This window comes from Arachis stenosperma, chromosome 1, assembly GCF_014773155.1.
Source record: "Arachis stenosperma cultivar V10309 chromosome 1, arast.V10309.gnm1.PFL2, whole genome shotgun sequence".
NCBI lineage: Eukaryota > Viridiplantae > Streptophyta > Magnoliopsida > Fabales > Fabaceae > Arachis > Arachis stenosperma.
Window position 1 is genome coordinate 124,743,646 of NC_080377.1, and position 72,089 is coordinate 124,815,734.

Sequence of the window (72,089 nt, forward strand, 5' to 3'; positions counted from 1 at the left end):
TCCAGTCAACTCGCCTTTTTTGGTGAGTTACATGGGCCGGCCTGACGGGATTCAGCCTGCCACCCCTAAACCCATATGAGTTTGGCGGGCTAGCCCGCCTCGTATTTGGGTTGGCTTTAGTAGGGTGGTCCGGCCCGCTTTGTCACTTCTATATCTCGTCAAAACTAATTTGGATTAGTCTAGTAGTTAATTCACTAGTCCACTTAAGTAGATGTCAGAAGTTTAAATTCTGTCTAATACATACAGTAACTCATTGGCAATTGACTAGTAATAAATTCTTAAATAGAACTTAAATAAGTGACGGGTTAATCCTTGCCTTACTTAATTGAGATAAACCTTAAAAAACTAAAAAAAATTGTTTATCTCATCATGGCAACCTCATTTGAATTAAGTTAGACTAAAAATAGTGAGGCATATGATGGCTGATGTCTAATGCATAGTTACATGCAATTATATGCAGTAAGTAATCATGCGTGTTAATAATAAAATTAAGCTATGATTTCAAGTAGTCTTTTCACTTAATTCATCACATGCACCATACCAAATCAAAAAAGCATTATGGGCATTTGGACTTGTGAACTTTCTATGTCTAGTTATATGATCATTACTAATGTTCTGATTTAGGGTTTAAAGTGAATTAAATTAGTTTGTAAACCAAGCTAAATTTGAGTCTGTTCCTGTCTGAAACTGTTTTTCGAGATATAGTTCGGTGACACCAGTGAAGTTTTCAGCTCCGAAGCTTTAGTGTCGCTCTTTAAGCTTCTCAGAGTTTTAACCCAGGCGCCATACTTGCAAAGACTCCAATACTCAAGTCAGATCTTAATATTAGAGAATATTCTAAAGCTATTACTTGAAGGTGATTTGTATTCTATAGCTGTGACCGTCCTCTATTTATTGTTGTATAGTGATAACCGAACTACACATACGATCTCCGAGTTATTCGTGGGCAACTTGGTGATAAAGTAACTACGTTTGTAGTGGCCAAGATATATGCAGGTACTATAGATGTGCTAATAACGGTATTTTGATTCGGTAAAGTTTTTTATATTTGAAAGTTAGTTCTGAAGTATGAGGTCGTGCATTCGATGTATTCGGGTATGGATCACAGCTCCCAAGCTTGACTTGCTTTTGTATGAGCAAGTTGAGCTTTGTCACGGCGCTTATATCTCAATTGGTCATGTAAGTTTGTTTGTAATAGCCCCTAAGCTCAACGAGCGGCCATTTTCATGCATGACAAGCTTGGGCTTTTTGAATTTGTTTAGGCAATGTTAAAGATTTGCACTACATTTAATGCACTTAATGTAATAATTACCTTCATGCGATTATCCCAAGTGAATCATAGCCATTTGTTTTCGGCAGTAGGTAAACAATTTTTCTTATCCAACGGCAAATGGTAATAAATGGAGTAGATTATGTGCTTTAGGTTTACTATGGTTTGTATTACACTTCCCTTATTCACACGTTGAGAACAAGTCATGGATAACTTGTTCAAAACTTTACCAGAGGAAGAAAGGATTACTTCGAAAGGTTAGTGTGTTTACCTTCTTGTTTGTCTTTTTCTTCTTCCTTTTTTACCATGGCTAGAGACAGAAAAGATAAAGTGGTAGAAATAAAAGATGATCTTTATGCATGGCATGTGGATGTTAAATGTTGTGCCTTCATATATTACAACTTTGAAAAAATTTCTGAAATTTCTGCTTTGAACTATGTTAGGGCTGATATTCTAGTGGGTGTAGAGTTCCTTCCGTGTGGTGGTGAGGAGAGAGTATGCGATAAAAAGGGGGATTGGTCTTACTTCTACTTTTATGCATGCGTTATGTCTGAGTTGAATGTTAAATTTCTGTTTGCTGATTTTAAATGTAAGGTGTTAATGCAATTGAACTGTGCTCCTTCATAATTACACCCAAACTCGTGGGCTTTCCTTCGAGCCTGTGAATGTCTAATGGAGTTCCTCAAGACTCCTCCTTTTTTGGATGTGTTTTTATCATTATTTCAATCAAAAGGGGTGCATAGAGGTCTTTGGGTAAATCTCAGTAGTTACCTGGGCCAAGCCCTTTTTATTTTATACAAATCCTCTTTTAAAAGTTTCAAAGAGATGTTTGTAAAGGTACGATCGTTGGAATCCGTATGCCCACTTTACTTTGATGATGAGTTAGCGGAAAAGTTCCCATTTATTGGTGTCTCAAACCAAAGCAAATATAGATGCCTTGGGGAGGGATGAGGAGGAAAACTTGGTTCTAGAGTTTCTGATAGAATGCTTTTCTTCAGAAAAGTTGTTGTCGATTTCTGATATGTTGAATGTTGAGGGTGATAAAGAAGCCTTGAGAACGTATATAGGTAATCTTTTGTCATGGGGTGGGAGTTATGGTTTACTGAAAAGCAGTTTCACAGACTTATGTTGCTTGCTTGTTTCAGGTGGAAAGGTTCCAAGCTTATTGTCGGCATGGATGAGATCTTTTTTGGACCAAAAGAAGATAAATGATAAAGAAACTTCTGTCGCGGTAGTTGGGAAGGATATGGGGGTGGATGCTGCACAGTCAAGTGCTCGACCATTGAAAAGGAAGAAGTCAGATTCAGAGAAGTCTCTCGAGGTTCTCTCTACTGCTGACTTGGATTTTGGAGAAGGTAACGAGTTGGGGAAGCAATTGCAGCTTCATGATTTTTCTAGAGGGTGTGAGTGCTTATTCCATTTGGAGTAAGCAGTTTTCATTCCCTGAATTGGCCGACAAAGTTGCTCAACATCCTGCCAATGTGATGATGCTAAAAGAGGTTGGAAAAGAGGTTGTTGGACAATACATGTAGGTAATAAAGAGCTTTAAATCATTTTGATTTAATTAGTAAAGTGTTATAAACAAAATCTTCTGGCTACGTCTCAGGTCATTGGTGCCAGGATGCTGTGCTTAGGCCGAACAATGAAATTGCTCGGAGTAGAGGAGAAAAAGGATTCAAGTAAGGTGCTGGAGTTGGAGAAATCTTTAAAGGAAAAGGGTGAAGTCGTAATTGATGTGACTTCGAAGATGAAAAGTATGGAGGGAGAAATGGCTAAACTTCATGATCAGATCAAAGCTTTGCAAGGTCAAATCAAGGATGCTGATAATGAAAAAGGGCAACTGACTTCTAGGGTGCATGAGCTGGAAGAGGAGGTGTTGGAGATTTTTGCAGCAGGCTTTGACCGAGCTAGGTCAGATGGCAGCTTTTTCCCCTGACTTTGACGTCAAGAGCCTTGACGTTACAAAAATAATGGTTAATGGTAAGCTGGTTGACGATAAAGCTGGTGAAGAGGCAGAAGGTGACAATGGGGAGTCCATTCAGAAAGATAATTGACTTAAAATTTTTAGTTTTTGTAATATTGACTGTTTCATAATGGTTTGACAAACTTTATTGTTTTGTATGTTTGGATGATTGACATGGTGTTCTGAACACCTATATTTTGAAAAACTTGCATGCTTGTTGATGAATGCATATTGTGTATTATAATTTTTGTAAGCATTTGTGTAGATAGAACTTGTATAAAAGAATAGTGATTTATTGATCTGAAAGTTTTGGCAAAACCTCCCGATGTGGAAATTGTGAAGTGATTGGCCTCATTAAAACCTCCCCGAAAAAAATTCTTGTTCTTTTTTAGGGAAAAAACCTCGGTGGTAGGAAAAATAGTACCTTTCAACTTCGGCTTTTACAAGTAATAAAAATGTAATGAAGATATGTTCCATGTATTGGGAAGCTCAGTCCCCGTTATCGTTTATAGAGAATATGCTCCTTGTCCATGCATTTTAGATATTCTGAACGTCCCTTCCCATGTGGCAACAAGCTTTCCTTGCCCTGGAGGCTTTCAAACATCTTTTATCTTCCTTAGGACTAGGTCTCCTTGTTGCAATGTTCTTGATTGCACTTTTTTGTTGTATTGGTGTCTTATGACAATTTGCATTGCATGTTTCCTTAATCTGGCCGAGTTGCATTCCTCGTCTAAGGTGTCCGTCATGGCTTGCCATGCTTGTTCATTGGTCTCGCTACTTGGGAGCTTAGTTCTTAGCGAACCTTGAGAAATTCCCACCGGGATCATTGAATCGGCTCTATAAACTAGTCGGAATGGTGTTTCTTTTGTTATTGAATGTGGCGTGATGTTATAACTCCATAAGATTTCAGGAATGAAGTTGGCCCACTATCCTTTGGCATCTGCTATTTTTTTTGTAGGGCCTGCAAAATAATTTTGTTAGCAGCCTCTATGAGTCTATTAGTTTGTGTTGAGATAAGAAATTAACTAACATAATTGATGGTGAGAACATTAGATTATTGGGCTAATTACCCAATTAATTTTGATTATTTTGGTTGAGTGATGTAGGCCAAAAATCAATATATAGCTGCAACCCACTATGGAACAAATTGAACCTGCTGGTGGGCTGACAATCCAAAGGAAGCCCAAAGAAAACAAAGCAAGGAACACAAATGGGCTGAACTTGAAAAGTACCAACCCAAGCCTGATTTCATCTCTCAAGCAGATCCCTCCAAATTTCTTTCACCAAAAGCAACGTTCACTTTGTGTCACTTCAGACAGAACAAAGAGAAAGAGAGAGAAAGTTTAGCCTCTAAGCTGTTCACCAAAGAAGAAAGAAAAAGAAGGATTAAGTAAGAAAGGCAGATGTCTAACCACCCAAATCAAACCAAATCAAGCTAAGGCAGAAGTTAAAGGTAATTTATTTTCTCTTGCATGCATCATGCTTTCTTCTACTCTTTCCCAACTCTCTGCCAGTCCAAATTGGGATACATGGGAAAGATGGCCTCTGATCAACACTGCTGTATATCTATGATCAAATTTGTGTCTTAGGGACTAAATAGTGTTTTAATGGCTAAGATTTGGATTTACCATTGAAAATATTTGTTTCTGCTATCATGTGGCTTTCGGTCAACAAAGAAAGTCAGAACTAAAGCTTCTAATTTGGGGATTAACCAAAAAAAAAAGCGATGTGGTGAGTTAGTGAAGCACACAGCTCCAGAATTGACCTAGGAGAGAGCAACTCATTAACATGCAAGGAGATACAAAAAAAAAAAAGATTTTTCATCATTCTGAAGTCAAGGAGAGATAACCGGTGTTTTGAGGTTTATGTTCTGAGAAGAGTTCTCTAAAGAAATTCATCAACTTGGACAGTGCTTCCTAGTTAAAAGAGCATTCCGCCAAAATGAGGAACTAAATCAGAGGCAAGCAAATCTGGTTTATCACATAACAAAGAGGCTGTTGAAGCAAATCTGGTTTTATAGATTGTAATTTTTTTTAATGTTTGTCTTTCTGTAATTTCTTGAGGTAAAAGGCAGAATAAGAGAGCTTAAGTGAAAAGCCTAAGAGTGGAAAGAAGCAGAGAGAAACACTTGAGTGAAAAGCCTAGAGTGATTTCAGATTTCTTTAGGTTGATTCTATGTCTTGTTTTTTGTACCAGTGAGGTATCTCTTTCTTAGTTGGGTTAGCACTAAGAGTGAAGAGTTAGGTATTAGCATAACCAAGTCAAGTTAGGTTAGAACTTGAGAGTGAAAGGATTGTATCAATCATATGGAATTGGTGTATGTAATACTTTAACTATAGTGGAAATTCCACCACTGTTGTGGTGGAGACTGGATGTAAGTTGCATTGCACAAGGCAACTAAACCAGGATACATGATGGTGTCAGCTTCTCTCTTCCCTGCTCTGTTCTGTTTTCTGATATTCATGAGACAAAAATAAATTGTCTCATAAATTTTCTGCTGCTGAGTTCAAACAGATTCAGACTAAAAGTTTGTTTTAAAAAGGTTATTTCATTAAAGTAAAAAGAATTTCATAAATTCAACCCCTTCTTCTCTAAGCCTTCTATAACCTTCAGTTTGTGAGTGATCTACAGAGAAAAAATGATGTTTAATTTTAAGATTTTGTAGGAAATATGCTATTTTTTTATCAGTGAACTGCCTACCATTGTCTGTGGCAATGTCGTTTGGCAATCTATATCTACATATGATAAATTTCTATATGAAAGATCGTACCTTATCTGAGGTGATTTTAGCCAAGGGCTGCACCTCTATTCATTCAGAAAAGTAATCGATTGCAACGAGTAAGAATTTTACCTGACCTCTAGAAACTGGAAAAGGTCTGAGGATGTCGAGCTCCACTTATGAAAAGGCCATCCTACTTCGGAGATATGCAATAGCTCGGCAGGAGTGAGAATTTTCGGTGCACACTTTTGGCAATTGTCATAGTGCTGAACTTTTTTCATGCAGTCATTTTTTAGAGAAGGCCAAAAATAGCCTGCTCGTAGAAGTTTTGCAGCTAAACTGCGTTTTCCGATGTGTGTTCCACAAATCCCTTCGTGCACTTCCGACATGGCAAGGTCGGACTCTTTGTTTCTGAGACACTTCAGGGGCATTCTGGAGAATCCTCTCTTGTATAGATCGTCTCCAATTAAAGTGAAATGGCTCGCCTTTCTCTTGAACAACCTTGGGTTTGTTCTAGATGCAGGGACGTTCCCTGATTTCAAATAATCCACATAAGGTGTTCTCCAATCTGTTGCCTATGATAATGCATAAACATTGACACTGCATATGCTCGGTTCTCCAAGCGTTAACTATGATAAAGTTGGTGCATTATCCATAATCTTAGAGGTGGCTAACTTAGATAAAATATCTGCCCTTTGATTATCTTCTCTAGAATATGAGCGATCTCGAAGTATTGGAAAGTTTGAATTAGACTCTTTTCAACATTTAAATATTGTTCTAAGAGGGGATCTCTTACCTGGAAGTTACCATTTACTTGTTGGACAACTAACAAGGAGTCACAATAGGCCTAAAGATGTTGAATGTTTACTTCCCTAGCCAAGCGTAAACCGGCTAGGAAGGCTTCATACTCAAATTGCTTATTGCTTGTTTTGAACAAGAATGTGATGGACTGCTCGGCATATACTCCAGTCTTGTCTTTAAGAATGATTCCTGCTCCACATCCGTCTTCATTGGAGGCTCCGTCAATATATAGTTCCCACACCAGGAAGATATCATCATTTGTGGTGAATTCAGCTATGAAGTTGGCCAAAATCTGAGACTTAAGTGCCTCTTTGGATTGATATGATATGCCATACTCCGATAATTCTATCAACCATTTGATTAGGCGGCCTGCAAGATTCGGTCATGTTTAGCGTAGTGGTTGATTAGTTTGAACTATGATTTTATGACTCTGGAAGTAATGATGGAGGCATCGCAATGTGATGGTCAGGGCAAATGCTAGTTTTTCGATAGTTGGATACCAAGTTTCTACGTTCTGTAAAAATTTGCTAATAAAATAGACCAGATGTTGCTCCATACCTATTTTTGTTACAAGGGTAGAACTAATAGCATGAGTAGAACTAAAATATATAAATAAAGTGGGTTACCATGCGTCGGCTTGCGTAGTATAGGCGGGGAGACAAGAATGCCTTTGAAATCGGTGAATGATTTTTCACAAGCATCCATCCATGTGAAGCTTTTATCCCTCTTAGACTATTGAAAAACTGATATGATTTCACTGCAGCCGTAGGTGAGAAACGTGATAGAGCTACCAGGTGTCCAGTTAATTGTTGTACTTCCTTGATCTTTTTTGGAGACTTCATTTCTAGTACTGCTCGGCATTTCTCTAGATTAGCTTCAATCCCCCTGTACGTCAGCGTGAATTCGAGGAATTTGCCCCCTTGCACTCTGAAGGCGCATTTTTTCGAGTTTAAACGCATGTTGTACCGTCTTAGTTGTTTGAAAACTTCCTCAAGGTCGGAGTGATGGTTCCGTTTATTTTTTGATTTGACCACCATGTCCTCAACGTATACCTCCATATTTCTACCTACTTGGTTTTGAAAAACCTTGTCCATTAGTCTCTGATATATTGCGTCTGCATTTTTAAGGCCAAAAGGCACCACATTGTAACAAAAATTTTCATGCTCTATGATAAATGTTATTTTCTCCTGGTCATCGAGGTGCATTAGTATCTGGTTATAGCCTAAATAGACATCCATAAAGTTTAGCACTTTGAAGCCAGATGTGTTATCTACTAACTTATCAATGCTCTGCAATGGGTAGGAGTCCTTCGGGCAAGCTTTATTCAGGTCGGTAAAATCTACACACATGTGCCACTTACTCGAGGTTTTTTTAACCATAACTATATTTGCTAACCATGATGTGAACCGAATTTCTCGGATAAAGCCGACACTTAATAGTTTGTGAGTTTCTTGGATTGCCACTTCGTTTCTTTCCTTTCCAAGGTTGCGTTTCTTCTGACGGATCGGTCATGCATCCAGGTCTAGGGCAAGCTTATGACAAATGACATTAGGGTCTATCCCAGTCATATTCGCAGGAGTCTAGGCAAATAGATCGGCATTTGCTCGTAGTAAAGCAAGTAACCTTTGTGTTTCACCTGTAGACAGAGCATAAGCAATGTTAGTATATTGTGATTCATTGTCAATTAATTTTATCTGGCGAAGGTCATTGGCTGGTTTTGGTCAGACATCTCTGTCGGACCTAGGATCGAGCTCCGCTAATGTTGGTACGTCGTCAAAGTTATAAACCAAGTTGATTCGCTGGATTGGATACAAGTTTGACGGATGGGCCTTTAATCCTGCATTATAACACTGTCTTGCCTCCTTGTGATCGGAGTTCACTGTCGCAATGATATTATCCTGCATATGAATTGTAGAAATAATAGCACTGAAAGAGTTTAAGGACGGACGTCCTAATATAATGTTATAAGGACTAATGCAATCAACCATTAAATATTGGATATCTAAGGCTTTCGAATGGGGATATTCCTCTAAAGTCATCCTTAACCATACATAACCTGTTATTGGGACTCTTTCCTTGGAGAAACCGACTAATTCCCCTTATGAGGGCTGCATAGCATTCTTGTTTAGTTGTATCTTCTGAAAGGTTGTGAAAAAGTAATATGTCGGCGCTACTTCCTGGATTCATTAGCACTTTCCAAACTATGGCTTCCCCTATATTTATAGAGATTATCACGGGGTCATCCAAATTCTAGCTTTTAGATTAGAAATCGGCTTTGGTGAAAGTGATACTCGGTATGAGTCGAGCTGGGTCATGTTTCTTGGCTTCCTCCCCTGTGAGGGTTAGCATGGTTATGTAACTTAGTACCCCCCTTGCTGAGCTTGTAACCCCTGCATGCAAATCCTTCTGAGATGTAGTTGATGACTTTTCTTGGGGGAAGAGGGTTTGGGGTTGACCACCCTGCATTGTTTCTTGCAGCTGTAGTTAAGTTCGATTGTTCTACTCCTATCGAGAGGCTCACCGTATCCCTCTGTATTTGTCCGTTGACGTATTTATCTAATAATCCCTATCATGCCAGTCGCTCTAACAAGTCTTTTGTCACTACACACTCGTCAGTTGTATGCCTGAACTTCTGATGAAATGCACAATATTTGTTCTTATCAATATACTTTTGGTGTTGGTACGTTCTAGCCCTGCTAGGAGGTTTAATTATTTTGGCATGTAAAATTTCTTTTCTGATATCTTCCCTTTTTGCATTGAACTGTGTGTAGGAATCGAACTTTGGTGTTAATTTGAACGATTTCTTGACCTTTCGTATGCTGTTTATTTTGGTTTGCTTGTCAGCATCTCTGCGAGGTAGTGATTTCTCCATCTTTCTAGCTTCCCTTAATTCTTCAATTTCAATTTGACAGTTTGCCTTGTCCCTGAATTCAGCTAAAGTTTTCGGCTTTGCTATTGCTTTCGCCTCTTGGAATTTGCCTGGATGGAGCCTGCTTTTCAGAGCGTGTAAATGGACTTCAGGATTAAGGTCTGGGATTTTCATTGCCGCTGTTACAAATCTTGTCATATAGTCCTTCAAGCTTTTGTGTTGTCCTTATTTGATCGTGCTGAGATAGTCTGAGTCTTGCACGTAGGTTTTTTATACTACAAAGTTGTTTATGAAAAGATCATCGAACTCAACAAAGCTGGAAATTGAACCTACAGGTAAATTTGAAAACCAAAGTAAAGCAGCTCCATCTAAAAAATTGGAAAAAGATCGACATAAGAGAGAGTTAGAGGCACCATTGAGAAACATCATGGATTCAATTTAGTGACGTGCACTTTAGGATCTCCAATCTTATAAGGTGCTAATGTTGTTGGAAGTGTAAAATTTTTTGGCATTTGAAAATTCATTATTTCTTCGAAAAAGGGACTCGCTCTTCCCCTTTCCGTCTTGTGAAGCGTTCCCCCCGACTTCATGTTTGATTTGGAGTGGTGTTCCTCATTAGGGTTGCCATCATTAACATTCTACGCTCATCATTCTCCTTGTCATTATTTTATTTGGCTGCCAAGAGCTCAATCATTCTCTGAACCTCTGCCTGTAAGGAAGCGTTCATGGCTAAAAGCTCGGCGTTGGTTGGGGTGGTGGTGGAGCTATGGAATTGTCCGTCATGATTTAGAACCTTGCACAGAAAAAAAAAGAGCACGAAAAAAAGGTAATTCGATGTGGGGTTATACTTATCTGACCCCACGGTGGGTGCCAAATGTTCATGTCCAGAACCGTTCTCCGAGATATAGGTCGGTGACACCAGTGAAGTCTTCAACTCCAAAGCTTTAGTGTCACTTTTTAAGCTTCTCAGAGTTTTGACCCGAGTGCCAGACCTATAAAAAAGATTCCGACGCTCTAGTCAGTTCTCAATATCAGAGAATATTTTAAAGCTACTACTTGAAGGTGATTTGTATTCGATGCCCCTCTATAGCTGTGACCGCCCTCTATTTATTGTTGCATAGTGATAACTGAACTACGCATGCGATCTCTGAGTTATACATGGGCAATTTGGTGATAAATAACTACGTTTGTAGTGGCCGTGATATACGCGGGTACTATAGAGATGCTAATATATAACAGTATTTTGGTTAGGTAAAGTTTTTGATATTTAAAATTTAATTTCAAGATATGTCATCGTGCATCCAAAATATTCGAGTATTAATAAGAGTCCAATTATAAGTAGTAGATGAGTTTAATTTGAGTTTAAATTTAAATTTATATATTAAACAAGTCGAATTTTATTTGACTAAATTTAATTCACCATCTGTATTAAATTGATTCAATTATATATATATATATATATATATATATATATATATATATATATATATATATATAATTTATAACAATAATAATATCTAACTTACAAACGGACACATATATTTTTTAGTATAATGATAATAAAAAACATAAATTATAATTGATAAATAAATAATATATATTATTTGAATTAACTTGTAATTTTTTTATAAAATAAATTTAAATTTTATAAATAAATTTAATTATTAATAAGCTAAATAGTAAATCCCAATTGGGAGAGGAAGTTACCAGTTTGGAGAAGAAGTTGGAGCTGGCATATTTGAAAGAAGAGAGCTATTGGCGAGAAAAATCTAGAGTCAAGTGGCTAAAAGAAGGAGATCAGAACACTAGATTCTTTCACCAGAAATTTCAATCAAGGATGCGAAGGAACAGAATTTGAAGATTAGTGGGGAAGGACAATGAGATTGCATCGAAACCGGAGGATATTGCAAAGATAGCTGAAGACTACTTTTGCGATATTTTTACTTCTTCTTGTTCGGCTGATCCGAATCCATACTTAGAGGATTTGGAGCCAAAGGTTACAGCTTCCATGAACCGTAGTCTCCAAAGGCCAGTAACTATGGACGAGGTCAAAAGAGCTACATTTAGTGTTCACGCTCAGAGTGCTCCTGGTGATGACGGGTTTACAGCTAAGTTTTTTCACTTTTTCTGGGATATAGTTGGAGGTGACGTTTTTAAGGGAGTAAGAATTTTTTTTCACAGTGGCAGAATTCTAAAAAGCTTCAATCATACTCAAATTTGTTTGATTCCAAAGGTGCCAGATGCCAATGACATGACTCAGGTACGACCGATCAGCTTGTCTTCAGTTATGTATAAAATTATTTCTAAAGTTATGGTGCATCGATTACAAGGTATTATGAATAAAATTATAAGCCCAAATCAGAGTGCGTTTCTCAAAGGTAGACTCATTTCAAATAATATCCTAATTGCCCACGAATGTATGCACTATTTGAAAAATAAGAGAAGTAGGACAGAGCATGAGATGGCTATTAAACTAGACATGAGCAAGGCTTATGATAGGGTCGAATGGCATTTTTTATGGTATATTATGGATAAGCTGGCTTTGATGCTAAATGGATTAACTGGACTAAGGAATTGGTAACGACTGTTTCTTACTCTGTCGTTGTGGAAGGTCAACTTTTTGGCTATTTTAGGCCAAATAGGGGCATCCGACAGGGTGACCCCCTCTCTCCATATCTCTTTCTTTTTTGTGCAGAAGGGCTTTCCTTCTTGCTACACAAGGCAGAGCAAAACAGATTAATTCAAGGAGTTCAAGTTAATCGGAGATGCCAAACAGTTAATCACCTTTTGTTTGCTGATGATTCAATCCTTTTTTGCAAGAGCGCACTTAATACAAGCCAAAGTATTCTAGAATTGCTAGAGATCTATGAGGGTTTCAGTGGGTAAAAAGTCAATCTGAATAAGTCAGCTATCTTTTTCAGTCACAACACACCTCAGAACACAAGACTAGCAGTTGCTCAGACACTAAATATTGAACATATCAGAGCACAAGACAAATACCTGGGACTGCCCTCTATAGTTCAAAAATCAAAGAAAGCAACCTTTGGAGCTATCAAGAATAAAGTTCAGAAGAGGATTATGGGTTGGAAAAGAAGTTTATTGTCATCAGGTGGTAGGCACACGCTATTGAGAGCGGTGGGGGAGGCGATTCCTATTTATACACTCTCTTATTTCAAGCTCCCGGACACGCTGTTGACTGAGATTCATAGCATGCTCTCGCAATTTTGGTGGGGTCAAAAAGGCGCAGAACGAAGAATGGTTTGGATTAAATGGGACACAATGACGAGACCGAAGAAAGATGGAGGGCTGGGGATCAAGGACCTAAGGGCGCAAAATTTGGATTTATTGGGAAAACAATGTTGGCGTTTAATGAAATACCCTAATTCTACTCTGTCAAGAATGCTCAAAGCTAAATATTTCAGATATACAGATTTTCTACATGCAGAGATAGGAAGCGTACCGTCGTGGGGATGGAGAAGTGTTCTTGAAGGGCGCAAGGTGATCGAGAAAGGCTTGTTATGGAAAATAGGCTCTAGCACTAATGTTCGCATCTTCCATGACCCCTGGCTCCCACCACCAGTGCCCTTTAATGTCCCTTAAAATGCACTCACAATCCCGCCAGATCTGCAAGTGTATTACGTTAGTGCGTTACTAAATCCTGATAGAAGTTGGAATAGAAATCTGATTGAGTCGATTTTTTCAGTTGATATATGCAATAAATTTTTTTCAATCAAATCAACAGAGGAGGAGGATGAAGTTAATTGGTGCTGGACAAAATCTGGTATATATGAAGTTGGGTCAGGATACAAAATTGCTTATGGATTCTTTCATTCTCCTACTTCATTGAGGCCCCAGAACATACACAATAGAGTCTGAAATAGCATTTGGGAGTTGAAATCACCACATCACGTGGAGTTTTAGTTATAATTATGATCAATTAATGTATGTAAATTATATTATAATTAATAATTATACATATATCTATTATACTGTATATCACGATTATTTTAAATGATTTTAATTAGTAGAATAACATTCACTTTAAATTAGTCTAAAAAAATTTAGATAAATACTTTAGTTTTTAATAAAATTTAATAATTAAACTAGTTCTCAAATTTTTATTTCGTTAGATAAATTAATTTTCATACTAAATTATTTGTCTATATAAAATAACTGGTATGACAATTTAAAATTTTTTTAAAAACGGTTTGTTTTTATTAATAAATAACGATATAATTAATTTGTTTAACTTTTTACTAAAATTTAACGTGAGAATTAATATGTCTAACAAAATAAAAAATTAAAAACCATTTTATATTAGTGACTAAAATTTATTAAAAATTAAATTGTCGAACTAAAAACTCGTCAAGAATGGATTTGATTTGGGATATTACTTAAGTTCTGTACTATCTAGAATATAATTACTTGATGTTGATAGTGTGTTTTGAAAAAAAAAAATCAAAATTATTGAAATGTGCAAGAGATGCTTGATGTATTAAATTAAATAGTCATATATATGTACTACTTGTCTATAGTTGCAGAAGCTGGTTTAACCTTGAGGAATAATAAAAAAGTATAGGACAGAACTCAATGGAAACAGGATATTTGTGCTAATTATAATTAGGGCCTCTTTTCAGATGCCAAGATCAGATTAGCAGATTCTTGCATTTTCTATTGCTTGCTGTCTGCCTTTGTGCGCATCATCGTTCATTCAAAGAAATGCTAGTCTATGGTCTTCTAAACGAATCTTCCAATGTTGGACATTGCTTGTATAATTAAATCATATATGTCATTGTCAACGCCCTTGGTCATGTGCAGAAGGAAGAACTAATAAGGGGTGTAGATCTTAATGTCTTCCTAATATATACTTATTAACGAGTAATTAAGTTGAATGGCTCATGCATCATGTAGTAGCTAGTAGACAAAATTGCTTGTCAAAGTGGTGAACGAAATTATATATATATATATATATATCAGACACAATAATCTTTGCTTTTCTTTCAAGTGATAATCATTAAAGTTACGGTTAAAGTTTTCGTTAATGTTCGTTAATTGTTCCTATCTATATATATGTTGAGTTCTTAATACTTTATTAATTGTAGTTCACCAATTAATCGCAGGTTAGCTATACAAGAAGCTAACTATCTAGTTCGAGTATTTTAAAAGAATTCCAAAAGCAAGTAGAATAACACTATATAACTATATATATACACAGAATAGGACGATTTCATTTTCTTCAAGGCCAACAATCCTCTATATATATACACAATAAGCATTTTTCTTATACAAGTCATTTATATTCACGCGTTTCATATTGTTACTGTACGTTCTTTTTCGTTATTTTTTTTCATTATCATCATTATCAACACCAATTCTTCCTCTTCCTCCTTTCTCCTTTTTTTTATTAGAATTCTTCTTCTCCTTTTTTTTCTCTCTCTTCCATCATCAATTATCTCGTTGTTGAAGATAATGAATAATTCAGGTTTAGATTGTCAATTGAATCAGAACGAAATTGATTATTGTTTTGAATCCAATCAAGTGGTTGAAGTATGATTCAATTCAAAAGAAAAAAATGTAGTATTAGAGAAAATATTTTTCTATATTTGTAGCAAATTTGGGTATAACAAGAAAATATTTAGGTGTATTTTTATTCTAATAAGTTCTGCATAATTTAAAAATCTTCCTCTTCTTCTTTCTCATCTTCTACTGCTATTTTCTTATTCCTCTTTTTCTTTTTGTTTTAACTTCTCAAGTTTCTTCTTGTTTTACTCTCTTAACAAGAATAAAAACAAAAAACTCAAACAAAGAAGAAGAAGAAACACATAATGTTACAAAATTATTAGGAAGATGATGAACTTACATTCATTTAGCTAAAAGAAAGAAAGAAATAAGAAAAAGAAGAAGAAAAAAAATGCAGCATTAGAAAAAATATTTTTCTGTATTTGTAGCAAATTTGGGTGTAACACGAAAATATTTGAGTGTATTTTTATTCTGATAAGTTCTGCATATTTCAAAACTCTTTCTCTTCATCCTCATCTTTCGCTGCTTCTTCTTTTTTTTCATCATCATCACCATCTTCTTTTTTTTCTTATTCATCTTTTCCTTTTTGTTTTAGCTTATCAAGTTTCTTCTTGTTTTACTCTCTTAACAAGAATAAAAACAAAAAAATTAAACAAAAAAAAGAAACACATAATGCTACAAAATTACTTGGAAAATAATGAACATACATTTATTTAACTAAAAAAAAGAAAGAAATAAGAAAAAAAGGAAGAAAAAATGCAGTATTAGAAGAAACATTTTTCTATATTTGTAGCAAATTTGGGTGTAACACGAAGATATTCAGGTGTAACACGAAGATATTCGGGTGTAACACGAAAATATTTGGGTGTATTTTTATTCTGATAAGTTCTGTATAATTCAAAACTCTTCCTCTTCCTCCGGTCCCTCTCATCTTCTGCTTCTTCTTCTTTATCTTCTTATTTCATATTCTCATAATTCTTCTTGAGAGGAAAAAATTAAACAAAAAAAGTACATAATGTTACAAAATCAATAGAAAGATAAGGAGGAAAAAAATGCAGCAACAACAACAGTAGTAAAAAACGACGATAAAGATGAAACACGTGGAAAAAAAGAGGAGAAACGCAAAAAAGAAGGAGAAGAAAAAGGAGGAGGAGGAGGAACGCGAAATGTGCTATGAAAATCATTGAGTAGCGCGCGTGTTGGGTGAGTGTCCTTTTTGTTGAGTTTGCCCCAACTTGTATGATTTATAAACCAAAATAAGTTATATGTATAACACTTTTCAATAAAAAAAATTACAAGGAACCAACACCTAAACCACCCAACTTAAACAACTCCCTTTAATAATTATAAATTATATGTTTCAAAAAATTCAGAATTTAAATAATTAACATTAAATAAATTTTGAATAAGAAATAAATAAAATAATCGCCCGTATATAATTATAGTTCATAATCGCATTCACAGCTTCTTTTATCGCATCAACGTTCTTGTTCACGGAGACCTCTACATTGCCATTGCTGAAGTGCCCCGACAACCGTCGCACAGTTCGCTGCCTCCGCAGCGCACCGTACGCATCGCTACTAGAGAAAATTCTCGAGGTCGGTCACATCTCCGTTGCAGGGAGAAGTCACACGAGTGAAGCGACGTGGCCCATTCCGTTGAGTCGTTGTTGCTATCGTCGTGTCGTCACGCAGACCACCTCCGCGGTGCGCAAAAAAATATCATTGTACAAAAAGAAACATTCACTACTATATATAAAAGAAATATCCTGTAAAAAAAAAAAAGAAGAAAGATCCCAAATTTTATAACAACAATTAGATATTTTAATTTGTAATTAGATATTTTAAAATTTAATCATATTTTATAATAACAAAATATAATTATAACAACAATTATGCTACGTATATATAAAATAATCACTTATACAGAATAAATCTTAAAATACAAATTTTGAAATACAAAATACGCATTTAATGTATTTATATACAAATTTATAGTAGATAATTTAATAGCTAATTTTTTATGTAAACGTAATATTTTTATTATAAAAATTATTATTATATTATATATATTTCGTCTTACTATCAAAATTATCCACCTCTATTTTCGCTTCTGTCGCCACCTTTACGATTTTGGTCCTTAAGATAAAGAGAATTTTAAAAATAGTTAAATTTTTGGGATGATTTTGCATGTAAAAAAAAATTAAAAATAAAAATAATTTTTAGTCTATACTTAAGAACCAAAATCGTACTTAATCCTAATAAATACGATGAGAAAGTGCTCTTCTAAATCTAATGCTAGCTTGCTATATGAGTAGGGGTGGGCTTATTGTATAATAAATTCATTATTGTACTCCATTGTCCAATAATAGTTTTTGTTTTAGCATTGATATTAGTCGTTTATAATGATATAAGGTGAAATATATGGTAAAGATGTTGTTTTAAAGATGTGCTTATGTGGTAAAATCTAAATTACACATTCTAAAACCACACTTTAACTTAAAACCGTAGCCCTTTACAAAGAAAAGCGTCACCTAATGGAAAAAAGTAAATTAGAAGATTTAAGAGAAGAAATAATTAAATTATCAAAACTAATAGATCAAAAATTAATGATTTTAACCAATGTTAATTGTAATGACACTGAATTCTTAAAATCAATACAAAATTATTTTTCTCAAAATCTTTATTTTACTATAAGTTTTATTGAGGGACTTCAAAAACCTGAAAAAACTTATTTTTCACATGGAATTTCTAAAAAATGCTACCATGGAAATGATTCCCCACATCTTCATCATACTTTTAACCCACAATTAAATTCTATAGTAGATATGCTTGAAGAAATATTAGTATCTATAAAATTTCAAAGAAATAAGGAAAAAGAGAATCCCAAAGAAGAAAATTTTCAAAATATAATCAACATAACAGAGTTAAAAGTAAAACCACCATTGAAATTATGAATATTGAAGAAAAATTAGAAGAAGTTACAATGCTTTTTAAACAATTAAAAATTGCTCAAGAAAATAATATTATGGAACATGGTTTTCAAATAGAAGAAGAATTAGTAAATGATGAAAATATAGAAAATGAAGAACACATTCTAGACTATTCAAGTGACGAAGAACCAGCAATACCAATACAAGTAAAAAATGAAGCTGGAACATCTAAGGATAATCAATCTCAATTTAAATGGGAAACAGGTTTTGATAATTATGCTTTTAAAAAAGGATTTATAAATAAAGATTCAAAATATACAAAAATACCATCAAATACGTTCCTAAAATCCAGGAAATGGAAGGAGAAAGAATGCTTGATTTAGACTGCAAAAGAACGAAAAAGAAATTTTCGAAAACTGGTTGAATTCCTTCTTATTAGAAGCCTTTACTAATCCAAAACTTAGTGAATTGTCTGGAAGAGACATTTGGAATTACATAGGATTTCATACTAAAGGAACTATAAGAGATTATATGACATCAATAGAAAACCAAATAATAGAAGAATTAGAAACAAAAACAACAGCTTATGATAAGATATTATATATAATGATGATTCTATATAAAGAATTTTTTGGAAAAAATATTATAGATCATAGACAAGAAGTCTATAATAAAGAATATCAAGAAGCAAAAACCATTTAGCTAATATTCAGATATATGATTTATGTAATGTGGAGTCTTATATATGTGAATATAGAATACATTATTACAAATTAAAAGAAGAAGATAAAAATCATTATCTCAGTATGTATATAACAAAACTTCCATATCCTGCTAATGAATTTATAATGGGAAGATTTATAAGAGAAATAAATAGAGGAATAATTGAAAATAATTTTGGTGGAGCAACCTCTGCAATAAGAGAGGAAATAAAAGAACGTTGTATGCAAGAAGCAACTCAAAAAAGATTTGCAAATATAATTAGAATTTGCTGTCAGGATAATGAAGAGATACCTCAAAAATATGGTCTTAATAAAAATTTTCAAAGAAAAAGAAAATATCAATTTAGAAGAAGAAAATACTATCCAAACTGGAGAAAAAAGAGATATTTTAGGAAAGAAAATAACAATAAAAACAAAAGACAAAGAAATAACTATTGCCCGAATAAAAAAGAAAATTGTAAATGTTGGTATTGCCAAGAAGAAGGACACTACGCAAATGAATGCCCAAAAAAGAAGGATAAAAAGGATCTTACTAAACAAATAGAAATTGCTAAGTCTTGTCTCATGGAACCATTAGAAGAATCTGATGATAACTTAGACTATATTTTTGAATATGTCTCAGAAACAGACTCAGAGACTGAGTAATAATGCTACATTTATTACTATAAAAATAACAGAAAAATTTATAAATGCTTTCCTAGATTCTGGAGCAACACAATGCTTTGTTAGTTCAAATATAAAACTTGATTGGAAAAAATTAAAGAAACCATTAAGAGTTAGAATAGCTGATAAATCAATACATAAAATTGACCAAAAAGCAGAGATGGTTGAAATTTTTATTCAAAATTATAGATTCATTGTTCCATCTATATATATGTTAGATTCTGGAATGGATTTTATCATAGGAAATAACTTTTTAAAGCTATATCATCCATTCATTCAAGAATTAACATATATAGTTTTAAAAGCTCCACACGATTCTTCAATAAATCAAAAATCAAAACGTATAAAAATACCAACTACTACTATAGATAAGATCTTAAAATTTAAAATATTTTCTATATTAGAAACATGTTATTTAAATCTATACTTTCAGATAAATATTCTAAAAAATAATCTTGAAATAAAGATAGAAGAACTTTTGAATGAAATTTGTGCTGAAAATCCTTTAGATATTAAAAATACAAATAACGAATTAGTAAGCATTAAATTAAAAGAACCCACAAAAGAGATAAATGTTCCAAATAAAATTCCTTATTCCGCAAGAGATAGAGAAGAGTTCTCACTAGAATGTAAAGATCTTTTGGAAAAAGGAATTATAAGATTAAGTAAAAGTCCTCATGCGGCTCCAGCTTTTTACGTTGAAAACAATAATGAAATTAAAAGGGGAAAACGAAGAATGGTAATAAACTATAAAAAAATGAATGAAGCAACTATTGGTGATGCTCATAAACTTCCAAGAAAAGATTCTATTTTAGAAAAAATCAAAGGAGCAACTTGGTTTTCATCTCTTGATGCAAAATCAGGATATTAGCAACTTCGTTTAGACGAAGAAACAAAGAAATTAACTGCTTTTACTTGCCCAACAAAAGAATCAACAAGTGTGTTGCTCTATGAATGGAATGTATTACCATTCGGATTAAAACAAGCCCCAGGTATTTATCAAAGATTTATGGAAGAAAATCTAAAGGAGTTAAATGAATTTGTTTTAGTGTACATTGATGATATACTAATCTTTACAAAACAGGATAAAGAAGATCATCTTCAAAAATTATTAATAGTTTTAGAAAGATGTAAAGAAAAAGGATTAGTTCTTAGCAAAAAGAAAGCAAGAATAGCAAAACAAGAAATAGAGTTTCTTGGATTAATTTTATCCACTGAAGGAAAGCTAAAACTACAACCAAATGTTTTAGAAAAAGTAAATTTATTTCCTAATAAAATAGAAGATAGAAAACAATTACAAAGATTTTTAGGGTGTATAAATTATATTTCTGATCAAGGATTTTTAAAGAATATAACAGAATACACTAAAAGCTTATTTCCAAAAATAAGTACTAAAAAAGAATGGAAATGGGATGAGAAAGATAGTATGCAAATTCAAAGAATTAAAGAATTATGTGAAAAACTTCCAGAACTTTATATTCCAGAAGAAACTGACTACTTAATAGTAGAAACAGATGCCTCAGACATAACCTGGTCAGGATGTCTAAAAGCTAAGAAAGCTATAAAAAGCTTAGAACAAGAAAAAGAATCACTAGATTCTAAATATCCCCCAAAGGAATTACTTTGCAGGTATATTTCAGGAACTTTTACTCCAACAGAACAGAGATATACCACTCATGAAAAGGAAACTCTGGCAGCAATTAAATCTCTTAAGAAATGGAAAATCGATTTACTACCCAAAAAATTTACATTAAGGACAGATTCAAGTTACCTAACAGGTTTTATACGATATAATTTAAAAGTTGATTATAATCATGGACGATTGGTAAGATGGCAATTATTTTTGTTACAATATCCAATAAAAATTGAATATATTAAGGGTGACAAAAATGTTATTGCAGATACATTAACAAGAGAATGGAGTTCGTCTACAACGCATTAGATCAAGAAATTCAAAAATACGAACAAGAACTCGAAAAATGCAAGCATTGTCAGCGAATAAGGATACAGATCCAATCTCTCAAGAAGGCCATCGAAGCAATGAAATCAACACAACAACCAAAACCATCAGAGTTCAGCCAGCTAAGCGTGGTGGACAAATCAGGTGAAGAAAAAATTTCAGAAAACAAAACAATTGCTGAAATTATCAAAAAATCCACCCAAGATAAAAAATATTATGTAATTTATAATGGCCCCATGAAAGGAGTATATGATGCCTGGGAAAAAGCAGCACCATTTACACATCAATCAAGGATAATTCATAAAGGAGGGTTTTTAACACTGGAAGAAGCAAAAGAATCCTTCAGGGAATATGAAGCTCTTCATCCAGAGCAAACCCTAAAAAGAGTAGATAAAGCTCCAATTCAAACCCAGAGAACAGGGATAATAAGAAACATTCCTACAAGGGTTGAAATCAAGGAAAAGAAAAGAGTTTGTAGATCAAATCTCAGAGAAACCCTTAACATAGTCCTAAATTGGACTGAAGAAAAAAGGGCAATCTTGGGATATTATCCTATTGCCAAAGAACAGCTAACAAAGCTGGTTATATTTCCAGATGCTTCCCCATCTGACACCTATCAGTTTTTCCAGTATGGATTAATTGATACAATTTTAATTTTTAATGATTTAAAAATTATTAGTGAGTTTCTTGCAGGATTCGTTGATGCAGTAAAGAGATTTAAAAATATGATTGACAACGTAAATCCAAGGGATATATCCCTAAAATTTACGAATAGTCAACCTATTTTTAATGAAGAAGAAGAATGCTTGGTTCCAGCACATCAAGTAATCTTCATGTCCGTCTTCCCAGGAAATTTTCAACCAATTGATCAAGTTCAAGATTTAACAATCTACAGTATTGAAGGAAGACTAGCCAGCACACTAGCAAGGGTCTTCGAAAGAACTCAAAGGATAACAAGGGAATCTCACACAAGAATCAATTATAAAAGCAGAAATACTTTGCTTGTATCCAGTAAAAAGAATGAAATTGAAGAAAGAGAGATGAGACTCTTAGTGGAGTTTGAATCAGCATTCTACAACTTATCTGGGCTCTTAGAAAAGCTCCCCGAAGGGATAAAAAAGAATCTCTGCTATTTGATAAAAGACAGAGAAGACCACAAGTGCCAGCTATGTGTCTCAGAGTTATCTGAAGAAAGCAATAATGAAACGGAATCAACCCACATGATAAAGGAAGGAGACAACGCATCTGAAGGCCACATAATGAAAGAAGAGGACAGCACATCTGAAGCATCTCTCAACATTATTGCATAATGACGTAAGCGCTTAGGTCATAGAGCACCAACAATGTAGCTGGTGCAAGATAATAAACAATGACGTAAGCAATGACGTCATAAGAAGGGTAAGGATGGGAATTGTCCATCAGACCCAACCATTATAAATAGGTTGCTTAGGCAATTGTAGAGATCATCAAACCATAGAAAGCAGGAGGCTAAGAGTACTCATATGCTAGGAGAGCAAAGAGGAAGCTGCCGAGGCGATTCTATAGTTTGAAGAAGAATTCCCTTAGGAAAAACCAATTCTAAACTCCCCTCTGGAGTTAGTATCTACAATCTCCCCTCTGGAGATAAAAAATATCTTATGTAAAATATTCTAAATAAAAGAAGTTTTTCTCCAGAAAGGTACGCCTTTATCCTAATCTCTTAGTTATGAATTATTTAGAAAGTTTAGAATTAACGGAAGAATCTGACTATTATAGATTATCTGCATTATTAGATAATGAAAAACAGGCTGTTCTAAAAACAGAATTAAATCTCAAATCAAATGAAAATTTTAATAAACAAAATCTTTTAAAAGAAGTTTTTAATAGAAAAATATAATATACTATGGAAAAATTCAACTTGAAGCCCCTATAAAGATAAAATCTGCCAATGGAGAACTTGAAATAGCTTTGATAAATGATGAAGAATTGAGTAAACAGATTGAGAAAATTAAGGATCAACAAAAAATATCTAAAATTGGATGGATTCATATTAGTACTATACAAGTCTTAATCAAATCCACATATATGAAAGGAATTAATTCACCAATAAGCTTAGCTATCTGTGACAAAAGAATTACTGATGACCCAATAGATCAAATAATTGGAATTGTTCATGGAAACTTGGCAAACGTAAATGTTAAATTCAATGCCCATCTTGGATATGCTATACCTTTGTCAACTGAAAATCTTGGAAGATCTATAAGTTTGGCTTATAAATTTCACAGAAAGAATCTAATGGAACAAGATGATGAACCATTTTCAATTACATATGCAATAAATTATGCTTTAACAAATAGTCATCATAGTATAATATTTAAAAACAGAGAAAGAATTTATGTTGATGAATTATTTCAGAAAATTGTAAAGACAGAAATACCAAAATATAAAGCTATTGAAAACCCAGTTCTTTTACTAAAAGAACCATCAGGAAAATTAGTTTCATCGAATTTTCAAATAAGAGAATCCAAAATTAATAGCCCTTTAAGTTTATCTAAGTTAAAGTCTAAAAAAGAAAATTCTGAAATAAAAGAATTAACAAAAAAGGTCGAAAAATTAAATGAAACCCTAAACACTAAGTTATGACAATAAATAAAGAAAAAATATATGTAACCTATCAAGACAAGAAACAAGAGCTCTTTGAAAGAGAAAATCGGTTGAATTATTTACAGTTTTCTGAAATAAATCAAGGAGCATTTAAAGCTCTAAAAATAATCTATGACAAATTGAAAAGAGAAGTTGAAGAGTTAGAAAAATTAATAGAATCTCTAGAAAATAGTGATGAATCGATGATAGAATTTGCGGAAATACTAAGATAAATAATGAAGTATACAAAGATTGAAAGACCAGAAAACAAAATAAAAAGAAAAAGGGCGAAAAAATTAAAAAGTAAAATAAAGGAGTATAAGAGGGAATTAAATAATCTTCAGTTCGAAATTAATGACCTTATAATAAAAAGGATAGAAATAAGAACAAATATAAACAAGTTGGAGCTAAACTTAAAAAATTTATAAATGCCTGAAAAACCATATTATGACTTAAAAGAATTAAAGTTGTTAAAAGAAAAAATGGAGAATGAAATTGAAAAATTAAAAAGATATTTAGAAACAACAGAAAATGTAGAAATAAAAGAAGTTTTTGAGGATTTAAAAAATTATATTAAAGAAAAAGACAAACAGATAAAAGATTTTAATCCATGCAAAAAAGAATATTATAAACTAAAACAACATTGAAAAACTATAAAAATGAAATCAGAATTAGTAATAATAGAAATGGTTAATACTTTTGATTATGAAATTGTAAACTATAAAGTATCACCAACCAAATTTATACAAATTATAAACTCATATGAAAAGTTAATGGAAATTCTGAAAAAGATATTAAAAAATTGGTATCAGAGCCAAGTTAACGATTAAAGATAACATTTTCTCTTTAAGTAACACTTTTAGTGACACGCTTTCAAAACCATAAAAAACAAAAGTCTTTACAAGTGCATCTGTACACTAGATGGCCCCATGATATAAATGTATAAAGGTGTGATACATTTTGCCAGCTCACATTTTATTCAAACTGAATATCTATTGTAAAATCTTGTGGACAGAAATTAGTTTCAATTTACATTGATATAGAGTACCGGTGAAAGAGGAGAGGAGCAAGGTAGGTCTATATGAAAGCCATAATATATATATATATATACACCTGCCTCCACCATCCATTAAGTGTGTTTCATCATGCATTTGGTTCTTCAATTCATTCATTGATTGCTTGCTTTAATTAATTCATATATATAGAATGAATCTAATCCAATTTCAACATAAACGAGGATTAGCTTCATAATTTATTTGACCAGTTTGAGAAAGACTTGCTATCAACAAACTTTCCGACACGAGCACCTTAGTCAACTCAAATCAAATTCCATCGTGAAAAATAAAAAAGGGAGTTTGAGACAGAGTTCTAACTGGTCACAGCTTGCAAATGCGACTGGTCCTATACGTGTATTTGCGTTATAACATATAATTTGAAAAGCAATATTAATAACAATAATGATGACGATGATGATATTGGAATCACTTAACTAAGTATTCACTATATATATAGAAAATGTTTGAAGACAATAAAAACTAACCAAAATAAATCAAAAGTTGTCTTATTTTATATTTATTAATTATTTTTAAAATATATAAATACATAAGTATATAATTTTGGAGGTTATATACATAAAATTATAAATATTAAATTGGAGTGCATTGTATGTTGCCCTAACTTGATGTTGAATAATTCAGCTCTAGTTCATCATAATGAGGATTGAGGAGGCAGGTAAAAAGGGAATGAAGCGTTAGGGAATAAATTGGAGTGATTGAGAATGCTGCTGGTGATGATTTATTACAAAGTCATGATTCATGTATGTGACGATCGATTGGTTTTGTAATATAATTCGTTAAAGGATAAGTAGGGATATGAATTTTCCATATGTGGGTGTGGGACAGTAATTAAGTCGGTAAGCTTCTTAATATAATTATGAAGGTGGGTGGTGCCGGTGGTGGTGGGATGGGTACACAACAAATAAACTAATAAACTACCTTTATTTTGTTTTAGTAAGCTTACTAGCAGAGATTAAGCAGAAAACGTCATGTCTTAATCATATTTTCCGTGTATATAAAGTTTTTACATGCTCTAAAATTAAAAGTTCATTAATCTTTATTGTTGAACAACATTCACTTTATACACAAGTTTAAGTCCACGTTCTAAATCTTTTTCAGCCTTAAATGTGAAGGGATATGTCCAAACCCAAATTATTTAAAATTGAAAAGGTCTAATAACCTTTTGAGAACATGAGTATTTTTTTAACAGTGTAACTTGTATCTTTTAAATATTGTTTTTTATTTTGTCTTTACGAGAAAAAAAAAAGTAATTTTTCTGATTTTTTAAATAACTAATACGTGAAAGTGGATATTTAAATTAATTAAATAATAATAAATCTTTATATCTAACATTCAAAAAAAATATATTTAAAAATTTTAAAAATAAAAATATTCGGACCGTTTGATGTATAGAGCAGTAAAAAAAATTACTGAAGGATTTGATATATAATGGGACGATTTGTGAAAAAAACTAAAAAATTTAAATGTGAGTGAATATAAATAACTAATTCACGCACAATGTTAACAACCCACAAATTTCCGACAACGCTTATCAAACCACGCCCAATAATTTTCGCCCAGCTAATTTTTTTTTTTTTTTGGCTTATTTACATGCATTACACGTTCATGGGATCAATATAGGAAAAAAAATTGTTTTGTCGTAGCTAGCTAGAAAACTAGCATAAAATTTTGTCTCTCGGAGTACTGAAAAGTGAAAAGCATCTGACGTAAAAATGAAAGGATCACTTGCATGTTTCAGGCTCGCCATGAAATACAATTAATCTATGGATTATGGGTAATGCATATGAGGTCAACACTCAACATCGCTATCTCAATCTCTTTTTTTTTTTTTTTGTAGGAATCTCTTTCTCAATCTACTACCACGGAAGTTATATTATTTTTTCTTCCCTTTTGGTCTTAAGTTTTTTCTCTTTTTGCTAGAGTATCGTAAATCATTTTCTCTTTACCCGGTTTTTGTGGGAAAAAAACATTAAAATCCTCCTGGGATATCTGTTTTTGGATCCGGAATGCCTAAGGACCAAAGAGGAAAAGGTTCTTACTTCTTAGCCCAAAGCTAACAATGCAGATATTTTGGGAACAAACCAGGAACTTATGGATTTTTGTTTGGTTCTGTATGCTCATACAGGCCCAAGAAAACCCATGGACCATCTAAATGAAATTGGGTACTTATCAAGTATTACTCATGTCCAAAAAAAAAAAACAAGTTATTAGTGAAAGAGAGATTGAAATCGACTACATTCCCAAAAATAAATTTTTAAATTCCATTTTCACCTCTTAAATCTAAAATTCACTATTTTAATTTTCTAGATCCAACTCTAAACATTATATTAATCTTTAGACTTTTTTTAAGTGTTAAGTTAACTCTCACTTACCACGCTCGACATATAATCAAACATCTTTTCATTTGACACTTAAATAAGAAAAAAACAAAAACATAATTAAAAGTTTATATAAAATATAAACTGTTTTATTCCTATTTATTCTCTAAAACAACTTCATTTTTAGTCATGTATTTAGCACAGCACACAAGTTAGAACTAGCTTAATATTCCATTCGTTAATTCAATACCAAAAAACGGCCTAAAGACCAATATGATACTTGGAAATAGATCTCGAGACTAGTATAGTAAATTTTGAATTTAAAGGCCTAAAACAATAAAAGTCATAAATCTCAAAGACCACTAGATAATTTTATGCTGTGTTTGTTTGATGGGATATAGACGCTAATACATAGACACGGTGGTATATGTCTATTGTTTGTTTGTTAAGACACGGATTTTTTAAGGACACGGTAATACACAAACGTACATAAAATACATGTATTTAGTGTCCTTCAAAAAAGATGAGACACGGAAACACATTGAATGAGACATAAATATTTACTCTTTTATCTTTAATAATTTACTCTTATTTTTATTCCATTGGTGATAATACAGGGGTAAAATTAATATTTAGTTTATGCTAGTGTGTCTTGTTCAATATCACTAAATATAATAAAATATTTGTATATCTTTGTGTATATGTCTCTTTGTGTATTTGTGTCTAGTGCCATGTATTTGAAAGACAATAAATAAATACGATTTTAGTGGCTGAAAATTTAATTGAGATGACATGTTAAAATATATCGTAAATGCTTCATTCCAGTTTAATTTTTAACTAAGACTAGATGTAGTTTAAAAATTGAAAAAATATAGATAAATAATTTTTAATTAGTCAATTTTAAACAACTGTAATTAATAATCATTAATTGTATATTTAAAAAAATAAAATTTAAATAATTACTAATTAATAATAATTAATTAATATGGAGTGCAGTTAAAAAATATTTGTTGATTTATTATTGGTTAGACTCCTAATGATTACATAGTGAGATTGTTAAAAATTTCATATAGTATGTGCATAAGTAGTGTAATAATTAAAAAAGGGTTAACCATAAAAAATATCCTCGAATTATTTAAATGTCGAAAAAAATACTCGAATTTTACTATTGAAAAAATATCTTCAAATAATTTAAAAACACAACAAAAAATTAAAAATATCCAACAGCAAATATATATTTTCAAAACATATCTTAGAAATTGAATTTTGACGCAATTTTTTGCGAGCACAATTATACAAATAAGATATTATTATACTTAAAATTTGGTGATTTTTCGTTAAGTATATATTTTTTTGTATAATGTTTTTGTAACAACCAATAATACTTTTAAAAAATCACAAAACAATATATATTTAACGAAAAATTACCAAATTTTAAGGATAATAATATCTCATTTTTTTAATCATACTTACAAAAAATTATATCAAAATTCAATCTCTAATGCATTTTTTGAGAAATACATATTTAATGTTAGTTTTTTTACAAGATTATCTAATATTAAATATGTATTTCTCAAAAAAATACATTAGAGATTGAATTTTGATATAATTTTTTGCAAACATTATTAAAAAAATGAGATATTATTATCTTTAAAATTTGATAATTTTTTGTTAAATATATTTTTTTATTGTAATTTTTTATTAACAACTAATAATATTTTTAAAAAATCACAAAAAAAACTATACTTAAAAAAATTACCAAATTTTAAAAATAATAACATCTCATTTTTTAATTATGTTTGTAAAAAATTACATCAAAATTCAATTTTTAAGATATTTTTTGAGAAAATATATTTATTGTTAGACATTTTTGTTACATATTTAAATTATTTAAAAGTAATTTTGTCGATAGTAAAATTCGAATGTATAATAATGCAAGGAAGTTTTTGTGGTTAGCCCGTTAAAAAAATAGTTTTTTTTATACCAAAGATAGGATTCGAATACGCGACCTCTTAAATGAATATGGAAAGATTATGCCATTTGAGCTATAACTAATTGGCCCGTTAAAAAAAAATAATTATTACGTGAAAATTTTTCTTTTTAATTAAAATTATAAACTATGATTTCGTACTAAAAATTTTTAAACAAAAATAAAAAATTATACTTAACAATATTACAATTAATACCATATGTTTCCAAATATCATCTGATTTATTATTTTATTTTAGTATTTAATATTTAATTAATTTCAATTCTACACGAAGACAGTTGATTCCGATTGAGTTGTTCACCTTCACCCACCGCGAAACAAGAATCAGCAGGATTAGTTGGACGCGCGGAAGGATGAGACAGTGATCCACACGCGCCACAAGTAACCGTCGTGGGCCGGTCACAGTTGTTGAGTTCTGAGTTCTGACAGCATCCCAATACAGCACCTCGTGCTGCGTGCAGAGAGAAGATCTGGCCCCACAGCCATGACTACAAACTAGAAAGCCAATAAAATGAATCCTCCGTCGCCTTCCCCTGCTTCTCCCTCTGTCTCATCCTCTTCTTATACTCCCGTTTCCTGGTTCTCTGGGATCGTCAGGGGCGGCCGTCCCGATAGGTCTTCCAGCTTAAAAATGTCCGCTAACTCCACGGTTGCCGCCACCGCTGACTTTTCCGGTCCTATCGTCCGCAAAAATCAGTTCCGTGGGGTACTCTTCAAGTACGGTCCAAATCCTATTCAGGTCTCTTTGAAATTTTACCTTCTGATCTCTCTTTTTCCACTTCCGAATCGTTTTCTGTTCATAATAATTTTGAGCGTGTTGCATTCTCTATTTGCAGGTTGCATTTAAGACTGGCGATTACAAACGGCAAGTCGTTTTTATTGGTGGATTGACCGATGGTTTTCTTGCTACTCCGTATGTTTTTACATTCTTCGGATTCTAACGGGAGTTTTTAGAGTATCTGGACCTAACAGGATTTTCTATCTGACATCCATTTTCTTCATCTTCCTTCCTCCAGCTACTTGGAACTTCTCGCAAATGCCTTGGACCGTGAAAATTGGTCACTGGTTCAATTCCTTATGTCATCTTCTTACAGTGGATATGGCACCTCAAGCTTGCAACAAGTAAACAACTAAATTATTCCTGGTTTTACCATTCTTGTGACTGTTGCTCTAGAATATTACATTACAATTTGCAATTCAGTGTAGTACTACTAACGTTTAGCTCAAGGAATTACTAGAGTCAACATCCTCGACCTTATTATAAGATTCTTTTAGTAATTTTCTGCTGTTGAGTTATGATCATTTGCATAACCATAACCAACATATATGCAGATTCCAGTTGCTTTGTTAGTTATGGTAAAACCAGGGAGTTAGTCACCAGATTTAGCTGAACATTGCAATGTTAATATTTTCTTCTAGTTGATGAGGTTAATGATGCATACATTTTTAATTTCTTGTTTAATCCATGTTGAAGGATGCTAAAGAGGTGGATCAGCTGATTAATTATCTAATTAACAAACAAGATTCCGAAGGTGTGGTATTACTTGGGCATAGTACTGGTTGTCAGGTTACTTGTTATTTCCCTAAAATCCTACACCATAAATTTTTTACCACAATGTTAAGCAAGTGAAGTAAACTTCTTGTTGGACATGTTTTATAGGATATTGTGCATTACATGCAAACAAATTTTGCTTGCTCCAAAGCTGTTCGTGCTGCCATCTTGCAGGTACTCAATTGTACTTACTAGATTAGTATTTTATGTTCACTATCTGGCACAGCATAAAAGCATCTTAACCATTGGAACAAAGATCCTTAGCTTATTTATATCACGTCCTTCTAAATTATAATTTGATTATTGGACTATTATAAGAACATAACTGCAACCAAAAACAAAATAGGAAACTATATTCATTTCAAAATGTTCATAGTAAGTCATATGGATGTCACCATTGACTGCCTAGTGATGGTGAAATCATTATTGTGAAAAAACAGAAACATTTATCTTTTTTAAAGGATTTTGTTACATTCAGCTGATGGTGTTTGCTGTTGCATTGCAAAATTCACACCATTCGTGTTAACTTTGTTCTTGATGCCAGAATTACAGTAGATGAATTCATAACTACATTTTCCCTGATAATATGCATATAGACAGGGGTTGTGTTTTTTTCTACTATATGTACAGTGCTACTCTCTTTGTTCATACAGCTTTCTCATTCGTATGCATTAACATGTGGTTCTCTTCCTCCTACTCTTGTAAGGCCTGTATGATTTAAATCTCAAAGTCTTTGGATTGAAATATGAGATTTCAGTCTTGCCCAGCAGAAGGGGAGAAAAAATTATTTAAAAAAAAAAGTGGATGTTGTGTCTAGTCAAATGGCAATATATACCCCCCCCCCCCCCCCCCCCCCAAAAAAAACAAAAAAAAATATGGTCGTTCCTTTCACTGAAAGCTTGGTTCTCTATTCACGTTAAATCATCCAGGCTCCAGTCAGTGACAGGGAATATCGAGCGACACTCCCTGAGACAGCTTCTATGATTGACTTGGCGGCTAAAATGATAAGTGAAGGCCGAGGTTCAGAATTAATGCCAAGAGAAGCAGATCCTTGTTCTCCAATAACTGCATACAGGTGATTTTACAAAACTATTGTAGGAGCATGAAATACTGAAATAAGCCTAGATTTCATTATATAAATACGTAGGATCAGCTATACAATTTCTGCATTGATGCTATAGCTGCATAGTTCATGTTTTGTCTAGAAACTAATGAATGTTATTCAATTGGACAAATTTTCTTTTGCTCTCCAATGGTGAGTCCAATGGTTGTGTTAACAATATCAATTTCCTTATGCATCATATTCCATTAGTTCCTTTTCTACATTCAGGAAACTTGAAACAATTTTGCTTTTTCAATATGATAGTTGAAGCTTGAAACAAATTTACAGCTGTGATTTACCCCGTTCATGAATGCTATTGGTACACACACATCTTTTCTTCCAGCTTTGCTTGTCAAATTGTAAAAATCACAGGTTTAGCAATTGACTGATATTCTTCTGCTGCTAAACGTGGTTGCTGACAGACTTCCAAATAAACTAGTGCTATACAATCGTATATTTGAACAAGGTTATTGGTTGTTAGCTATTGTATTTGAACTTAACCTGATCAGATGTTTGACAAAATTAATTTCCTTTTTTCCTTGACCTTTTTTTTTTAATTAAAAAAATTTGGTCCCCTTTTGTGTTCCTGTTGTTCCCTCATTTTCTCTCCTCTTGATGGAGAAATACCACATGCACAACATGTTAATGCATATTTTCCTCTCTGCTAAAATGGACATTGATTACATACTTTAGAAAGGGTCTTTGTTGTTGCCATGCTACTGCTTCCTTCCTAAAAAGTAGTTACTTTTCAGATATCACTCCCTTTGTGCATATAATGGTGATGACGACTTGTTCAGTTCCGATCTGAGTGAAGATCAGTTGAGGATGAGGCTTGGACACATGTCTAGCACACATTGCCAGGTGAGCATATACCAGTTAAGCTAACTAGTTCTTCTCTTTCTGTATGGTCTCTTGATAATATTTTGAAGGGCAGAATTTATTCAGCTGTAGGATTAAGTAAAACCTTGGCTTAAGTTATTTTGCTACAATAGCCATTGTTCAAATAAGTTATTTCTTTCTTTTTCCTCTATGTAGAAGGTATATACGAATTGTCTTTGGGAATGTTATTTTACAATTGAAGGAGACCTAAACAGGAAGAGAACATATTACCATTTACCAAGACCTGGCTCATATAGTCGGGGTGGGTGACCTATGTTGTTGTAGGTGTCTTAGATCATGCTAGTGACTCCTAAGGTTCCTTCCCTCTCACCATAAAAAAAAAAGGAAAGAAAGAAAAAAGAAAAAAAAAACCTTGAAGTTTTTCACCATTGATTAATCACTTTGGCATGAATATTACAAAGAAAGTGCAAGTGATGTTTCTCTCGTTTTGAAATAATTGTACTTAAGATCTTTAAATTGTAATCCAGTTTTGAGAGACTGGAGATACCACTTAAAAGGACAAGGCTTTGTTGTTGTTGTTTGAGAGATAGGAAACAAGAGAACTACCACATTATTTCAAAAGGAAAAATAAAAATAAGTAGGACGATAATCAATTACTCATACTGGCATGGGTTGTCTTTCGCAGGTTATATTTTCAATGGCAGATGAATATGTGCCAGATTATGTCAATAAGAAGGAACTTGTTGAACGGTAAAATCTCTACTCGTATCTGGTCCAACTTTGTCTATATGCAATCAATAACAAGTTGAGAGGAGTCAGATATATGAATGTTGTTCATATGGTCACGGGATACATTCTGTAAACGTGCAGATTATGCAGAGCAATGGGGGGTGCAGAGAAAGTAGAAATTGAATATGGAAACCACTCACTCTCTAACAGATCTGAAGAAGCTGTCCTAGCTATCATTGATTTCTTAAAAAGAGAAGGACCCAAGGGCTGGGATGATCCATGGAATTAGTGTCTTTTAGCTCTCCACTGCAGCATTCCCTTATTATTGTTAGATTCGGTTCCTTTGTCTCTCGATTTTGTTAATCTTCCATTTTTCTCGCGTGCATAATTTTCCTGGTTTTCTTTTTCTTATTATTCTTTTTTGGCGGAGGGGTTTGAATCAATTTTAAGACTTTTAGTCATAATATTTTTTGTTAATATAGTAGATTTTAAAACATTTTTTTGCTACATTTTAGCCAACTCAATTGCTTCTTGCATGTGAATGCTCTCTGCCCCCTGCAGATTGGTTCTCATGATTCCGGATTTAGTGATATTATGTGATGGAAACGTGTAGTAGACCAAGATTGGCATGAAGGAAGAACATGCAGTATGTACTTTTCCTGCATAAAAAATTCTGTACCACAAGACCAAGATTGGCATGGGAATTAAGTAATTAACAAACTACTTAATGCAAATATGCAATCATGGCGACCAACGCAACAGGGAGTGCTATTTTTTCAACCAAACAAATTGTATAGTAGCAGCAAGTGATATTTGGTTCCAGCTTTGCTTTATCCTTGTGGTATGTCATTCCCTTGCTTTTCTTGTCAAGTGATGGCAAATTGGCAAGTAATTGTTCGGTGGGGTGGGTACCAACTGAACAGTAGCCGGTGGGGTCAAAGATAGACATTGGACCGTTGAATTTTGTTAGAAGTATGAACCAAAAAATTTTATATAGTAAGTATTCACTTGATACTTTTTAAGTAAAACTAATAGCGTTCGATAGTTAAATATATTTGATTAAAAATAATAGTGTTCGATAGTTAAATATATTTGATTAAATTATTTAAAATAAAAATATATTTTTTTTGTAAATAATAATCATATATATAATATCATTAAATAAATATGTAGGATCTGAATAATTTTTATATGTTAGAAACTGTTGACATGCAGGTACTTTGACCTAACTCTCAGTGTAATGTGTAATCTGAGTTGAAAAGAGGTGTGTATGTCGTTGCACTGTAACTCACTTGACTTGGGCTATGGACGTTGGTTAGTGGCATTGGTTAGGGAGAATGTTTGGAATGAGAGCGCCTACCATGCTGATGCTGCTGGGACCTATCTTTAACAACATTACTAAATACATTTACTCGCAATAATTAAGCACTAACCACCAGCTGTGCTAGGCTAAGCAGAATTAAATTAGTGCCTGCCTTTGCCGTTGCACTGTCTGTGAACTAGCTGTGTCCGTCTATTGCATTCACATCTCAATGTAGCTTCTCACAGTTCATCCATGCATTAAAATTGGAAAATTAAAACCCCACAAAAATACATGTTTGCCATTCTTTTTCTATTACTTATTACCAAGGATCATGAATAACATGTGCATCTTCTGAAGCAATACGACTTTTCATCAAACTTTTTATAAACTATCCCTTTGTTTAAAAAAAAAATATTATTATTATTGAATTAGAATGATTGAGTCACACGTAATAATTTCTCATTCTGCAGATTATTAAATCACTTATCAAAGTTAAAGAGGCAAGATGATCATATTATGGAAGAGGGTTTCCTTGAGGTGGCAAGACCAGTTTACCACCACCATCACCTCCATGTTGCGGCGGTTGTGGTCGTGAAGTGGTGGTAGATGATTAGTTGGTGTTGGTGCATAGAAACAAAAATGTTGACGTGTTGTGGTTAGAGTGGGACACATCACGTGGCTAAATTCAGGTAGTCACATTACCATCCATGTTGCTTTGCCATGGACAATGCATAAATGCCACCGCCAATAATACTAAAAAGTATTTTAGTTTTTCTTTAAATAAAAATCTTAGCAACACGTATATAATAAAAAAAAAAAAAAACTATTTACATTATGAGCGGAGTTGCTTCTTATTGGAATTCCATTCTTAGGGGTCCCGTGTCGGTGCGCCACACTGTAGGCTGCACCGTATTCAGATTTATGTCATTTAATTTGCTTAGCTAGGCCAATAATTCTACTAGTAGTTGTAATTAATTTTTATTTTTGGATTTAATTAACACAAAAAATAAATACAATTCAATATATTAATTAAATTAAAATGTAAAACTTTTTTAAAATACGAATTTTATATTGTTAGTTACTTCTATAACATTTATTTATTGACTAATCATTTTTATAAGCATTTTCTAACACGAACATTAACTTCGATTTTAGTTTTTGCTTTTTTGGCCTACCGTCATAGGATTCCCTGGTTTCCCTATTTTTTTTAATTAAAATAAATAGGTAAAATCTCTCTATGAAGTATAAAAAAATTTACTCCACACTCCACTGGAATAAATGAATGCCTAATCAATCATTAGCATATGAATAGGGGGAACTAAGGATTGAATGTTTCAAAATTAAAGTGAAAATACTACATTTTATCAAGGAATATGAAAAGTGTTAAATGATTACGTTAAAGATGAAGAAGCACACAAAACACTAGAGTAAAATTATTAGGTAATTGTTATGGTGTTCCAAAAATATTTGTTTAACTTACTAAAAAAATAAAAAATTAATATTTAATTTTAAAAGTATAAAATAAATAATTATTAAATATTTAAATTTTACTATAAAAAATAAATTAAACAAAAATTAAACACCAAATTATAGATATTATAAAATTTTTCAAATTATTAACATGCATCTCATTATCCGGTAACGTGTGCATATACTGAAGTGAATGTTAATAAATAAGGGGCAAGTGGGAGAAATTGAGTATGAAAAAAATTAAGACAGCAGCAATTCCTTAAGATAATGCAATTAAGATGTTGCATAATATGTTGACTCCAACTTGACTTTCATTGACGACAGTAATTCAAGATCCAAAAAAAAAAAGTTTTAGTTTTACTTGTTGGAATTTGGAAACTAGTGAAAGGCATAAAAAAAATGCACAGGTGAAGAGAAAATATAAATGCTCACAAAAAACAAATAAAAATAAATAAAAGTTTACTAAAAATACTATGGAAGTTTATAACTTGATTTATGGACTTGAAATGAATGGAAATTTCTTAAATCTGGTGAGGTTATTACAGCACCCGTTTTCATTAATATTCAACATTGTAGCTTCGTGATGCCGTTGCTTCTTCAACCTTCAGACATCATTGATGGTACTTTGAACCTCACCTTCTGAGCCACTTGTTTTTCTCTTTCTTCCATTAAAGTATTGTGATTTCTCTTTCCCCTCGAGAAAGTGGACATTTGTGCTTTTAAGATACTTTCTTGGAGTGTTGTTGTCAAAAATAACAACTTTTCTTGTGTCTGGTGCTGGATTTGGTTCTGGGCATCTTTGAAGTTAGACGCTTTTTGGAAGCTTGTGATGCCTGAGAAGGTGGTGGTGAATCAATGGGGAGTGTGGTCCATTCCAATACACCATTGGCGTGTTGGGTTGCTCACAGCTTTGGTTTTGTTTGGAATGGTTCTTGTTTGGAGCATTGATGGATGCACCGTCAAGAATCTCATTCATACTTGGAGGCTTCGCCAAGATTATCATCTTTCTGTTGTAAGGGTTCATTCTCCTAACTTTACTCATTCCAATCCAAATATTTTACCTTCTCATTATGTTCCCACTAGTTTGGATAGAAAAGCTCATTTAGGGTCCCAAGATCAAGATCCTGTTACTGTAAGTTGGATTTCAAGTGAACTTGAGCCCAATTTGACTTCAAACCTTCTAGCTCATTGGTCTGCTCATGGAGGAGAACCTTGTAAGGATTCCAAGACTGTAGAGATTGTGATTCCTGGTTTGGATGGTGGTGAAAGATTGATAGAGCTATCAGCTGGTGATGTTCATGAGTTTGGATTTCATGCATTGGATGAGTTAGGGAAGCCTCACTGTGTTGGTGGTGATTACTTTGAAACTGATCTTTCAGGGGAGTCATGGAAATCTAGGCCTTTAGTGAAGGATTTCAGCAATGGTTCTTACTCTGTTTCACTGCAAGTTCATCCAGATTTTGAGGGGGTTTACAACCTCACCATAATCCTGCTTTATAGACACTTTGAAGGACTCAAATTCACCCCCTGGAGATTTGTTCATGATCGAGTTCTTCGCAACATTGCGATAAGGTTCTACAGAACCAGTGCTCAATTACCAGAACTCAAGGCTTGCAAAGCTTCTGATTTTAGCAGGGATGTGTGGTGTGGAAGGTGGACAAGGCATGCCAAGAATGATGAATGTCTCATAGGTAATGATGGTAGGTATCGATGCTTAGCGCCAGATTTTCCTTGCAAAGCTCCATGGTGTGATGGCTCCTTGGGAACTCTGGAGAGTAATGGTTGGGTGTACTCAACTCACTGCTCATTCAAGATGTATTCAGCTGAGTCTGCTTGGAACTGCTTGAAGGGTCGCTGGATTTTCTTTTGGGGCGATTCGAATCATGTTGACACTATCCGAAATATGCTCAATTTCATTCTGGATTTGCCAGAGATACATGCTGTCCCAAGACGATTTGACATGAACTTCTCGAACCCAAAAGATCCTTCTCAAACAATTAGGATTACAAGCATCTTCAATGGGCATTGGAATGAAACACAAAACTATCTAGGATTGGATTCTCTGAGGGATGAAGGGTTTCAAAATTTGCTGTTGAAATACTTCTCAGAAGACACAATCCCAGACACTGTGATCATGAACTCCGGCTTGCACGATGGGGTACACTGGCGTAATATAAGAGCATTTTCTGTTGGAGCAGACTATGCAGCATCTTTTTGGGCTGATGTTATGAGGAAGGTGAAACAAAGGGGACTGGCATGGCCTAGAGTCTTTTACAGGAACACTGTTGCAACTGGTGGATATGCAAGATCACTAGCATTTAATCCCAACAAAATGGAGGTTTTCAATGGTGTGTTCTTAGAGAAATTAAAGCATGCCGGCGTTGTGTCTGGTGTGATCGACAACTTTGATATGACATTTCCATGGCACTTTGATAACCGTTGTAATGATGGTGTTCACTACGGAAGGGCTCCGGCGAAGATGAAGTGGCGAGACGGCCAAATTGGGCATCAATATTTTGTGGACCTCATGTTAGCTCATGTACTTCTCAATGCATTATGTTCAACATAGCCCTACAATGGATTTAGAGGGAAGTGTTAGCATATCCTATATAAATATAATATTGCATACCCTTAGGATTTTGAAGCTAAAATGGTGGTGCTTGGATCCATCAAGTTTGGATTCTTTCTGTTTCTGTAAAATGATTAGTTTGGCATTCTTTATTGCTCATAGAATTGTTAGTGTTAAAAGTGAGATGATTATGTATACATGAGATTGTTCCACACTTCCACTTGTAGATTAGCAGAAGAGGAGTCTGAAAATATATTTTATTTATTGATGATCAACATTATAGATCAAAGCCTATTTACTATATTGTGCACATCTCTCTTTTGTTCCTGAGGGCCTAAGAATAAGATCTGTGGTTAGTTTCTTGATTGTGTTGCATACAAAGCTGGTTGCTCCATTAAGTCTTTTTTCATGTTGGTATATATTTTCACATTAGCTTCTGCTATGGCCTATGGGTGACTAAAAAATGGATCAACTTGTAGTGACTCACTCACCTGTCAGCGTGAACAAGGTACAAAAAGATTGTACTCATATGCTTTTAATCTTACATTATGATTTAAATATGATATGGTAAGGAGAAGAGTGCTCCTGCTTCACCATCAAATAAAATCATTTTCCTGACATGAAGTAGTTTACTTCGTTAAAATATGACAAATATTTAGCAGTGGCAGCTGGTAGTATGCAAATCCTTGTGAGTAGCTGACCGAACATCAATACTTCTGGAAATATATAATGGAACAGTAATGCTAGAAAAATTAAAAAAAATAATCGAAACTTGTCTTATTTAATATTTATTAATTATTGTTAGAATTAATAAATGCTAAATAAGATAAATTCTGACTTTGGCTGATTTTTGTTTGTTATCAAACATTTTCGATAATAGAAATATACTAATTTTCTTTTTCAAAATGCCATTCATAATGTATAATCTACAAAACAATATCTTGTTAACTTCAAGAGTAGAACTTATTATATTTTGATTTTAGTATAGTATAATTATTTTCATTAATCTCAATATTATTATTATTATTATTATTATTATTATTATTATTATTTCTAAAAAATAAATTAACAAATGCATTTAAAATTTACAAAAAAGTTCTAGAACCTTTTTTCACATCATGCGCTACTTAGTATGCGCTTTTCTTCATCTTCTTTAAATACGTTACTGCTATTCTTTTTTTTCTCATCCTTCTTTTTTTTCATCTTTCTCTTTTGTTATTGTCGTTGTTGTCACCACCACTACTACTTCTTCCTCTTCTTTTTTTTTTCATTTGATTTATTCTTTTCCTTCTTTTTACTCTTGTTCCTTCGTTATCATTACCATCGTTATTGTTATTGTCGTCATTGTCGTATCGACATCATAGTTGGAAATTTCAATATTAGAGTGAAGGCATTTTGCTGTTATTTTTTAGAAATTTATGTGTTGTTTTATATATTAGATACGTCGTCTTTTTCTTACACGTAAATATCATTATTAATTCTCTTTTGAATTTTTGTACTTGTTCTACTTAATTTCACTGCATTATCTACAGATTTTTTCACTTATTCTCTTTTCTATTTAAAATTTGTGAATCTTCAACTCAAGTCTTCATAAAATAAGTTTTTAGTTCTATCATATCATTTAGTTGAAAATTTCGGTATTAGAGTGAAGATATTTTGATGTTATTTTTTAGTTTTTTATGTGTTGTTTTATATATAAGATAAGCATTCAACTTATTAAATGTATAATGATTTAGAAAGGTTCAATAATTTTTGTGTAATGTTGTGTCTTATTTTATTTTATAGAGTTAATGTGATCTTTTAGTATGCAATTTACTTTCTATATTTTGTATCATTGTATTTAAATTTCGGTCTCACTTTAAACAAATTTCGATGCTATTTTTGTTTATGGCAAAAATTCAATCCAATAAATGTGAACTTGCATTCATTTAATTAAATAAGATTGCAATACAGTATAGATATGTTCATTTAAGTCTAATATGATATTTAATGCTCTTAAAACAAGAAGTAAGAACAAAAGAAAGAAAGAAGAATAAGAAGCAAAAAAGATACAGCATTAAAGAAGATATTTTCGTATTTTGTAAAAAATGTTTGTGTCAAAATTAAGAAATTTTGGTGTTATTATTAAGAAATTTCGGTGTTATTTTTCTGTACAATTCAAAACTCTTATTCTTTCATCATCATCATCATCATCATCATCATCATCATCATCATCATCATCATCTTTTTGTTTCATATTTTTATAATTTTTGTTTCACCCTCTTAACAAGAACCTGTGTTACGATTAAGATATTTCGGTATCAAAATTGAAAAACGTTTGTATCATGATTAAAAAATGTTGGTACTATGTAACTCAAAACTACTTCGTCCTCTTCTTCTCCATCATTATCATCTTCTTCTTTTTCTCTTTTTTATTTTCTTCTTATTTTACCTTCTCATAATTTTTCTTATTTTATACCCTTAACAAGAATAAAAACAAGAAAAAATTAAACAAAAAAAAAATACATAATGCTACAAAATCAATCGAAAGAGGAGGAGAAAAAGAAAAAAACGTAGCAACAAAACACAAATAAAAAAACGAAAATGAGGATAAAACACGCGAAAAAAAAGAATAAGGAACGTGAGAGATGAATGGAGAGTTGAAAAATATAGACACGCTCTCACTAACGAAATTGGTTTTTGGACGATTTTGACCAACTTAGTTGGGTTTAATTACTAAAAAGATTTAGATGTACAGTAAGACTGTAAAATATAATGTTTAGCATTTAAGATTTAGTGTCTATTAGACTGCATCTGAAAGGGAGACGAAAACTAAAAGACTGAGAGACATATACTAAATTAAGACTTTGTATTGTGTTTAGTATAAAATATATTGGACTGAGTTATGACTCAGTATTATATTTAATTTAAAATAAATATAAAGATTAAGGGGTAGATTTAAAATTTGAAAAGTTAAATAAAGGTGTTTTTAAGAAAAAAATATTATTAAAATTTTAATTTCAATCTCTACAAATTTCAATTTCTTATGTCCCCACTTTTTGTAAAAAGACTAAAATTTTGAGTTGTAATACTAAAATTTAATTTTAGTCCTACTAAAACAAAGGAGTGTCTTAAATGGACCAGAAAGAATATTGAATCTTAAAGATCCATATAAAAAATATAAAATAATTTAGTAAAATATCTTTTTTATCCATTTCTCTATCTTCTCTTTCATGAAATATTTTTCATGATATCACCACACTTAATGGCAGCAACAACACTATTATTATTCTCTTTTTTTTTACCAAATTATTCTTGTTATTATGCATCCAAACCTTGAGAACATTATGATCAACACCAACCTAACTACAAAACTCTCGAACCAAATCACCATCTTCCTTCTGCATCGTCCTCGCTAAAGCTGTGGCGTGAAAATTAGTGTCGCAGTATTTTACGGCACCGCCGCCATGTCAGCCCTGGAAAGGGTAAGGTGGTGATAAGCATAGAAGATCGAAAAAGTTAAGACTCTGGTTTGGCGTAGAGGAGGTTGGTGGCGATTTTGTGTTATGGTTATTAATCAAAAGGGGGAGGTGCATGAAGGGAGCATCACAAATTGCAACACTGAGTTAGTTACAAATACGATACACGTGGCAATTGATCAGGATGAGAGGGGACCAAGGCATAGTGCCAGAGAGAAGGTTATTAGCAGGAGTTTGCAAGGATATACTCTTTAAGCATGTTGTGGTAAATCCTCTTCCCCCATACCTGATGACAAATTCTTTGAACCTTTTATTCTTCTATTCTTCTATTCTTCTCCCTGCTATTCCCTTTTCTTCTAGTTAAACATCTTCCTCCCTTTCCAGGTTCCTTAATGGATGCTCACTGTAGCTGAGATGCAGCTGAACTTATATTCCTTAATTCCTTTATAACTTTAATTGTTATTATCACATCATTTAGTACTTGTCAATTTACTATTCCATTGAACTTGCTGTTACTTCTTCATACATAATAGAATAAATTTTTCCTTTATAAATAAATTTCTACTGCAATACCCTTCCATTGGTACTTTCATTGACCATGTCTGTCGCAGACAACAACAGAATGAAAGGCATGGAGACAGATATTAAGAAACTTTACCAGATGATTGAATTGGCAGTAGAGGAACATAGAGCAGAGAGGGCCAGAGCCTCTGAGGCTATTAATATCAAATTTGATGCGCTTCAATCCTCCATTGCGCAACTGCTCCACAATTCGCACCGCTCCAGCTCTCCTTCTCGTGAGTTCTCACATGGTACGAGCTCAACCGGGGACTCGCCGTTTTGCGCGGGATTGCAACCCTGAAGGGTGAACGTCAGTCTGCTGAAATTTGATGGGGGTGATGCCTTGGGTTGAATTTTTTCCATGGATCAGTATTTCGATTTCTTCCAGGTTCCCGATGAAGAACAGATGGGTTTAGCAGCGCTTCAAATGTTGGGATCGGTGGTGCACGAAATTGTGATCATCAACAATGGTGCCAAAGACTTGGAGCTCTCAAACGTGAATCACACTATGTCACAACTTTGCACAACTAACCAGCAAGTGCACTGAGTCGTCCAAGTAATACCTTACGTGAGTAAGGGTCGATCCCACGGAGATTGTCAGCTTGAAGCAAGCTATGGTCACCTTGCAAATCTCAGTCAGGCGGATTCAAATGGTTTATAGAGTCTTAATAATTAAAAGATAAATAAAACATAAAGTAAAGATAGAGATACTTATGTAATTCATTGGTGAGAATTTCAGATAAGTGCATAGAGATGCGTTGTCCCTTCTGAATCTCTGCTTTCCTACTGTCTTCATCCAATCATTCATACTCCTTTCCAAGGCAAGCTGTATGTTCGGGTTTCACCGGCATCAATGGTTACCTCCCGTCCTCAGTGAAAATGGTCCAAATGCGCTGTCACCACACGACTAATCATCTGTAGGTTCTCGATCATGTTGGAATAGAATCTAGTGATCCTTTTGCGTCTGTCACTACGCCCAACACTCACGAGTTTGAAGCTCGTCACAGTCATCCCTTTCCAGATCCTATTCGGAATACCACAAACAAGGTTTAGACTTTTCGGATCTCAGGAATGGCTGCCAATAATTCTAGCTTATACAATGAAGACTCCGATCTTTCAGAATAGAGGCTAAGAGATACACGCTCGTTCTAAGGTAGAACGGAAATGGTTGTCAGTCACGTGTTCATAGGTAAGAATGATGATGAGTGTCACGGATCATCACATTCATCATGTTGAAGTGTAGCGAATATCTTAGAATAAGAATAAGCATGAATCGAATAGAAAATAGTAGTAATTGCATTAATACTCGAGGAACAGCAGAGCTCCACACCCTTAATCTATGGTGTGTAGAAACTCCACCGTTGAAACTATATAAGAACAAGGTCCAGGCATGGCCGTGAGGCCAGCCCCCAAAACATGATCAAAGATCAAAAGATGATCAAAAGATGAAAATACAATAGTAAGAGGTCCTATTTATAATGAAACTAGCTACTAGGGTTTACAGAAATAGGTGAATGATGCAGAAATCCACTTCCGGGCCCACTTGGTGTGTGCTTGGGCTGAGCATTGAGCTTTACACGTGTAGAGACTTCGCTTGGAGATAAACGCCAGCTTTGGTGCCAGTTTGGGTGTTTAACTCCAACTTTTATGCCAGTTCTGGCGTTTTGACTTCAGAATAGGGCAGAGAAGGGGCGTTTGAACGCCAGTTTGCGTCGTCAAACTCGAGAAAAGTATGAACTATTATATATTGCTGGAAAGATCTGGATGTCTACTTTCTAACGCAATTGAGAGCGCGCCATTTGAAGTTTTGTAGCTCTAGAAAATCCACTTCCAGTGTAAGGAGGTCAGAATTCAACAGCATCAGCAGTCCTTTGTTAGCCTCTGAATCAAATTTTTGCTCAGGTCCCTCAATTTCAGCCAGAAAATACCTGAAATCACAGAAAAACACAAAAACTCATAGTAAAGTCCAGAAATATGAATTTTTCATAAAAACTAATAAAAATATCCCAAAAAGTAGCTAGATCCTACTAAAAACTACCTAAAAACAATGCCAAAAAGCGTATAAATTATCCGCTCATCACAACACCAAACTTAAATTGTTGCTTGTCCCCTAGAAATTAAAAACATAATAGGATAAAAAGAAGAGAATATACAATGAATCCCACAGTATCAATGAAACTTAGTCCTAATTAGATGAGCGGGGCTTGTAGCTTTTTGCTTCTGAACAGTTTTGGCATCTCACTTTCTCCTTTGAAATTCAAAATGATTGGCATCTATAGGAACTCAGAATTTTAGATAGTATTATTGATTCTCCTATTTAAGTATGTTGATTCTTGAACATAGCTACTTTATGAGTCTTGGCCGTGACCCTAAGCACTTTATTTTCCAGTATTACCACCGGATACATAAATGCCATAGACACATAACTGGGTGAACCTTTTCAGATTGTGACTCAGCTTTGCTAAAGTCCCCAGTTAGACGTGTCCAGAGTTCTTAAGCACACCCTTTTGCTTTGGATCACGACTTTAACCACTCAGTCTCAAGTTATTCACTTGGACCTGCATGCCACAAGCACATGGTTAGGGACACCTTGATTTAGCCACTTAGGCCAGAATTTTATTCCTTTGGGCCCTCCTATCCATTAATGCTCAAAGCCTTGGATCCTTTTTACCCTTTCCTTTTAGTTTAAAGGGCTATTGGCTTTTTCTGCTTTGCTTTTTCTTTTTCTCTCTTTTTTTTCGCCACTTTTCTTTTTTCTCTTTTTTTTTTCACTACTTTTTCTTGCTTCAAGAACCAATTTCATGATTTTTCAGATTATCAATAACATTTATCTTTGCTCATCATTCTTTCAAGAGCCAATAACTTTAACATTCATAAAAAACAAGATAAAAAATATGCACTGTTCAAGCATTCATTCAGAGAACAAAAAGTATTGCCACCATATCAAAATAATTAAACTAGTTTCAAGATAAAATTTGAAATCCAAGTACTTCTTGTTCTTTTCTAATTAAGCACATTTTTCATGTAAGAGAGGTGAAGGATTCGTGGAGTTATTCATAGCTTTAAGACATAGACACTAGACACTAATGATCATGTAGTGAAGACACAAACATAGATAGAACATACAACATAAAGATCGAAAACAGAAAAATAAATAGACAAGGAGATTAAGGAATGAGTCCACCTTAGTGAGGGTGACGTCTTCCTCTTGAAGGTCCAATGGTGCTCTTGGGCTCCTCTATGTCTCTTCCTTGCCTTTGTTGCTCCATCCCTAGTGATTTTGGTGCTCCTATCCTTAGTTGCTCCTAATAGTTGTGTGGAGGAAGATGTATCCCTTGAGGTATCTCAGGGATTTCTTGATGAGGGAATTCCTCATGCTCTTGTTGAGGTCCATGAGTGGGCTCTCTTGATATGCAGTCAAATGCTCTACCACTAAGCTATGGACCCTTGAGATGAATCTTTCCATCTTCCATGACTCGGAGGTGGAAGTAATTGCCTTCTCTTTTCTCTTTCTAGAGGTTTCTCCGGCCTTAGGTGCCATAAATGGTTATGGAAAAACAAAAAGCAATGCTTTTACCACACCAAACTTAAAATATTTGCTCGTTCTCAAGCAAAAGAAGAAGGAAAGATGTAGAAGAAGAAGAAAATGGAGGAGATGGAGGGTGTATAGGGTTCGGCCAAGAGGGGAAGAAGGTGTTTGTGATGTGTGAAAAGGAAGGAGTGGAAAGGGGGTATTTGGGGAAGAGATCTGGAGGTGATTGGTATAGGGTATTTGGGGAAGAGTGTTGTAGAAAGGTGTGAAGAGGAGAGAGAGTGAGTTGAGGTTGGTGGGGATCCTGTGGGGTCCACAGATCCTGAGGGGTCGAGAAATTCTTCATTCCTGCTCCAATTGGGCGTTCACAACGCCTTGGAGTGCAATTCTAGTGTTTAAACGCCAGTCTGCTGCCCTGTTCTGGTGTTTAAACGCCAGTTTTCCTTCCTGTTCTGGCGTCTAAACGCCATTTTGTTGCCCTGTTCTGGCGTTTAAACGCCAGTCTGGTGCCCTATTCTGGCGTTTAAACGCCTAGAAAGGTGTCAGATTGGGCGTTTAAACGCCCATTTTGCTACCCTTACTGGCGTTTAAACGCCAGTAAGTCTTTCCTCTAGGGTGTGCTATTTTCAGTGCTGTTTTTGATTTTTTCCCTTATTTTTGTAATTGTCTTTGTGACTTCACATGATCATCAACCTAAAGAAAACAAAATAATATAGATAAAATTAAGATAAAATTGGGTTGCCTCCCAATAAGTGCTTCTTTAATGTCAATAGCTTGACAGTGAGCTCTCATGGAGCCTCACAGTTGATCAGAGTATGGTTGAGATCTCTCAACACCAAATTTAGAGTTTGGCTGTGGCCTCCCAACACCAAACTTAGACTTTAAATGTGGGAGCTCTGTTTGACTCTATATTGGGAGAAGCTCTTTATGCTTACTTCCCATGGTTACAGATGGAGAACCTTGAGTCTTTACTACAAGGCATTCTTCATTCACATGAAGGATCAATTCTCCTCTGTCAACATCAATCACAGCTCTTGCTGTGGCTAGGAAGGGTCTTCCAAGGATGATGGATTCATCCTCATCCCTCCTAGTGTCTAGGATTGTGAAATCAGTAGGGATGTAAAGGCCTTTGACCTTTACTAGCACGTCCTCTACTTGTCCATAAGCCTTTTTCATGGATTTGTCTACCATCTCTAATCAGAATGTGGCAGCCTGTACCTCAAAGATTTTCAGTTTTTCCATTACAGAGAGTGGCATCATGTTTATCCCTGACCCCAAGTCACACAGAGCTTTTTCCAAGGTCATGGTGCCTATGGTACAAGATATTAAGAATTTGCCAAGATCCTATCTCTTTTGAGGTAAAGTTTGCTGATCCAATGTATTCACTTTATTGGTGAGCAAGGGAGGTTCACCTTCCCAAATCTTATTACCAAATAATTTGGCATTCAGCTTCATGATTGCTCCTAAATACTGGGTAACTTGCCCTTCAATAATGTCTTCATCCTCTTCAGAAGATGAATAATCATCAGAGCTCATGAATGGTAAAAGAAAGTCCAATGGAATCTCTATGGTCTCTGTATGAGCCTCAGATTTCTTTGGTTCCTCATTAGGGTACTCTTACTGAATGGTGGACGTTCCTTGAGGTCTTCCTCATTGGAATTTTCGTCCTCCTCCTCCTTCAAGGTTTCGGCCATTTTGATTACATCAATGGCCTTGCACTCTCCTTTTTGATTTTCTTTTGTATTGCTTGGGAGAGTGTTGGGAGGAGTTTCAGTGACCCTCTTACTCAGCTGGCCCACTTGTGCCTCCAAATTTCTAATGGAGGATCTTGTTTCAGTCATGAAACTAAGAGTGGCCTTAGATAGATCAGAGACTATGTTTGCTAAGTTAGAAGGATTCTGCTTAGAATGCTCTGTCTATTGCTGAGATGATGATGGGAAAGGTTTGCTATTGCTAAACCTGTTTCTTCCACCATTGTTATTATTGAAGCCTTTCTTCTGTTGATCCTTCCATGAAAAATTTGGATGATTTTTCCATGAAGGATTATAGGTATTGCCAAAGACTTCACCCATGTAATTCACCTCTGCCATTGCAGAGTTCTCAAGATCATACGCTTCTTCTTCAGAAGATGCTTCTTTAGTACTGTTGGATGCATTTTGCAATCCATTCAGACTCTGAGAGATCATATTGACTTGTTGGGTCAATATTTTGTTCTGAGCCAGTATGGCATTCAAAGCATCGATTTCAAGAACTCCTCTCTTTTGAGGCATCCCATTACTCACAGGATTCCTCTCAGAGGTATACATAAACTGGTTATTTACAACCATTTCAATAAGTTCCTGAGCTTCTGCAGGTGTTTTCTTTAGGTGAATGAATCCACCTACAGAGTGGTCCAGTGACATCTTGAAAAATTCAGACAGACCATCATAGAATATATCTAATGTGGTCCATTCTAAAAGCATGTCAGAAGGACACTTTTTGGTCAGTTGCTTGTATCTTTTCCAAGCTTTATAGAGGAATTCACCATCTTTTCGTCTGAAGATCTGAACGTCCACTCTAAGCTTGCTCAGCTTCTGAGGAGGAAAGAGCTTGGCCAAGAAGACCGTGACCAGCTTATCCCAAGAGTCCAGGCTATCTCTGGATTGTGAGTCCAACCATGTTCTAGCTCTGTCTCTTACAGTAAAAGGGAAAAGCATAAGCTTGTAGACTTCAGAATCAACTCCATTGGTCCTAACAGTATCACAGATCTGCAAGAACTCAGTTAAAAACTGATAAGGATCTTCTGATGGAAGTCAATGAAACTTGCAGTTCTGTTGCAGTAGAGAAACTAATTGAGGCTTTAGCTCAAAATTGTTTGCTCCTATGGCAGGGATTGAGATGCTTCTTCCATAGAAGTTGGAAGTTGGTGTAATAAAATCACCAAGCATCTTCCTTGCATTGTTGTTTGGTTCGGCCATAATTGTTTCTTTTGCTGCTTCCTTTTCGAAAATTTTAGTGAGGTCCTCTTCAGAGTTTTGTGCTTTAGGTGCTCTTAGCTTCCTCTTCAGAGTCCTTTCAGGTTCAGGATCAGCTTCAACAAGTATGCCTTTATCTTTGTTCCTGCTCATATGAAAGAGATGAAAACAAAGAAAATATAGAATCCTCTATGTCACAGTATAGAGATTTCTTGAGGTGTCAGAGGAAAACAAGAATAGAAGGATGGAGTTCGAATTGACAATGGAGGAGGAATGTTAGTGTTCAAATAGAAAAAGATGAGAGAGGGGGAAAGAATTTTCGAAAATAAAAAGAATAAGATTTAAAATAAATTTTTGAAAAATTGGTTGTGGTTTTGAAAAAGATAAGAAATAATAAAACAAACAAAAAGTCAATTATTCAGTTGAAAAATATTTGAAAATCAATTTTGAAAATATAAGAAGTTAGAAAAGATTTTGAAAAATATATGATTTGAAAAAGATATGTTTGAAAATATATGATTGAAATTTATTTTGAAAAAGATTTGAAAAGGAAATTAAAAAGATTTGATTTTTTTTTGAAAAAGATATGATTGAAAATAGTTGATTTGAAAAAGATTTGATTTTGAAAAAAATATGAAGATTTGAAAAATATTTTATTTGAAAACAAAATTCCTCTCCTTGTGTCATCCTGGCGTTAAACCCCCAGAAGCTGCATGTTTTGGGCGTTTAACGCCCAATTGCTGCATGGTTTGGGCGTTTAAACGACCAGCCAGGTACTCTAGCTGGCGTTTAAATACCAGTTTTCCTTCTTCACTGGGCATTTTGAACGCCCAACTTTTCCTCTGTAATTCCTCTGCTTTATGTTCTTGGATCTTCATTTTGCTAAATCCTTTATTCAAGAATATATGTTTTCAATTTTGAAAAACAACAAAATGAGTCGAAACATATAATTCTTGGATCAAAACACAAGATATATGCAAGAACATTACGAACGTCAAGATGAACACCAAGAACAATCTTGAAGATCAAGATGAACATCAAAACTCAGTTTTCTTAATGAAAGAAAACATGGAGGACACCAAACTTAGAGATTTCTCATGTTTGGGCCATATGAATGCAAGAATGCATATGTAGAACATCATGCAGTGCAAATCAATAAATCATGAAGATCAAACAAGGCAATTCATCAAGAACGACTTGAAGATAATCAAGAACACAATGTATGTGTTTCGAAAATTGCAAGACAATTAAAATCATACAATTGACATCAAACTTAAAATTTGGCCATAGATTCAAACAAGAACCATGAAATATTTTTGAGTTTTTATGATTTTATGAATTTTTTTTTGGTTTTTTCGAAAATTATATTTGGAAAAACGAAAAAGAAGAATTTTTTTTTGAAAGATTTTTGAAAACTTTTTGAATATAAAATAAAGGAAAATTACCTAATCTGAGCAACAAGATGAACCGTCAGTTGTCCAAACTCGAACAATCCCCGACAACGGCACAAAAAACTTGGTGCACGAAATTGTGATCATCAACAATGGCGCCAAAGACTTGGAGCTCTCAAACGTGAATCACACTTTGTCACAACTTCGTACAACTAACCAGCAAGTGCACTGGGTCGTCCAAGTAATACTTTACGTGAGTAAGGGTCGATCACACGGAGATTGTCGGTTTGAAGCAAGCTATGGTCACCTTGCAAATCTCAGTCAGGCGGATTCAAATGGTTTATGGAGTCTTAATAATTAAAAGATAAATAAAACATAAAGTAAAGATAGAGATACTTATGTAATTTATTGGTGAGAATTTCAGATAAGTGCATAGAGATGCTGACAAACCCCAATTTGACGGTTTGTTTTGTATTGAATTTAGAGCATCTTGATAACCTTCTGTCACATTTAGCCTATGAATTAGCATGGTTTTGTTATCTCTCCCATAATTGTGCTTAAGTGTAAAAACATGCTTTTTAAGCCTTATCTTGATGAATTCTAATTTCTCTTTGATTCCATAAGATGCCTTGATGTGTTTGCTAGTAGTTCCAGGATTGAAATAGGCTAGGCATGGATCAAAGGAAGCAAGGAAGGAAGCATGCAAGTGGAGAGAAGCACAAAAAGCAAAAGAGTTGATCTCAGCCGAACACGCATACGCGCACTAGGCGCTCGCGCGCACGTCGCAGAATTGGCCAAGGACGCGCACGCGTACCGTGCGCGCACGCGTCGAAGCCCGCACGTGATTCTTTTATTATAGCACGTGTCTGGCGATTTTGGAAGGTTTTAGCAACCAACTTTGGCGCCAAAATGCAGATAAAAGCCAAGGATTAAAGGGGATTGATGTACATTCACACACATTCAACACATTCACATTCATAGACTAATTGTAGATCATTAGATAGATTTTTTTGTAGTTAGTTACATTTGTAGAGAGAGAAACTCCAACTTCTCTCTAGGATTCATCTTCATTTTCTCAATTCTCAACCATTCCTTGGTGAGATCTATTGCCACTCTCAATTTACTTTGTCCATGTTGTAGATCATCTTCTCCAATCTCAATTAGTGTTGTAATTGTTCAATTCTTGTAGATCTTAGAATTAGCTTTGTTGTTTTGGATTCTATTGATTCAATAAAGATCTCATTTTCATTGTTGTTCATTGTTGATTGTTGTTTTCTCTTGTGTTGGATTGCTTTAGTTCTAAATCTCTTCTCAATTTTACTATGTCTTTCATTCTTGCTCTCCAAGTGTTTGAGAAAATGCCAACTTTAGATATGGAGTAGCATTCCCTCACTTGGCCTAGTGTTTGAGTCATTGGAGACACTTGAATAATGGATGTCAATTGTTGATTAAGAATTGAGGATTGCTAATTGCCTTAGAGTGCACTAAAGCTAGACTTCCCTAGGGTAAGACTAGGACTTGTGGCTTGAGTTAATTACTTTTACTTGACTTTCCTCTATAATTAGGGGTTGACTAAGTGAAGCAACACTCATTCATTATCACAATTGAATGAAGCTATAGTGATGGGACTTCCAATGTTCAACCTTGGCCAAGGCTTTTAATATTGATTGATTGTTGTTTTCTTTTATTCATACTTTTATGCCACACCCTTCAAGCCACAAAGAGACCACTTAACCAATAACATGCATCCTTGTAGCATTCCTAGGGAAGAACGACTCGGGACTAATACTCTCGATTATAGATTGTAGATTTGTTTGGCGATGGATTTTGTGTTGGTTTAGACTATACTACGATTGATCACTTGATAATTTCTATACCGACAAAAAAATTCATTTGTCAAAATGGCGCCGTTGCCGGGGAATGCGCATGAGTGCCATGTTTTTGGTTAATGTAAATATGTGAATATTGTGAATATGGTTGTCTTTTGTTTGTTTGTTAGTTTTTGTTAGTTTTAAGATCTCTATTGGTTTTGTTTCTATTTGCCACTATGAATTCTCATCCTTGTGGTTTTGGATATAACTATGACTATTTTGTAGGCGATGAAAACTTGAATGATGGCTCACATTATGGGAGAGATGAACTCTTAGGAGGGGAGCCATATCCATATGAGCAATCATCATGGCAACCTTCCCCCTCAAGTTACTACGATGGTAATCCTTCCTATAATGCATATCATTCCTATGGATATGATGATTCTTATCATGGTTATACCTCTCAACCACCACCATTCTATGCACCATATTCCCAACCCATATCTTATTTCCACCAAGTGCCCACATACGATCCAAATCTATATTCCCCCTATGCATACCCTTGTGACGATTATGAACAAGCAACCCTTGAATCACCACCACTCCAACATTTTTATCCCCCAACCCAAGTCCCCATGGATGATGCACTTGGTATCATTCTTCAAGAGCAAGAAGAGCTCCAAACCGCCTTCACTAGTTTCACCTCTACCCTCCAAGAATTTACGTCCCGTATAATTTCACCCTCTACCAATAACCAAAATGGCTTCCCACCTCATAGCTTTGATGAATCTTCTTTCCAACCATACTATGATTTCTCCTCTCTGCCACAAACCTCCATGGAAGCATATCAATGTCCATTAATCCAAGAGCAATATGATCCTACTTATGTTAGTAAAGCGGAACAAGAATTAACGGATCGCTTCAAGGAAGAAATGGATCGACCTCAAGCAACCATCCGTCAAAAGATAGATTCTTGGGATTCATATCACAATCGAAATGAGTTCACGGACGCTTGTGAGAAAGCAACCAAAGAGGGAGGTATGAGAGAGACTTTAGAGTCTCAAGATGAGCACAAGGAAATGGAGTGTGTGTTGCAACAAGCGGAGGAAATAGAGATTGTTGAAGATAAAGAAGTGGAAGAAGACCTAGGGGAGGTTGAACAAGAAGGAAGTTCCATCAACGAAAATAACTCTACATCAAGTGATAATGGTGATCTTGTTGAAGCTTCCCCCTTCGAATGTGAAACCAATGTTGAGGAGGGTGCGCAACCTCCAACACATAACTTGATCAATGATAAAGGTTTGAAGGAAGTTAGCAAACAAGAAGAATTTAAAAAGAGTTATCAAAAGATGGAAATCATCATGGAGGAGCCAAAGGAAGTGGAACCTACAATGTCAAGGCCATTGAGCATCCTCCTTGCTAAGTCGCCGCCCCAATCACAAAGTGAGTGGGTAATCATCTCATCCTTTAATTTTCTTGGCCCATATCAATATGCATTGTTAGAAACGGACGGCCAACTTAGAGCTCTTTGTGGGCTAGAGAGTAAGAACGGATTAGATGTTGGGGGACAAATTGAATCAAGGAGCATAAGGGATGGAAGATCAAACTTAGAGTTTCGAAGGTGGAGTGAAGCCAAACTCAATGGGATTAAGATGATGAGTATGAGTCACAAGGAGAACTCAATAAGTTTGTCACCCTATTGGAAGCATGAAGATCAAGAAGAAAAGGAGTTGACGAACAAAGTATGGGACCCCGGAACATACATAGATCACTATCAACTTAAGGGCATCGTTACTTGCTTAGGCCCCCTTGAAGGCCTTGTACGTTTAAATTGGGATCCCGGAGGCTATTGGAAGAGCAAACACTGGTGGGAATTCGAAGAAGAGTACAAACATAAGCCACCATAACAACAAGCATCTCAAAATGTCCAACTTAAGGACTTTAACTAAAAGTGCTAGGTGGGAGACACCCCACCATGGTAACCTCTTTCCACGCTCTTTTAATTTTGTTTAATAAGTGATTTGAGTTACCATTGTAGGTAGTTTTTCATCTCATAATTAGCTTGTTTGTGTACACTAGTTGCTAGCATATTAACATGTATGTTGTGCTTAGTAGAAATAGAATAAATCTCAAAACCAACTTGCATTTTAGAAAGTGTAGGTTTTTGACTAAATAAGGAGTTGTAGGCACCATGGGGAGTCTTTGGGCAATTAGAGCTTTTAGGCATTTCAAATAAAAAAAAAAAAAAAAAGGGGGTGGACGCGAGCGCACCATGTACGCGCACGCGTCCCTGTATGGATGCACCATGAGCCACACTCCCGAGAGTTGGGCCTCCGTTGGGCAAACATCATGCCTTGAGCCCAACGCAATACACGCGGACGCGCACAACATGCGTGCGCGCCGTCCTTAAGCACATGGACGTGTACGCGGACGCGCACCTGCCGCGTCCGCGCCGTTTACTGCTGCATCGATTGAGCCAATCCACAGAGAGTTGAGCCAGTTTTGGGCCAACCTTAAGCCCCTGGCCCAACATGCTGCGCGCGGACGCGTACATGCCGCGTGCGCGCCGATCTGATTGCGCGACTTCCAGGCCATTGTCCAGAGAGTTAGGCCTGCGTTGGGCCAACTCTAAGCCCCTAGCCCAACTCCATGCACGCGTGCGCGCACTATACGCGCACGCGTCCCTTCCCATTTTGCTCACATACGCTCAGGCGCGCTATACGCTCACGCGTAGACCTCAAGTTTTCTCAATCGACGCGGACGCGCAAGGTGCGCGCTCGCGCCGATTCAAAAAAATGGGGATCCTAAGATGCGAAGAGCGTTGCGCCGCAGCGCACTCCCTTCTTCTCCCTCCCCATTTTCTTTTTCTTCTTCCTCCCTCCATAATCGCCGCTGCTCAGCCGGTACCACCGCCACAGCCAGAGCCTACCGGTGTACCTATCCCGGATCCTCAGGATTAGCATCGAGGACGATGCTTGATCTTAAGTGTGGGGAGGTAGCCGGTGGCATCATTAGATACCGGTGAACATTTTAACCACTTTTCTAGCTATCTCACTTTACACATTTTTTTGTTGTATATTTGATGTATTTTGAGTTTATTTTAGATACCTTTACTGCTTAGTCAAACATTGAGATTTTTCAAGAAGTTTAAATATAGGGCATTTACCCAATTGGTTGAAGGAAAATTTTGGTGAACTTGCTTGAATTTCATACTTTGTGAAGCATGTATTGAATTGAGAACACAAGCTTGTGAGACTTGAGCCTATTGATGTGGTTACATTTTAGAACCACTTATTTTCCATTCTTGTGTGAATTTATTCTCTTTCTATGATTGTAATCCTTGATTTGCTTGATTCTATATGCCCATTTATTTCTTGTATTTATGCATTTATATGATTGAGGCCATTACTTCATTAGCCACTTACCCAAATAGCCAACCCTTTATTCTCCATTGTTAGCCAATTTTGAGCCTATGCTTAACCAACTTATTCTCAATTTAGCACATTACAAGCCCAAGGCGAAAAACCAATAAAAGTCCTTGTTTGGATCTTTGATTAGCCTAGGCTAGTGAGAGTGTTTATTATTCAAAGTTGGTGAGGCTCGGGAACATTGGATGGGATAAAAGGGGTAGTACACTTTCATGTTTAGGAATTGGGTACATATTCATGTATTGATTAAATGTAAAGACCTTATGCATTGATGTTCTTGTGTGTGGTTTGAAAGAAGAAAAAGAAAAAGAAAAAAAAGTATATAAAGAAAAGAAAAATGAATGAAAAGAAAAGAAAAGAGAAAAAAATATGATGATGAAAAAGAAAAAAAAAAAGAATATATAGCAAAGAGGGGACAAAAGGCCCCAAAGTGAAGTCAATAAAAAGGAATCAATGCATAGGTGTTATGAATCAAATAAGAATGCATGAGTATGTAAGAAAAAGTGAAGAATGGGTAGTTAGGATAGCTTGCATTTGTATAGGTTATTATGTAGGTTAGGTGGGAAAGTCTATGCTAATCAAAGATTCAAATCCTAGTCCACTTAACCATAAATGAACCTACCTTGACCCTAACCCCATTACAACCTAAATGAAAGACCTCATGATGAATGTATGCATGCATTGAATAAGTGTTGATTGTTAGAAGAAAATCAAATTTTGGAAAACATGATTAGAAGGGAATTGAGTGAATTAACCCTTAAACACTTGAGTGAATAGAGCGGATACACATATCCGGTGAGGGTTCAAAAGTTCAATCACATGTGTTCGCCCCTATTATCTATATTCTTGCAAGTTTAAATTCTTCTTGGTAATTCAATACAATTGTGGTTTGGAATTAATTCCTATTGCCCTAACCATTGTGCTTACACATGCTTTCTTGGCAATTTGATATGTTTGAATTAAGCATTTGCATTTACTTTAGGTAGTTGCATTTAGATAGGATTCATGTAGTTTAGTTGCATTCAATAAGTGTCATAACCCTTAGTTCCTTCTTATTTTAGCATGAGGACATGCTAAGGCTTAAGTGTGGGGAGGTTGACAAACCCCAATTTGACGGTTTGTTTTGTATTGAATTTAGAGCATCTTGATAACCTTCTGTCACATTTAGCCTATGAATTAGCATGGTTTTGTTATCTCTCCCATAATTGTGCTTAAGTGTAAAAACATGCTTTTTAAGCCTTATCTTGATGAATTCTAATTTCTCTTTGATTCCATAAGATGCCTTGATGTGTTTGCTAGTAGTTCCAGGATTGAAATAGGCTAGGCATGGATCAAAGGAAGCAAGGAAGGAAGCATGCAAGTGGAGAGAAGCACAAAAAGCCAAAGAGTTGATCTCAGCCGAACACGCGTACGCGCACTAGGCGCTCGCGCGCACGTCGCAGAATTGGCCAAGGACGCGCACGCGTACCGTGCGCGCACGCGTCGAAGCCCGCACGTGATTCTTTTATTATAGCACGTGTCTAGCGATTTTGGAAGGTTTTAGCAACCAACTTTGGCGCCAAAATGCAGATAAAAGCCAAGGATTAAAGGGGATTGATGTACATTCACACACATTCAACACATTCACATTCATAGACTAATTGTAGATCATTAGATAGATTTTTTTGTAGTTAGTTACATTTGTAGAGAGAGAAACTCCAACTTCTCTCTAGGATTCATCTTCATTTCTCAATTCTCAACCATTCCTTGGTGAGATCTATTGCCACTCTCAATTTACTTTGTCCATGTTGTAGATCATCTTCTCCAATCTCAATTAGTGTTGTAATTGTTCAATTCTTGTAGATCTTAGAATTAGCTTTGTTGTTTTGGATTCTATTGATTCAATAAAGATCTCATTTCATTGTTGTTCATTGTTGATTGTTGTTTCTCTTGTGTTGGATTGCTTTAGTTCTAAATCTTTTCTCAATTTTACTATGTCTTTCATTCTTGCTCTCCAAGTGTTTGAGAAAATGCCAACTTTAGATATGGAGTAGCATTCCCTCACTTGGCCTAGTGTTTGAGTCATTGGAGACACTTGAATAATGGATGTCAATTGTTGATTAAGAATTGAGGATTGCTAATTGCCTTAGAGTGCACTAAAGCTAGACTTCCCTAGGGTAAGACTAGGACTTGTGGCTTGAGTTAATTACTTTTACTTGACTTTCCTCTATAATTAGGGGTTGACTAAGTGAAGCAACACTCATTTGTTATCACAATTGAATGAAGCTATAGTGATGGGACTTCCAATGTTCAACCTTGGCCAAGGCTTTTAATATTGATTGATTGTTGTTTTCTTTTATTCATACTTTTATGCCACACCCTTCAAGCCACAAAGAGACCACTTAACCAATAACATGCATCCTTGTAGCATTCCTAGGGAAGAACGACTCGGGACTAATACTCTCGATTATAGATTGTAGATTTGTTTGGCGATGGATTTTGTGTTGGTTTAGACTATACTACGATTGATCACTTGATAATTTCTATACCGACAAAAAAATTCATTTGTCAGATGCGTTGTCCCTTCTGAATCTCTGCTTTCCTACTGTCTTCATCCAATCCTTCATACTCATTTCCATGGCAAGCTGTATGTTCGGGTTTCACCGGCATCAATGGCTACCTCCCGTCCTCAGTGAAAATGGTCCAAATACGCTGTCACCACACGGCTAATCATTTGTAGGTTCTCGATCATGTTGGAATAGAATCTAGTGATCCTTTTGCGTCTGTCACTACGCCCAACACTAGCGAGTTTGAAGCTCGTCACAGTCATCCCTTTCCAGATCCTACTCGGAATACCGCAGACAAGGTTTAGACTTTTCATATCTCAGGAATGGCCGCCAATAATTCTAGCTTATACCACGAAGACTCCGATCTTTCGGAATGGAGGCTAAGAGATACACGCTCGTTCTAAGGTAGAACGAAAATGGTTGTCAGTCACGCGTTCATAGATGAGAATGATTATAAGTGTTACGGATCATCAAATTCATCATGTTGAAGTGCAGCAAATATCTTAGAATAAGAATAAGCATGAATTGAATAAAAAATAGTAGTAATTGTATTAATACTCGAGGAACAGCAGAGCTCCACACCCTTAATCTATGGTGTGTAGAAACTCCACCGATGAAAATACATAAGAACAAGGTCCAGGCATGGCCGTGAGACTAGCCCCCAAAACGTGATCAAGAGATCAAAAGATGATCAAAAGATGAAAATACAATAGTAAGAGGTCCTATTTATAATGAAACTAGCTACTAAGGTTTACAGAAATAGGTGAATGATGCAGAAATCTACTTTTGGGCCCACTTGGTGTGTGCTTGGGCTGAGCATTGAGCTTTACACGTGTAGAGACTTCTCTTGGAGTTAAACGCCAGCTTTTGTGCTAGTTTGGGCGTTTAACTCTAACTTTTATGCCAGTTATGGCGTTTTGACTTCAGAATTGAGCAGAGAAGGGGCATTTGAACGCCAGTTTGCGTCATAAAAACTCAAGCAAAGTATGGACTATTATATATTGCTGGAAAGCTCTAGATGTCTACTTTCTAACGCAATTGAGAGAGATCCATTTGGAGTTTTGTAGCTCCATAAAATACACTTCGAGTGTAGGGAGGTCAGAATCTAACAGCATCAGCAGTCCTTTGTCAGCATCTGAATCAAATTTTTGCTCATGTCCCTCAATTTCAGCCAGAAAATACCTGAAATCACAGAAAAACACACAAACTCATAGTAAAGTCCAGAAATATGAATTTTTCATAAAAACTAATAAAAACATCCCAAAAAGTAGCTAGATCCTACTAAAAACTACCTAAAAATAATGCCAAAAAGCGTATAAATTATCCACTCATCAATCAGCCATTCCATGGTTTTAATTATCACAGCGAGTGGCACAGTTCTGTTCATGGACTCAACTCAAGAGGGAGATTGAGCTCAAGTTTGGACCCTCATTGTTCAAGCCTCCCAGGGAATTGCTCTTCAAGCTTCAACAACATGGAACAGTGAGTGAGTATTACTTCGAATTTGTTGCTTTAGCTAATCATACTCAGATTGAACTGCCCGATTCCCTTAGGGACTGTTTATAAGTGGATTAAGGCAGGATATTCGACGAGACGTGAAAGCTCAGTGTCCTCCAAGTTTGATGTGTGCTGTGACTTTGGCGAGACTGTATGAGGATAAATTTACCCCCGAACCACGTCACACTACAGGGCCGGCTGTCCATCGCCCTCAGTTTGCTAACCAAGCTATCGTTGCTACTCTAAGACCTAATACACACCAATCATTTCCTCCACTCCTTCCTACTCCACCACAACAACCCCTACCAAATACTACCAGAAATTCGACTCGAAAACTTACTCCAGCTGAAGTCCAAAGTAAAAGGGAGAAAGGGTTATGCTACTGGTGTATTGAGAAGTTCTCAGCAAGTCATCGTTGTACCAATCGGCACTTCATGTCATTACAGCTTGAATTGGGGATGAGACAGTGCCGGGGGAGCCAATGGATGCATGTATGGGTGAGACCGCGAACTTGCAGGTGTTGGATTAACATATCATTGAGCATCATTTATCCTATAACGCGATGTGTGGTACTGAAGGTCCAGCCATGATTCGGATTAAAGCCGTTATCAATGGCTTAGAGGTTCAGGCCTTACTTGTTGGGGGTAGTTCTGATAGTTTTATTCAGCCCTGCATTACCAAGTTTTTAAACTTATCGATGGAGCCTGCACCAGGGTTCAAAGTGATGGTTGGTGATTTTGATGTTCTGCTAGTGGAAGGTCGCATTGGGGCTTTAGAGGTTGATCTAGCAGGTTGCATTGTTACGATCCCTGAAGTTTTTGTTTTGCATGTGGTGGGAGACGACTTGGTCATTGGCACTACATGGCTTAAGTCCTTGAGAGCCCATGTAGTAGATTATGATGCAACTTTTTTGCGATTTATGCACAATGATCGACTCACCACTGTGCAGGGAATTAAATACCAGACTGTAGGTTGTGCTCTGTTCCATCACATTAAATGGTTGATCAACACTAATGCTATAGCTGAAATGTTTACTTTAGAATTGAAGGAATTTGTAGAGGAAAGCCAATCACCTTTACAGCTGCTAGTTTCTATGGACCCTAAGTTGATGCAGTTATTGACTAAGTATGCTGCTGTCTTTGATAAACCTTCGGGCCTACCACCACAGCGGGCTCATGACCACTGCATTCCCTTGGTTAAGAATGCAGAACCGGTGAAGGCAAGGCCATATCGATATCCTCATAGTCAGAAAACCCAAATTGAATTGATAGTACAAGAAATGCTTGATGAGAGGATTATTCAACCTAGCAAGAGCCCTTTTGTATCTCCAATCTTGTTGATGCGAAAGAAAGATGGGACGTGGAGATTTTGCACTGACTACCGTGCTTTGAACAATATTAAAATCAATGACAGTTTTTCGATTCCAATTGTGGATGAATTATTAGATGAGCTATTTGGTGCTCATGTATTTTCTAAGTTGGATCTTTGCTTTGGCTATCACCAAATCTGGTTAAGCCTGAGGACCATTTTAAAACTACTTTTAGACTCATCAAGGCCTTTATGAGTGGCTTGTGATGCAATTCGATTTAACAAATGCGTTGGGCACGTTTCAAAGCCTCATGAATGACGTGTTTCGCCTGTATCTTAGAAAATTTGTGTTGGTATTTTTTATGACATTTTAGTCTATAGCGCATCTTGGGAGCTACACTTTCGGCACTTGGAAATTGTTCTTCAAGTGTTACAGCAGGAGCAATTATGCACAAAGTTCTCTAAATATTTGTTTGGTACTCATGAAGTTGATTATTTGGGTCATACAATTTCAGGGGGTGAGGTTCACATGGAGACTGATAAAGTCCAGGAAGTCCTTAGCTGGAAGCAGCCACAAAACCTTAAGCAACTGCGAGGGTTCTTAGGGCTTACCGGGTATTACCGCTGCTTCATTAAAAAGTATGCTACTCTTGCAGCTTTGTTGACTGATCTTCTCAAAAAGAATGCTTTTAATTAGAGTGCTCAACATGATTTGGCTTTTGAAAATCTCAAGAGAGCTATCTCTTCCAAACCAATCTTGGCTTTGCCAAATTTTGAGCTGCCTTTTAAAGTTGAGACTGATGCTTCCGGGTTTGGCATGGGTGCGGTGTTGACACAGAACAAACACCCCATTGCTTTCTTTTCTAAGAAATTATCAGCTACAATGCATAACCAGTCAGCTTACACGTGAAAATTCTATGCCATCACCGAGGCCATTGCGAAATTCTACCATTATCTATTAAGGAAGAAATTCATCATTCACATAGATCAGCAGAGTCTTAAGGCACTACTCGAACAGAATATGCATACTCCTGAGCAACATAAGTGGCTGCACAAGCTGCTAGGATATGATTTCGAGATCCACTACAATCCAGGAGTGGATAATGTTCTTGTCGATGCCCTTTCTAGATCATGTTTTGTTGCTTGGTCATCACCAAAGTCTAATTGGCTGCACCAGCTAAAAACTGAAATTGCTCAAGATGCTAGCCTCAATGCCATTGTGTAGAATGTAAAGAGGGTTCCTCGAATGATACAAACTATGCTTTGAGAAATGGATTCTCTTGTGGCAAGACCGGGTGGTAATTCAAACCAGCAGCTTAATCAATTCAATTCTGAAGAAACATCCTGACAGTGCAGTGGGAGGGCACTCTGGTGTGGCAAAAACAGTGGACCGAATCTGTGCGACCTATTATTGGCCTCGCATACAACGTCAAATACGTAGCTATATGTTATCGTATACTACTTGTTAGCAGGCGAAGGCTGAGATGAAGCTTCCCGCGGGTTGTTGCAGCCTCTTCCCATACCTATGAGAGTTTGGGGCGACATTTGTATGGATTTTATTGTTGCTTTACCTCCCTCTGTTGGTTTTTTGGTGATTATGGTGGTTATAGACCGTTTAACCAAACTTGCTCATTTTATTCCACTCAAGCAGGATTTTAGTAGCAAAACGGTTGCTGAGGCTTTCATAAAAAATGTGGTTAAATTGCATGGGTTTTCCCGTTCCATTGTTTCAGATAAAGGTAAAGTCTTTGTCAGTGAATTTTGGCAGCAACTTTTTAAGATGCAAGGCACAAGTCTGGCGATGAGTTCTTCCTATCATCCTCAAACGAATGGGCAAAATAAAGTTGTGAATAAGACCTTGGAGATATACTTGCATTGTTTTTGTTTTGACAACCCACGAAGATGGTTTGAGATGCTTCCATGGGCCCAATTCTGGTACAACACCAGCGTGCATAGAAGTACTAAAATGTCACCTTTTAAGGCCTTGTATGGTCGGGACCCTCCCAACTTGGTGCGGTATGAATTCTGCCTAGATGATGAGCAATCTTTGCAGGATATGCTATAAGCTAGAGATCAACTCCTTGATCGGCTAAAGCTCAATCTCACTCGCTCATAATAGTTTATGAAGCACTTTGCTGATAAGCATCGAAGGCACTTGGAGTTGGAAGTGGGGGACTTAGTCCTGGTCAAACTCCAATCTTATAGACAACATTCAGTCGCTTTGCGGAAGAACCAAAAACTTAATATGCGTTACTTTGACCCCTTTCGGATCAGTCACAAGCTCAGCCCAGTGGCGTATCATTTGGCACTACCTGTCGAAGCTAGAATTCATGATGTTTTTCACATCTCCTCCTTAAAGCGATTTCGTGGTGAGCAGCATGATTATTACTTGCCAAAGCCACTTTACTCCACTGAATTTGGTTCCATCATTTAACCTCACCAATTGCTGGCTACTTGAACAGTCTTAAAGGATGGGAAAGAAGTGCAAGAAGTTCAGGTTCAGTGGGGGAAAGGTGCGGGTGCTGAGGTTACTTGGGAAGAAGCTAACAAATTCTGACGTGATTAACCCACTTTCAACCTTGAGGACATGGTTGTTGTTAAAGAGGAGGGTAATGTTATGGTTATTAATAAAAAAGAGGAGGTGCATAAAAGGAGCGTCACAAATTGCAACACTAAGTTAGTTACAAATACGGGACACGTGGCAATTGATTAGGATGAGAGGGGACCAAGGCGTAGTGCCAGAGAGAAGGTTATTAGTAGGAGGTTGCAAGGATATGCTCTTTAGGCATGTTGTGGTAAATTCTCTTCCCCCGTACCTGATGACAAATTCTCTGAACCTTTTATTCTTCTATTATTCTATTCTTCTCCCTGTTATTCACTTTCCTTCTTGTTAAACCTCTTCCTCCCTTTCCAGGTTTCTTGATGGATGCTCACTGTAGCTGAGATGCAGTTGAACTTATATTCCTTAATTCCTTTATGAATTTAATTGTTATTATCACATCATTTAGTACTTGTCAATTTACTATTCCACTGAACTTGCTGTTACTTCTTCATACATAATAAAATAAAATTTTCCTTTATAAAAAAATTTCTACTGCAACACCCTTCCATTTTGTCAATGAAACTCGACGGCGGAGATGAACATGTCCTCTGGCTCACTGTCGTGGAAGTTGCAGTAGCAATCGAAGGCGGCGCACGTGATGGGTTCAAACTGCCGGCGGTAGCAATGAGTGCTAGCATGACTTTCCCGCAGAAGTCTAGAGTATGGCCATCCAGAACAATGACATGGTTCTTCAAGTATTTCTTGTATATAACTGGTTGTTGGTGGTTGGTGACAATAATATAGTGAGGAATGATGATGGGAAGTTTTTTTTATGATAGTGGTAATGGTTGTTTCAGTATGGAGTGACTTAGAGAGAAAGAAAGAAAGAGAAAAAGAATAAAAATATAATTTAAAAAAATATTTTAAAATATTTAAATATAAAATATAATTATTATACAATTAATAAATAATTTAAATCTTAGTCATCAATTTAAATTTTTAATGGCTATAATTTATAAAAAATCTTGATTCACCAAAAACTCAAATATTTTTTCTCCACTTAAAAAAACTCCCTAAAACAAACGCTACCTTAATTAAAGTTCTCGTTATGCTAAGTACATTGAGTTAATTCTCAAATTGGCCCCTGAAATTTGATCCCCGACTCAATTTAGCCCTTAAGGTTTTAATTGACTCTAATTGTACCCTGAAATTTTGACTAGCGCCTCAAATTGACCCTTATATCGTTTTCCGTCACCGGAGAGCTGACCTGGCAATTTTAAATGACACCCGGCAGTCTCAAAATGACGCCGTTTTACTGTTGGCGTTGAAATCCTTAGAAACGACGTCATTGACATGAGAAAAGGGGTTAAATGAAAATCCAAACATTAACCACTTCAAAAGTGAAACCCAATTGACCCTTTCTCTTCCTTCTCTTCCCGTCGTATACGTTCTCGTCAGAGAAGCACCACGGGTGTCGCAGTAATGGAGGTTTGAAGCTTTTCTTACTTGTTTTGCTCCCCCATTGTGAAGATTAATTACCTGGGAGTCATCTTTTGAAAAACAGGTTAGTAACAAAAACGCTGCTCTCAACTACCATGCTCTGTTTTTCTCAAAATATTGGTTGTGGATTGTTTTTCATTTTTTCAGTCTATTTCATCAGTGAAACTTTGGGAGAATGTGGTTGATTATGGTTGTTGACGATGATAGAGTTTTTGGTTGTTAGGGTTTAATTTTTTTGCATGTGTATGACTGTGATCAACTGAATCGTTCTGTTCTTTGTCCGTTTGAGCAGTTTTTGATTTTTCATATTCCATTTTAAAATAACAATTTTACTCCTTCATATCCCATTTTAATTTAATTTTTGACTGGGTAATTTCTTGTAAAAATAAAGTATTTTTTGTGCTGAACATTGTTTGCATCAATGAAGACCATGAGTGTTTTATTATACATTTAAAATTAAGTGATAATCATGAACTGAACTTCTTGATTTTCCTTAGACATTTACATTAGTACTATGGCTTGGAGGTGTCGTAGATGATCATATTTAGGGTTTCAGTGCATTTATATATTAAAATGGGATCCTTGAATTCCCGTCCCTTGACTAATAAACACACCTGACAATTTTGCTTTCATGTGTTTCCTCGTTCTTTCTTGTACTATTATTTCCAAGAGTACTAATGTAGTGGAAAGGGAGTACTGCATTATCTAATGATCATAACAAGAATATAATTTTGATAAAAAAAAAATCCTACTTTTATACATGAACTTTAAGAGTGTGATTACTAGTTGGAATCTTTGAGAGAAGGAATAACTTAATGATTAAAGTGGAGTCTATTTTATTTCTCAAGAACCTTTCCCTTAAATTATCTGCATGAGTATTTTAACACGGCACTTGTTAAAAAGCAAAAAAGACATCTTTTTAAATGCTTAATGTTTTCGATAATGCATGTGATAGTTTACTTTTTTGTACTTCCTTAATAAGTTTTTACGAGATTCATTACAAATTACTTGTTCTTGTTAAGATGTGAACATTATATTGTTGTTCCATGCGTAATTATTGTGCAGATTACTGCATTAAGTGGTACAGCAAATAAGTTGTTAAATAGGAAATGAAATGGATTTTTTTTTGCTTCTGTGTGAAGATTTTAACTTCTTTGTTCTACTTTGGCAATCAGTTGTGAAAAATTTTTTACCCTTTTATTCTCTTTTCTTTTTTTTTAGATAGGACAATGAGTTTCTCTTATTTGATTTTTCACTTGAAGATTGAAAATAATGCTCATTGGTTTTAATAATAATTAAAATGCAGATCAAATTGGTATGTTTTGTTGAAAGTTTTCCTGTTTATTATTATTATTATTGTTGTTGTTGTTGTTGTTGTTGTTGTTGTTAAAGATCCCTGGTCTCTTAGTCCCTATTCATTCTGGCCATTCATAAAGTAAAATGGATTGTACTTATTTTATTATATTCTGTGAAGTATTGGCAATGTTGGGTAGTGTTGTATAGCATAATAGTTTAATACTTGAGCCAGAGTTGAATTTACTTTAATTAGCAAAGTTGTAATTGTATCCAAATATTGTTGATTTTACTTACTTTATTCTTTCATGTTTCATGATTAAGGATTGCATGAGACAGATTGAAATTAAACCAATTACCTTTAACAAAATATTCATGTTTTTTAATGGTAGCCAAAATACTTTTAATTGATTAAGTTGTTTAATATATTAAAACTAAGCCCCAACTGAATTGTCTGTAATCTGAATTACTATTTTTAATTTGTTGAAGTTAGTGTTGTTTTTAACTATTGTGTCTCCTGAATCTTATTTATAGATGGATGATGGTATAACAATTGTGTATCATCATGGAGGCAGTTTTGTCACCAAACCAAATGGCAGTTTGGTTTATGACAATGATCACACTGATGAGTTGACTGGGCTGGATGAGGACGTATTAGATGTATTTTCACTAAGAGACTACTACAAGATCCTAGGTTATGATAACATGGTTGAGTGTTGGTGGCTTGTTCCTAGTAGACCTATGAAGAGTAGACTGCGAGCACTAAGTCATGACAAAGAGCTAGTAGAGATGTACTTCTATGCAAAGAACAATGGGGGAACAGTGCACATATACTATGAGCATGGAGTTTTCCAACCCATGGTAGAGGAAGAAGCACCTGAATTGATAGAGCTAACACCCAATGCCACTGGTGTAGAAAACGTTGTCAAGGGGACCACACCTAGCCCAAAGAATGATACACCAACCATTCCATCCCATATCAAATCACCCATCAACAGCACAAGTGAAGGCCCTTCCAAAGAGGCATCCAAGTCCCTACCGGCATATGCTTCCATCCCCCTGGTGAAGGAGATACCCCCAACCAAAACCAGCATCTAAACCCACACCTAAGCCCAGGCCAGCAACTAAGGAGAAAACTAAGCCTACACCTAAGTCCAAACCTGCACCTAAGGAGACACCTAAGCCCATACCCAAACCTACACTTAAGCCCAAGTCCACATCCAAACCAGCACCTCAACCAAATTCCACATCAAATACAATTAAGTCCACACCCAAGTACGGGTCCAAATCCAATCCAACACCCAAATCAGCATCCAAATACAATCCAACACCCAAATCAGCCCCCAAATCTAAAGCCACTTCATCCAAATCAATTCATACTGCAACAAGATCCTCTGCTAGACTAAAAGGAAGAGTAGTGGGACAAAAACAAGATACTAGCAGCAAGAAAACCTATATAAGCCTCGATGACAACAATGGCAGTGACAGTGATTCACATGACTCGTACAAATCTGCAGAAGACAGCCTATACAAATCTAGACCACAAGACAGTTCTACTGAATCAGATATTGAAGGTGGTCTTTCGGTAGCTAGGTTGAGGGAATTTAAGTTGAAGCATACTCCAGGTGTTGCTTGGAAGAAGGACAAGGAGAAAATAGTAGTAGAAGAAGATGACGGTCTGGTTGTGGAGAATTCTGATGATGAAGTAGATTGGGTGCAAGTACTGGGCAACAGAGAAAACAACCAAGAATCTTATGATGCATATGATCCAATTCACGATGATTCTGATGGAAATGACTCTTGGAAGTTTGAAGAATTGAAAACCCCCCCAAACTCAGATGAAGATTGGAGTGATAACGATGATACTGATGATGTGCACCCAATCTTCTCCGAGGGTGGCCGATTCGGTGAACTAAAGCTACAAGTTGGAATGAAGTTTAGTAACAAGAATGAATTTATGGATGCTGTGAGAGAATTTACCATTCAAGAGGGTAGGGAGATTAAATTTAGAAGGAATGAGAGCTACAGAGTCAGAGCTATTTGCAAGTGGACAACTGGAGAAGATGAGGATATGGTTAGATGTCCATGGGTTGCTTATGCATCCAGGGATTCTGAGGAGACATGCTGGCAATTAAAAACATTTAAGAATGAATACATATGTCCTAGGATGAGCAAAAATAGGGCAGCCAACAGGAGATGGCTTGCTGGCAAGTTGGTAAAGAAATTGAGGAGGTATCTGAGCTTAAAGTACAGTGAAGCTAAAGCATATTTCAGGAGAAGGTGTGACCTGGATCTAAATAAATCATCACTAACCAGAGCTTTAATGGATGCAAGAAATATTGTTTACGGTGATGCAGCTGCCCAGTATGGTTTGGTTAGAGATTATGCAGAAACTTTACTTAAGAGTAATCCTGGTTCAACAGTAAAGATCGGTACATATCTTCAAGGGGATGATCCTATATTTGAAAAAATGTATGTATGCCTGGATGGATGTAAGAAGGGTTTTAAGGTTGGCTGCCGCCCACTAATCAGACTCGACGGAGCCTTCTTGAAGACTCGGTTTGGTGGACAAATACTCTCAGCAATGGCTCAGGACGCCAACAACCATATATATCCAATTGCGTGAAAAATTGTTGATGTTGAGAATAAAGAGAATTGGAGGTGGTTTTTGGACCTGCTACTTGATGACTTGGGTGACTACATGGCTAACAAATGGGCTTTTATGTCAGACATGCAAAAGGTAAATGAGTAAATGTATTTGTATAATCAATTCATATATGATGTGACGATTGTAATTAAAAAGATTTATTTGTATAATCAATTCATACTTGTTGTGATGACTGTGATTAGTAAATGTATTTGTATAATCAATTCATACTTGCTGTGAGGACTGTGATTAGTAAATGTATTCGTTGCGAGGGTCTGTTTGAGGTCACTTAATATATTTGAGGGGTCTGTTTGAGGTCACTTAATATTTTTTGGGGGTCTGTTTGAGGCACGATAATTGAAATTTCATGTGTTACTGGTTCAGGGTTTGGCTTCAGCAGTAAAAGAGCTCATACCCAATGTACACCATCGATTCTGTGTCTGGCATCTATGGAAGAATTTTAACAAACAATGGAAAGAGCAGGAGTACAGAGGACTATTATGGGAGTGTGCTAGGGAAACAACTCGCCATGGTTTTGATCAGAAGATGGATAGGTTAAAGAGACTTAACGAGGGAGCTTGGGCATATTTGGATAAGTGGCCTAGAGAAGCATGGACTAGGGCATATTTCCGACACGATCAAAAAATTGATAATATTTGTAACAATGCCTGCGAGGTTTTTAACTTGTGGATCAAGGAAAACAGAGCTAAGCCAATAATCACCTTGTTAGAGGAGGTTCGGATGTTTGCAATGCGGTCCATTGCAAAAAACAAGGTTAAGTTATCCCACCATGTTGGTAAGCTCCCACCAATCCAACATAGTAGATTGCAGAAAATCCGGAAAGAATCTCAAAAATGGACACCGATTTGGAGTGGAGATTAAGAGTATCAAAGATTTGAGATCTACGGTTGGCCTACCAACATGGCTGTTGACTTGGGAAAGAGCATATGTACCTGTAGATTTTGGCAAATAATAGGTATTGAGGTAGCCAATAATTGCTTATTTATATTTGTTTGTATCATTTGATTAAACATAGTTTAGATTAGATAGTGACTTGTTTGTATTCATTTAAGTGTTGTTATTTGTTTAACTATTTTATTTGTCTTTGGTGATTGGTCTCTATTTAAATAGATTGTTGGATAATGTTTCACCACATCTGTCTTTGTAGGCATGCCGTGTGTCCATGCATGTGCAGCCATCTCCAAGATAAATCGAAATCCTGAGGATTTTTGTCATCATTGGCTGGCCATGAAAGCCTATAGAAATACCTACAAGCACTCTCTCAATCCAATACCAGGACAAGATCTTTGGGAGAGAAGTGAACAAAATAGGCCGCATGCACCTAAAATGAAGCGAAAGCCAGGGCCGATAACCCAAAAAAGACAGAAGAATGCTGATGAAGAGCCATCTAGTGTTAAGAAGTCAAAAACTGAAACCAATTTAAAGAGGAAATACAAAGAATTCACATGTACTGACTATGGTACGAGAGGGCATACAAAGAGAAGTTGCGCTCATAGGAAAGCTGATGACCTTGCTAGTGCCCTTGTTAATGCAGCAGCGGCTGTTGTTGTAAAAGAAAAAGGTTGTACTAGAGATCCAGCAAATCCTGCTACTACTAACACCCAAACTGCTGAGATTAATGAAAATGCTCCATTAGCACCAGGGCAAGCTGTTGATGATGCAAATACTTCAGAGATTGTACTCACCCAACCCACTTACTCACAGCCAGAAAATCAGGATGTCCTAGTGATTGGTTTCTAATATTTGATTAACTGTTAACTGGTTTGTATTGGTTTATAATATATGAGTAAATGTTGGGTAAATCCAATTGATTGATACTATTTGATAATATATTGATTGGTTTTTATTGGGTTGTATTGATCACTAGTTCTATTAACAATTTCACTAGGTCCCTCCATCAGACCCACCTCCACCTCCACAACAGGTCACAAGGCCTGACAAGCTGCAATCTAAGAGGAAAAAACTTTCAATGTGGACCCAATGCAAGGAGCAAGTTCTGGGACAGCTGCACGCTTGGCAGAGTTTATGACATTCGTCCCCACCTTGGACTTCAAACCACCAACAACAAAATAGAAAACAATTTGCAATATTTGTTGGAAGTTGTGTAGAACATATTTTGTAGAGAGCATTTGATCAAACTATGCTCTTTTGATATTTTGTTACTATGTTATGTAGAGTAATCTATTTTGGTTTAGGATATTTGAAACTATGTTATCTAGGATATTTGAAGTATGATACAGATACTGCTATTGCTAATGCTGTGATATTGACAATGATTAATGACTATGAATTACTTAATGAATTACTTATTTGTGGGTCCTCTGTCAAGTGCAAGAACCACAAAAGGTTCTATTAGATTTTCTTTTGTCATAACATCTCATTTATTTTTGTTTTCATGGGAACAAAGAAGATAATCATTGAGAGGCGAAGTTATTATTTTGTATTCAATGTTTCCACAAATGAACTATACACTTAAATTTATTCACTAATGGAAGTGCATACTACATATATAATCATCAGAGCCAGCTCCTGATCTTGACTTCATATACAGACTCATAACAGTTTGGCCAATTTGATCAAACTATGCTTTTATGATACTTATTTGGTCAT

The 72,089-nt window shown here is 35.3% G+C and overlaps 3 protein-coding genes across 7 annotated transcripts; 2 read left to right on the forward strand and 1 right to left on the reverse strand.

Moving 5' to 3' along the window:
• Positions 1-5,801: 5,801 nt before the first annotated feature.
• Positions 5,802-9,219, reverse strand: LOC130933882 (uncharacterized). Its single transcript, XM_057863491.1, has 8 exons — positions 9,121-9,219; positions 8,481-8,651; positions 8,377-8,389; positions 7,380-7,975; positions 7,183-7,267; positions 6,821-7,122; positions 6,150-6,527; positions 5,802-5,858 (listed from the first exon to the last, which is right to left on the reverse strand). The coding sequence occupies exons 1-8, from the start codon at positions 9,217-9,219 to the stop codon at positions 5,802-5,804; spliced, it is 1,701 nt and encodes a 566-aa protein (XP_057719474.1).
• Positions 9,220-29,700: 20,481 nt separating this feature from the next.
• On the forward strand, positions 29,701-35,741 carry LOC130962494 (UPF0613 protein PB24D3.06c). Of its 5 annotated transcripts, none has more exons than XR_009079805.1 (11): positions 29,701-30,164; positions 30,262-30,338; positions 30,442-30,547; positions 30,900-30,992; positions 31,086-31,151; positions 31,907-32,052; positions 32,832-32,940; positions 33,605-33,669; positions 33,790-33,975; positions 34,210-34,644; positions 35,422-35,741. XR_009079805.1 is itself a non-coding variant. In XM_057889912.1 (10 exons), exons 1-9 carry the CDS (start codon positions 29,937-29,939, stop codon positions 33,935-33,937), a joined length of 1,038 nt encoding a protein of 345 aa, XP_057745895.1. In that variant the 5' UTR covers positions 29,701-29,936; the 3' UTR covers positions 33,938-33,975; positions 35,422-35,734. The 5 variants fall into 5 exon arrangements, 3 of the variants coding, with proteins under 3 accessions (XP_057745895.1, XP_057745624.1, XP_057744923.1); XR_009080528.1 differs by lacking the exon at positions 35,422-35,741 and adding an exon at positions 34,864-35,334; XM_057889912.1 differs by lacking the exon at positions 34,210-34,644 and having other exon boundaries at positions 35,422-35,734.
• A 1,177-nt stretch (positions 35,742-36,918) lies between these two features.
• On the forward strand, positions 36,919-39,493 carry LOC130960736 (uncharacterized). Its single transcript, XM_057886193.1, has 2 exons — positions 36,919-37,041; positions 37,227-39,493. Exons 1-2 carry the CDS (start codon positions 37,039-37,041, stop codon positions 38,988-38,990), a joined length of 1,767 nt encoding a protein of 588 aa, XP_057742176.1. The 5' UTR covers positions 36,919-37,038; the 3' UTR covers positions 38,991-39,493.
• The last annotated feature ends 32,596 nt before the right edge of the window (positions 39,494-72,089 follow it).

Excerpts from the sequence above, each read along its gene's own strand:
- LOC130933882 (XM_057863491.1), bottom strand. The coding sequence starts at position 9,219 with ATGCAGGGTGGTCAACCCCAAACCCTCTTCCCCCAAGAAAAGTCATCA. Across the intron at positions 7,123-7,182 it reads CCTCCATCATTACTTCCAGA|GCCGCCTAATCAAATGGTTG; the intron begins GTCATAAAATCA and ends CGAATCTTGCAG. Across the intron at positions 5,859-6,149 it reads AGCTATTGCATATCTCCGAA|ATCACTCACAAACTGAAGGT; the intron begins GTAGGATGGCCT and ends TTTTCTCTGTAG.
- LOC130962494 (XM_057889912.1), top strand. The coding sequence starts at position 29,937 with ATGAATCCTCCGTCGCCTTCCCCTGCTTCTCCCTCTGTCTCATCCTCT. Across the intron at positions 30,165-30,261 it reads ACGGTCCAAATCCTATTCAG|GTTGCATTTAAGACTGGCGA; the intron begins GTCTCTTTGAAA and ends CTCTATTTGCAG. Across the intron at positions 31,152-31,906 it reads TTCGTGCTGCCATCTTGCAG|GCTCCAGTCAGTGACAGGGA; the intron begins GTACTCAATTGT and ends TAAATCATCCAG.